We start from the raw sequence: 72,089 nt of genomic DNA on the forward strand, positions 1-72,089 counted from the left end.
TCTCCGCATCACTTGCGGGTACCCCTCAGGGTCGACCCGCCTTTCCAAGTAACAGTGGTAAAGTCCAAGTATCCATGTGTCCAAACATCAAAGGGAAAACCCGAGGAGTCACCCTCGGTGAATTCCATTCAAGGTAATCATCAAGGTGAACGTAAGAGGAATCACCCCCGAGGTTCACACTTGAGGGGTTGCACGACAGAGTCGTATCGGAAGTGGTTAAGGCGGAATCACCCTCGATGACCACGACCGAATAGCTACACTACAGGGTTAACATCAGAGGTGATGTAGAGGTCTCACCCTCGATACTCGATAGTAACCCAGTAATGTCGAGCAACTAAGGGGAAAGTGATGTGCGGTGTCGGGGCCTGGTCTTCGATCCCGTTGATCGGGTCTTCAAAGATGAAGCAGGGGCAACAAGGACATGATGGGGGTCACTGATGTATCACTAACCAACCTATACTAAGCAGTTTAGGATAAGCAGGTAGGTAACAATAAGCAGGTTACAAATGCAGGCTATGCATCAGAATAGGAGCAATCAATTACAGTAGTAAAATCTAATACAATCATGAGAGAATGAAATGGACGATATCGGGATGATCAAAGGGGGGGCTTGCCTGGTTGCTCTGGCAAGGAGGAAGGTCGTCGATGACGTAGTCGATCACAGCGGCATGGGCAGCCGCCCACGGGGTCAATCGAAGAGAAGAGGGGGAGAAACAATAAATACATAGCAAGCAAGTGCATAACAGGAAAACAGACATAGCTAGACGTGTTCTAACGCGGTGCTACATGATACCGGCGAAGGGGGATAACATCCGGGAAAGTTTTCCCGGTTCCGGACCTGCGTCAAATAGATGACCGGAGGGGAAATGTTCCATGTTCGCTATGCTTGGGACATGTGGCGGGCGAACGGACCACGTATTTGGATTCGTCTCGTTGTTCTGAGCAACTTTCATGTATATTACTTTTTCATTCAAAATACGGATTATTTTATATGATTTTTCAAAGTTTATTTGAATTTATGGAATTATTATATTTAGCTTAAACCGAATTGACTAAATCAATTTTGACTAGTCAAAGGGCAGTTGTGGCATAGATTATTTACCTAAACAAATAAATAAACCTAACTTATTTAAAGGGGCTTACATGTCATCTGCTAGTATTAGACTAACTTAGCAGAACGCACGCACCTAGTAGTACTAATCTAAGCAAGGGCCTTGCCTAGCCCAGCCGGCCACAGTACGCACGGCGCACTCACACACCACGCTGCACACACACCACACCACGCTGCTCACAGCACACACGGGCGCACACGGCCATGTCCAGCTGCACGGACACACACTATGCAGAACACACACACACTACACTCACAGCTCGGCCATGCCCGGCCGTAGCAGCGGCGGCAGCGAGCAGCGGCATCGACAGACAGTATCGGCAGCAACAGGAGCGACGCAGCAGGCGGCGGCGGCAGCGGCAAACAGCAGCGACGGCACAAGGGGCAGCCAGCAGCAGTACAAGCAGCAAGCAGTGGCAGTAGAGCGGCAGTGTAGGCGTAGGCGGGCACGGACGGCCAGGTGCGCGGCGGTAGAAGGAGCAGTAGCAGCTAGCGCGGGCAGAGGAGCAACGACACAACAGCAACAGCATCATAGCGGCAGTAGCATCAGCAAGCAACATAGCGGCAGTAGCAGCAGCAAAGCAGCAGCATGAGCGCATACGCGGACGCCGAGATTCGGCCATGACGGAGGGTGGCGTGCACGGGTACAAATCGAAGCGGGGACATGGGGGAATCGAAGGGGATGCTCACCCTGGTGTTTGTGGTTGAGGTCAGCGAGCGCGGGGTGGCCGGGATGCGTCGAATTTGATGACGAGAGACGGCGGTCGTGGCGAGGAGACGACGACGATGCAGAGCGTATGGGCCGCCTCGACTCGGTTTGGTGCTCAGGACGGACGAAGCAGGCCACACCGGACCTCCTTGATGTGCTGCCGAGCGACGAAAACGACGGTGGCCGTGATGATGACGGCGACGGCTAGGTGGGGCGGAGGAGGACGACGAGGCCGAGCGCGAGGGAGGGAGATGGGGGCGAGAGGAGGAGGGCGCTAGGGTTTCGGGGAGGCGCCCGGGGGGGCTTTGTAGGCAGGGGCAGGGGACGGATGGCCGCCACGCACGGCCATCGCCGGCGGATGGACAAGCGGGGGTGGGCTGGGTATTTTGTGTAGCTAGCTGGGCCAAATGCCCAGTAGCACCTCTCTCTTTTCTGCTTCCTATTTTTTTATAACTCTGTTTTGCATATTAATTTGTTAGCAAAACAGTTTTATAAAAAGTGTAGATGGCCACATAATTAGTATTGCAATATTTTGAGACCACACACATTGTTTCACATCATTTGGAAAATTATAAATATTTGCTTATTTTGAAAAAGCCAATTTAAAAGCTTTGGACCACTTATTAATTTCCTAGGAATTTGAGTCAAACCAAGTTGGTTTCAACATGATAAATATCTGGGGATTATTTGCAACATCACAAACATTTTTGTTTGTATGACAGAAGAAGTAAATATTCGACTTGTATTTCAAATGGAATTGGGTTTTGATTTTCATCAAGTGGCGATTTAGTCTGAAAAACATGATGACATGGTATCATTAAAGGGGAGATCACCGTAGCATGATTCTCGGGGTGTTACACCAAGGATGAGCACAAAATGTGAAATCCATGGAAAACGCTCATGTTGCACAACTCTAAAGAGACGCTGACACGATTGCTCAATAGGCGGATATGAAACTTGTGCACAACCTATAATATGCAAAATGTATGAACTTTCTATCCCAAGTATGCTATGTATGTATGGTTCCCGATGTTTCTCTCAAGATGATCGGATATGAAAATCTTATGTGCAATGTGGTATTATGCTATGGCACTTGATTACAAGCTTCTTTGCTCTTTCTCTTTTGCTTAAAAGCTTATTCTTTTTTATATTTTTTGTATGTGTATGGCCATTTTTGCACAATGCACAAATCAAGATAGTAATTGTGTATATACGGGAACAATCTTGTGACACAAGAGATGATATGACGATACCAAGATGGTATGGTGTGTATGTATGCAATGGAAGGTATAGATCACTAATGTGCACAAATAACGTTGCCGGCAATACTCAATGGCTAGTATCGATAGGCAAGTGACACAAAATGGGCTAGGAGTTGTCAATGCAGTGGCAAGGAAATATACAATGGAGGGATACCATGATACCAAGATGATATGGAGGTTACCGTCCGTGGCGATGATGAGTGGCGGTGTTCTTGATGTAGATACCAAGATGATGTAGACTCGTCCCTAAGTAGCCGAAACACCTTAGGAAACGAAAAAACCGCGAACTCAAAATCTCAAATGTCAAACGATGGTAGCAGAAAGCGGTGGTGGTTTCGCGAAAGCTCAAAGGGATTGTGGAAATGCAATGATGGGTTTTGGAGTAAGCAATGCGAAAGTGGAGGTTATGGTAGTTGACTATATATGGTGTCGGAGTTGAAATCACGGTCCCTAAGTAGCCGAAACACCTTAGGAGACACAACACATAACACAAACAAAATTGGGTTAAGTTGGAGTGGTGAAAGTGTATGGTGGGCAAGGTTATGCGGTAGTTATGGTGGTGGTTGATGAAGAAGAAAGCATCCCTAAGTAGCCGAAACACCTTAGGAGACACAAATCACTACTCAAACAACCTCAAATGCAATGGGGATCAAAATTGGTTAGGTTGCGAAAGTCGTTGGTGGTTATGCGGATGATATGGTGGAAGCCCTAGGCAAAGATGCCAAAGTTACAAAAAATGATGGTGTCAAAAGGTGGTGAAACCAAGGTGAGGACCTCGGGCATGTCGATAGCTTCAAAACGAGCCAAAGAACACTCAAATCAGAGTTCGGAGCGAAAAGTTGTGATGAAAACGATGAAGAAGGCTGATGCTGAAATTTTGTGTAATGTTTCGGGTTAGGCCGGAAGTTCCGGGCTCCGAAAGTTTAGGGGGGTGGCCGGAAGTTTCGGTGGTCGCGGAAAAAGTGCGGGGAGTCTGGGGGTTTTGGGGTAAACTTTCTGTTTAGTCCGGGAGTTCTGGGGTAAGGACGGAAGTTCTGTGGGAGTCCGGAAGTTCCGAGGGTCGTGGAATTTCTTCCGAGACGAACCCTAAATTCCAGATACTTGATTTTCAGGGTCAAAATTAGGACTATTTCATGGATGGAAATGGGGGAAAAGATGGGGAAGGCTAGATCCACTTGAGACACAACGAATCCATGGATCAAAATCAACAAAACATCATCCAAACCAACAAATCACAAAAAAAATTAGGGGCTATATTTGGTGGGGATTTTTGAATTTAGGTCAAAATCAAGCAAAACAAGGCTATAAAACAAAGAGGAAAGCTCCGAAATCGTGATCAACGTGGCTCATGATACCAAGATGATGTAGGGTAGAACCCTATACGCCCGATATTTCACGAAAGGAGCGGATCCCGCGAAGAACACGAAGAACACGAGGGGAAACACGGGGGGAAATACGAGAGGAAATCACTCAAACCAACAAGCACTACTACAGGATGCTGCTAACGTGACACTATGATCAGAGACCCTTCGAAGAAACTGTGTGCGATGCAATAATCGCAAACGGTGGTGTAAAACAACCTCAAAAAAAGGTGCAAAACATTTGCGATGGCGAAGCCATCAAACACGGTTCAAATTTAAGTTGTGTGTGCGATCCAGGGCATACTGTTCAGTCCAATGAACTGTTTTCCAATGAGGCGAAACAAAAGAAACGGACAGCCTGATGAAGGCGTGTGTGATATAGAGCATACGGTTCACTCAGATGAACTATTTGTGATTAGGCAACACAAAAAAAACGGTCAGTGTGTGTGATTGAGGACATATGCTTCAGAAGGATTAACTATTTGCGATTAGGCAACAGAACAGGAATGGGTCAGCCAGATCAAAGTGTCTGCGATTGATGGCATACACTTCACATGGATGAACTGTTTGCGATTAGCCACAACAAACTGAAACAGTTAGATAGATTAATATGTGTGCGCTAGACGGGCACACACATTCTAATTAAAAGAAGCGTGCGCGATGGTAATAACGAGCGTGCTGCTACCTCTTGAGCATGTGTTGGTTTTTCCCTTGAAGAGGAAAGAGTGATGCAGCAAAGTAGCGTAAGTATTTCCCCCGATTTTTGAGAACCAAGGTATCAATCTAGTAGGAGATACCACGCAAGTCACCTAGTACCTGCACAAACAATTAAAAACCTCGCAACCAACGCGATAAAGGGGTTGTCAATCCCTTCGCGGTCACTTACGAAAGTGAGATCCGATAAAGATAATAAGATAAATATTTTTGGTATTTTTGTTGTATAGATTGCGAAATAGTAAACAAGATGCGATATAAATAAAAGAGATGTAATATAATAAGGAAGAGACCCTGGGGCCATAGGTTTCACTAGTGGCTTCTCTCATGATAGCAAGTATTACGGTGGGTGAACAAATTACTGCCAAGCAATTGATAGAAGAGCGCATAGTTATGAGAATATCTAGGCAATGATTATGAAATATAGGCATCACGCCCGTGTTAAGTAGACCGAAACGATTCTGCACCTACTACTATTACTCCACACATCGACCGCTATCCAGCATGCATCTAGAGTATTAAGTTCATAAGAACAGAGTAACACATTAGGCAAGATGACATGATGTAGAGGGATAAACTCAGGCAATATGATATAAACCCCATTTTTTATCCTCGATGGCAACAATACAATACGTGCCTTGCTGCCCCTACTGTCACTGGGAAAGGACACCGCAAGATTGAACCCAAAGCTAAGCACTTCTCCCATTGCAAGAAAGATCAATCTAGTAGGAAAAACTAAACCGATATTTCGAAGAAACTTGCAAAGATATCAAATCATGCATATAAAAATTCAGAGAAGAACCAAATATTGTTCATAGATAAACATAAATCCACAATTCATCGGATCTCCACAAACACACCACAAAAAATATTACATCGAATAGATCTTCAAGAACACCGAGAAGAACTTTGTATTGAGAACCAAAGAGAGAGAAGAAGCCATCTAGCTAATAACTATGGACCGAAGGTCTGTGGTAAACTACTCACACATCATCGGAGAGGCTATGGTGTTGATGTAGAAGCCCTCCATGATCGAATCCCCATCCGACAGATCACTGGAAAAGGCCTCAGATGAGATCTCACGGGTACAGAAGGTTACAGCGGTGGAAAAGTGGTTTCGTGGCTCCCCTGGATGTTTATAGGGTATAAGAGTATATATAGGCGAAAGAAGTATGTCGGTGGAGCTATGAGGGGCCCACGAGGGTCCTCCTGCCTCGTGGCTGCCTCGTTGCGTCTCTGACTTCCACTCCAAGTCTCTTGGATTGCGTTTGTTCCAAGAAAGATCCTTGCGAAGATTTCGTTTTGTTTGGATTCCGTTTGATATTCCTTTTCTGCGAAACACTGAAATATGCAAAAAGCCAGAAAATGGCACTAGGCCTCCGGTTAATAGGTTAGTCTCAAAAATAATATAAAAGTGCATATTAAAGCCCATTAAACATCCAAAACAGATAATATAATAGCATGGAACAATAAAAAATTATAGATACGTTGGAGACGTATCAGCATCCCCTAGTTTAATTCCTGCTCGTCCTCGAGTAGATAAATGATAAAAACATAATTTTTGATGTGAAATGCTTCCTAACATAATTTTCAATGTAATTTTTTTATTGTGGCATGAATATTCAGATCCGAACGATTCAAGACAAAAGTTTAATATTGACATAAAAATAATAAATACTTCAAGCATACTAACCAAGCAATTATGTCTTCTCAAAATAACATAGCCAAAGAAATATCATCCCTACAAAATCATATAGTTTGGCCATGCTTCATTTTCGTCACACAAAATGCTTCCATCATGCACAACCCCGATGACAAGCCAATCAATTGTTTCATATTTTAGTATTCTCAAACTTTTTCAACTTTCACGCAATACATGAGTGCGAGCCATGGACATAGCACTATAGGTGGAACAGAATATGATGATGGAGGTTGTGTGGAGAAGACAAAAAAGAGAAAGTCTCACATCGACGCGGCTAATCAACAGGCTATGGAGATGCCTATCAATTGATGTCAATGCAAGGAGTAGGGATTGCCATGCAACGGATGCACTAGAGCTATAAATGTATGAAAGCTAAACAAAAAAAATTAAGTGGGTGTGCATCCAACTTGCTTGCTCACGCAGACCTAGGGCATTTTGAGGAAGCCCATTGTTGGAATATACAAGCCAAGTTCTATAATGAAAATTCCCACTAGTATATGAAAGTGACAAAATAAGAGACTCTCTATCATGAAGATCATGGTGCTACTTTGAAGCACAAGTGTGGAAAAGGATAGTAACATTGTCCCTTCTCTCTTTTTCTCATTTTTTTGGCCTTCTCTTTTTTTAGCCTTTCTCCTTTTTTTTATTTCCTCACACGGGACAATGCTCTAATAATGATGATCATCACACTTCTATTTATTTACAACTCAAAAATTACAACTTAATACTAGAACAAAATATGACTCTATATGAATGCCTCCGGCGGTGTACCGGGATGTGCAATGATTCAAGAGTGACATGTATAAAGCGGTGGCTTTGCCACAAATACGATGTCAACTACATGATCATGCAAGGCAATATGGCAATGATGAAGCGTGTCATAATAAGCTAAACGGTGGAAAGTTGCATGGCAATATATCTCGGAATGGCTATGGAAATGCCATAATAGGTAGGTATGGTGGCTGTTTTGAAGAAGATATAAGGAGGCTTATGTGTGATAGAGCGTATCATATCACGGGGTTTGGATGCACCGACGAAGTTTGCACCAACTCTCGAGGTGAGAAAGGGCAATGCACGGTACCGAAGAGGCTAGTAATGATGGAAGGGTGAGAGTGCATATAATCCATGGACTCAACATTAGTCATAAAGAACTCACATACTTATTGCAAAAATCTACAAGTCATCAAAACCAAGCACTATGCACATGCTCCTAGGGGGATAGATTGGTAGGAAAAGATCATCGCTCATCCCCGACCGCCACTCATAAGAAGGACAATCAAAGAAACACCTCATGCTTCAAATTTGTTACATAACGGTTACCATACGTGCATGCTACGGGACTTGCAAACCTCAACACAAGTATTTCTAAAATTCACAAATACTCAACTATCATGACTCTAATATCACCATCTTCATATCTCAAAACAATCATCAAGTATCAAACTTCTCATAGTATTCAATGCACTTTATATGAAAGTTTTTATTATACCCATCTTGGATGCCTATCATATTAGGACTAATTTCATAACCAAAGCAAATTACCATGCTGTTCTAAAAGACTCTCAAAATAATATAAGTGAAGCATGAGAGATCAATAATTTCTATAAAATAAAACTATCGCCGTGCTCTAAAAAGATATAAGTGAAGCACTAGAGCAAAATTATTTAGCTCAAAAGATATAAGTGAAGCACATAGAGTATTCTAATAAATTCTGATTTATGTGTGTCTCTCCCAAAAGGAGTGTACAACAAGAATGGTTGTGGTAAACTAAAAAGCAAAGACTCAAAGCATACAAGATGCTCCAAGCAAAACACATATCATGTGGTGAATAAAAATATAGTCTCAAGTAAAGTTGCCGATAGATGAAGACGAAAGAGGGGATGCCTTCCGGGGCATCCCCAAGCTTAGGCTTTTGGTTGTCCTTGAATTTTACCTTGGGATGCCTTGGAAATCCCCAAGCTTAGGCTCTTGCCACTCCTTGTTCCAAAATCCATCAAATCTTTACCCAAAAACTTGAAAACTTCACAACACAAAACTTAACAGAAAATCTCATGAACTCCGTTAGTATAAGAAAATAAACCACCACTTTAAGGTAATGTAATGAACTCATTCTTTATTTATATTGGTGTTAAACCTACTGTATTCTAACTTCTCTATGGTTTATACCCCCCGATACTAGCCATAGATTCATCAAAATAAGCAAACAACACACGAAAAACAGAATCTGTCAAAAACATAACAGTCTGTAGCAATCTGGAGGTTTCGAATACTTCTGTAACTCCAAAAATTCTGAAAAATTAGGAAGACCTAAGTAATTTGTATATTGATCTACTGCAGTCGGAATTGGTATTTTAGCGCTCTCTGACAAAAAAAGAAAATTATTTTCGTGAGCGCATACTTTCTGTTTTTATCAGCAAGATCAAACAACAATCACCCAAGAAGATCCTAAAGGCTTTACTTGGCACAAGCACTAATTAAAACATAAAAAACACAATCATAATAAAGGATAGATGATTTATTTATTACTAAACAAGAACAAAAAGCAAGGAACAAAAATAAAATTGGGTTGCCTCCCAACTAGCGCTATTGTTTAACGCCCCTAGCTAGGCATTGAGGTTTCAATGATGCTCACATGAAAGACAAGAATTGAAGCATAAAGAGAGCATCATAAAACATGTGACAAACACACTTAAGTCTAACATACTTCCTATGCATAGGCATCTTATAAGCAAACAAATTATCAAGGCAAGCAAAAACTAGCATATGCAAGGAAGAAGAAAGAAACAATAACAATCTCAACATAACGAGAGGTAATTTTGTAACATGAAAATTTCTACAACCATATTTTCCTCTCTCATAATAATTACATGTAGGATCATAATCAAATTCAACAATATAACTATCACATAAAATTTTCTCTTCATGATCCACATGCATGCAAAGTTGACACTCTTTCGAAATAGTGGGATTATTATAGAATAAAGTCATGACCTCTCCGAACCCACTTTTATCAAAAAATTCACAAGATTGAATATTCTCCAAATATGTGGGATCTAAAGTCGACACTGTTCCAAACCCACTTTCAATATAATTGCAAACATTATTATCAATCTCATATTCATCATGGGATTTAAATAAATTTTCAAGATCATAAGAAGAATCAACCCAATCATGATCATTGCAACAAGTAGAGGACATAGCAAAACTAGCATCCCCAAGCTTAGGGTTTTGTATATTATTAGCACAATTGACATTAATAGAATTTATAATAACATCATTGCAATCATGCTTTTCATTCAAAGATCTACCATGAATCACTTCATAAAGTACTTCATCACAATTTTCAGATTCACGGATTTCAAGCAAAACCTCATAAAGATAATCTAGTGCACAGAACTCACTAGCAATTGGTTCATCATAATTGGATGTCTTAAAAAGATTAGCAAGTGGATGAGGATCCATAAACTTTTAGCAAGCGAAGATGCAAGCAAAAAGAAGGCACATGGTAACACAAGCAAACAAAAGATCGAACGGAAGAGGGGCGAAGAAAAAGGCGAAGGTTTTCGAAAATCGTTTTAGAAGTGGGGAGAGGAAAACGAGAGGTTAATGGCAAACAATGTAATGTGAAGGAGAAGAGTTTATGATGGGTACTTAGTATGTCTTGACTTGATGTAGATCTCCGTGGCAACGGCGCCAGAAATCCTTCTTGCTACCTCTTGAGCATGCGTTGGTTTTTCCCTTGAAGAGGAAAGAGTGATGCAGCAAAGTAGCGTAAGTATTTCCCTCAGTTTTTGAGAACCAAGGTATCAATCCAGTAGGAGATACCACACAAGTCACCTAGTACCTCTACAAACAATTAAGAACCTCGCAACCAATGCGATAAAGGGGTTGTCAATCCCTTCACGGTCACTTACGAAAGTGAGATCTGATAAAGATAATAAGATAAATATTTTTGGTATTTTTGTTGTATAGATTGCAAAATAGTAAACGAGATGCGATATAAATAAAAGATATGCAATATAATAAGGAAGAGACCCGGGGGCCATAGGTTTTACTAGTGGCTTCTCTCATGATAGCAAGTATTATGGTGGGTGAACAAATTACTGCCGAGCAATTGATAGAAGAGCGCGTAGTTATGATAATATCTAGGCAATGATTATGAAATATAAGCATCATGTCCGTGTTAAGTAGACCGAAACGATTCTGCATCTACTACTATTACCCCACACATCGACCGCTATCATGCATGCATATAGAGTATTAAGTTCATAAGAATAGAGTAACACATTAGGCAAGATGACATGATATAGAGGGATAAAATCAAGCAATATGATATAAACTCCATCTTTTTATCCTCAATGGCAACAATACAATACGTGCCTTGCTGCCCTACTGTCACTCGGAAAGGACACAACAAGATTGAACCCAAAGCTAAGCACTTCTCCCATTGCAAGAAAGATCAATCTAGTAGGAAAAACTAAACCGATAATTCGAAGAGACTTGCAAAGATATCAAATCATGCATATAAGAATTCAGAGAAGAACCAAATATTGTTCATAGATAAACTTGGTCATAAATCCACAATTCATCGGATCTCGGCAAACACACCGCAAAAGTATTACATCGAATAGATCTCCAAAAACATCGAGGAGAACTTTGTATTGAGAACCAAAGAGAGAGAAGAAGCCATCTAGCTAATAACTATGGACCCGAAGGTCCGTGGTAAACTACTCACACATCATCGGAGAGGCTATGGTGTTGATGTAGAAGCCCTCCCTGATCGAATCCCCCTCTAGCAGATCGCCGAAAAAGGCTCCAAATGGGATCTCATGGGTACAGAAGGTTACGGCGGTGTAAAAGTGGTTTCATGGCTCCCCTGGATGTTTTTAGGGTATAAGAGTATATATAGGTGAAAGAAGTATGTCGGTGGAGCTACGAGGGGCCCACGAGGGTGGGGGCGCGCCTACCCCCCTGGGCGCGCCCTCCTACCTCGTGGCCGCCTCGTTGTGTCTCTGACTTCCACTCCAAGTCTCCTGAATTGCGTTTGTTCCAAGAAATATCCTCGCGAAGGTTTCATTACATTTGAATTCCGTTTGATATTCCTTTTCTGGGAAACACTGAAATAGACAAAAAACAGAAACTGGCACTGGGCCTCCGGTTAATAGGCTAGTCCCAAAAATAATATAGAAGTGCATATTAAAGCCCATTAAACATCTAAAACAGATAATATAATAGCATGGAACAATAAAAAATTATAGATACGTTGGAGACGTATCACGCGCATGGTTGTTGCAACAAGACATGTGCTGACATTGCCTATTGCGATGTACCCTATGGTGCAAACGCCACATACGCGGCCGAGAAGGCATACGTGCCCATGTTACGTCTTCCGGGAATAGTGCCGCACTTATAACCACTAGTAAATTTTGAGCATGCATCCCGTCACAATTTTTTTAGAAGAACAGGAAGGGCGCATCCTGTCACATTTCAAATTGCAAACCTGTTCACACCGATCAAAATCTAAACGGTTTCCCACTTAGGAGCGTATTACTACTCGATTATAAATACTACTACTCCAAGATGATTGCACGTTCCTCTTCAACTCATCATCCACAAAAACAAACAAGTCATTCATCATCGTTCCCTTGCGTCTGCCATGGCCAGCGTGAGTTCTGGGTCGAGAGATTGCCACCAGGGAGAGGCGAGCCTAGAAGCGGAAGCACGAGAGATGTCCCGTCTCGCCGTGAAAGCACCCAACATGTCCCGCCGCACGGCCTTTGTCGGAGTAAATAGCCATGGGTAGCCTAGCCGGCTTCCCCTGGCCCTTCTGAAAAAATTACGAGCCCGTCCGGCTCTCAAGAATCCAAGACATGGGGCCGCCTTCCCCTTGCTGGCTGTCACCCAGGACGGCTTTCGGAAGGCGGCCCGACTTTAGCCCTCATGAAGAAAGCCATGGGAGGGCCGACTTCGAGAAGCCGGCCGCGAGAAGGCCGACTCCAAGAAGCCGGCTCCCATAAACCTTTGAGACCGTACCCTCAAAGTTTGCATCCACCTAGCGGCGATGTGACTGGGCGTGGCTACAGTGAAGCCTGCCACCCCCGAATCCCGGAGCACGCCTGGCACAGTGCGCCGTACGGAGTGGGCATGACCCGTCCGGTGCGGCACTGTTGCCATGTTGACCCTGATGTCACCCATGACGGGCCGCCAGCGCGGCTCATGGGCGGTGGGCCCCTTCGGGCAGAGAGACACCCGAAGGCGGCCACGCCTCCCCCAGTCGGCCCAAGACAGAGCCGGCTCCCCGCAGCCGGCTTGCCGGCTCCCTCGAAGAAGACGCCCCATTAAGGAGACAAGACGCGGTGAGGCTACAGCGATCGCCCGCCGGGCGGCGGCACTGTAGCCACGCCTACCTCGACGAAGCCCACGTCACCAAGATAGAGCAACAGTAACCAGCCGTCGACCAGGTCCTGGACAGTGGGGCCTGCCTGTCGACCAAGGGGCCGGCAGCCGGCGGGACCCATCAGTCGGCGGGCCCCAGCAGCCGGCGTAGAAGCCGGCGAGCGCAGTCACAGACGGCTGGGCCCCACGCCCAGTCGGATTATCATTGTACCCCCGGGGGGTAGGCCTATATAAACCCCCCGGGGCGCCCATGCAAAGGGTTGGACCCCCAGCTAGTTTTAGACACCACACAAGGAGAAGAAGCAAGCTAGCCGTGCCCTTCTTCCTCCTCCCACCGAACAGCTCAAGGAGCATTGTGTAGCTACTTGTCCATCTAGTGATCATGCGGAGACCCCGCAGAGCAGCAGTAGGGGTGTTATCTCCACGGAGAGCCCCGAAGCTGGGTAAGATTCGCCGGCGTGCATGTCTTCGCCTCATCCCGTTTTCAGGCACCGGCGACGTCTTACTGGCTCCCACAATGATAAGCCACCCGTTGGCATATGTCGCACCTACCACCCGACATTTGGCGCCCACCGTGGGGCTAGGTGCACCGTCGTCCGGAGACCTGTTCTGGACGGGAACCCTCTTCCTCCCCAGCGAGCGTAGCCAGCCCGGCACGCCTGATGGCGCTTGCCACGACGCGCTGCAAGGCGTCACCAGCATCTGCGCGGCGAGCAGCCTCGCCAATCTCCTCGATGAAACCCTCATCTCTGACGAGCTCGCCTCCGATGCGGGCACCGACCGCCTCGCCAACCTCCTCGGCCAGCTCCATGTCTCTAGCGAGCCCGCTGTGGATCTGGAGTCGGTTGGCTCCACTGACCCGATGCCTGTCGACTCCGACACGGCCTCCTTCGACACCTTCCCCACCAACGTCGCGATCTACAACGCCCCGCTTCCTTGGACCGACGGCCGCAATACTGTCACCACCGAAGTGATGGTCGTCGGCCACGGCGGCCCGACCGACGAGAGCGCCCACGACGCCCCGCACGCGGCGGACCATGACTTGTCCACCCCCCTCCCGGCTGATGCCGACGACGAAGCACTGGAGGCGCGCCGCCTCGCCCTCCTCGCAGAGGGCCGGAGGCTGGCTTCCGTGAGACGCCTCATTGAGGCCTACCAGCGTGAAGCTGACTGCGCCGCCTTCGGCACGCCGGCCCCGGGCGGGCCAAGCCGGGCCGGCATTGTCAAGCAACGCGGCGCCGTCATCGCCAACATGCTGGGAATCGACCGCCCGGTCTATGCCACTCCGCTCGAGAACTTGCGTGCCGCCCAGGCGGCCGTGGACGAGTTGGACGGCTTGGAAGCCGAAGAACTCCCCCACATGACCCGGCGCATCCAGCAACTGATTGACGCGGCCGCACGGTGGCACGAAGCCGATGCCTGCGCGGAAAGCCCTCCCCCGCGCCGAGATCACGGCGCGACGTCTCGGACACCGACTACGAGCAACGCCCGCGCGTGGCGCGAGAAAGAGCCGGCGGCCAGCTGAAGCCGGACCCGAATCTCCATCGAGCGAGACGCGGACGGCCATCCCCGCGCCATGGAATGGCGGGGCAACCCGCCTCCGCCTCGACCCCGTGGAGAGAGATATCCCACCCCGCCGCCAGTGGCGCACCCGACTCTCAGCGGCCGACTAGGTCGCCGCGAAGGAGTCGGCGAGAACGACGCCCGCCATCGGATCGACCGCCTGGCGCGATCCCTGGCGCTGGAAGAAGAAGACGATGTCGGCCCGCCTTGTTTCGGCCCCCGCATCCGCGACGAGCCTTTCCCCAAAGGGTTCTCGCTCCCAAGAGACACACCCAAGTACAACGGCTTCGTGAAGCCGGAAGATTGGTTGATCGACTACTCCACGGCGGTCAGCATAGCCAACGGCAACCGGCGCGTTGCCGTGAAGTACGTGCCCCTCATGCTGCAAGGCACGGCGCGGACCTGGCTCAACAGCCTCAAACCTCTCAGCATCAATAGCTGGCTAGATTTCACCGAAGCTTTCATCCGCAACTTCACCAGCACCTACAAGCGGGCCCCCAAGCCCAGGCAGCTCTCCCTGTGCGTATAGGGCCCAGCGAGTCCACTCGCGACTACCTCACGCGTTGGGCCGAGCTCCGCAATTCTTGCGAGGGGGTGCACGAGGTGCAAGCCATCGAATACTTCACTGCCGGGTGCCGATAAGGTACCCTCCTCAAGCACAAGCTCCTCTGCGACGAGCCGACTACCCTCGACGAGCTTCTGGACATAGCAGACAGATACGCCACCGCCGACTCTTCAATGAAGACCGAGCTCCGGGTAGACGCGTCCGGGAAAGTACTCAACCCGGCGCCCAAGACGCCGGCAGGGGATTCTGGCCGACGCCCACACCCGAACGACCACAAGCGCAAGGGCCCTGCGCCGCCTCCCGCCAGTCGGCAGGTGGCCACCGTCGAAGACGCGCTGCCTGAAGGGCGACCCGCGCCCAAGAAGCCCAAGGGCGGCCGGCCGGCTTGGCAGCCGGCTTTCTCCTACGAGCAAACTCTCGATGCCCCGTGCAAATCCATAGCGACGCGAAGCCGTCCAACCACACAACCCGGAAGTGCCATTGGCTCACCCGAATATCTAAAGGCGAGGGGCTCGCGCCGCCTCCGCCTGCCGGCCCGCCGCCTCCGGCTCCGCCGCCTCCGGCCGCTCGGCCCGCAGTCGGAGCCGTGCATGACAAATTCCCCGACGAGCAAGCAACCTACATCGTCTTTACAAGCCAGCTCGAAGACCGGCGCGGCAAACGCCGAGAGCACCAGGAAGTCAGCGTGGTCGCTGCCAACCCCGCCGGACACATGCATTGGTCAGAAAAACCCATCAGCTGGAGCCGGGCCGACCATCCAGAGGTGATGCCGTCTCCCGGCTCTTATGCGTTGGTCCTGGAAGCCACCCTCGCGACAGACAGACGCGCTGCCTGCTTCTCCCGCGTGCTGATAGACGGCGGGAGCAGTATCAACATCCTGTACCGTGACACCCTGGAGAAGCTAAATGTCAAGACGAAGCAACTCATGCCTACTCGGACAGTGTTTCATGGCATCGTGCCCGGCTTGTCCTGCGCCCCCATTGGTAAGATCAAGATTGATGTACTCTTTGGGGACAAGGAGCATTTCCGCCGGGAAGCAATCTGGTTTGAAGTGGTGGACCTGGAGAGCCCCTACCACGCGTTGCTTGGCCGACCCGCCTTGGCCAGGTTCATGGCAGTCCCCCACTATGCATACCTCAAGATGAAGATACCAAGTTCCAAGGGCGTCATCACCGTAGCCGGCGATTACAAGAAGTCTTCCGAGTGCGCTGCCGCCAGCAGCCGGCTGGCCGAGTCCCTTGTGATTGCCGAAGAGAAGAAGATGTTGGACCGGGTCGTGGCCATGGCCAGCAAACAAACGAACCAGTCCCCCGCCCCCAAGGAGTATGATGCCCAAGGATCTTTCCAGCCGGCCAAAGAAACCAAGAAGATACCCCTTGACCCCGAGCACCCCGAGAGGTTTGCCGTCATCGGGGCAAGCCTGAACAGCAAATAGGAAGGCGAGCTCGCCGATTTCCTCCATGAGAATCGGGACATCTTTGCATGGTCCCCCAAGGACATGCCGGGTGTTCCGAAGGGATTCGCCGAGCACAAACTACATGTCCGAAAAGATGTGAAACCAGTCAAGCAGCCCCTCCGCCGACTATCAGAGGAAAAGAGAAGGATTGTAGGGGAGGAGATAGCCCGCCTTCTGGCAGCCGGCTTCATTATGGAAGTCTTCTTTCCAGAGTGGCTTGCCAACCCGGTCCTCGTGTTAAAGAAGAACAACAAGTGGCGCATGTGTATAGACTACACAAGCCTCAACAAGGCCTGCCCTAAAGATCCCTTTGCCCTGCCGAGGATTGACCAAGTGATAGACTCCACGGCCGGATGTGAGCTGTTGAGTTTCTTGGATGCTTACTCAGGATATCACCAGATAAAGCTAGATCCGGACGACCGCCTGAAGACCGCCTTCATCACGCCATTTGGAGCCTTCTGCTACCTGACTATGACATTCGGCTTGAGAAATGCTGGTGTCACTTTTCAGCGTTGCATGTAGAAGTGCCTCCTCAAGCAACTCGGCAGAAACGCTCATGTCTACGTGGACGACATTGTGGTGAAGACGAAGAGGCGCGGCACCTTGCTGGAAGACCTCAAAGAAACGTTTGAGAACCTACGCCGGTTCCAAATCAAGCTCAACCCCGAGAAATGCATGTTCGAAGTGCCAGCCGGCCAGCTCCTAGGCTTCCTGGTCTCCGAACGCGGCATCGAATGCAACCCGGTGAAGATCAAGGCCATCGAGAGAATGGCGATCCCCACCAAGCTTCGAGACATCCAAAAGTTCACCGGATGCTTGGCCTCCTTGAACCGCTTCATCAGCCGGCTCGGAGAGAAAGCTCTCCCCCTCTACCGCCTCATGAAGAAGAGCACTCACTTCGAGTGGAACGACCAGGCCGACCAAGCTTTTCACGAGCTGAAGAAGATGCTGGCCACGCCGCCCGTCCTAGCGGCGCCGACTGAGAAAGAGCCCATGCTCCTTTACATTGCCGCAACCAGCCGGGTGGTCAGCACCGTCATCGTAGTCCAACGCCCAGAAGAAGGCCGAGCCCAGCCGGTCCAGAGGCCGGTGTATTATTTGAGCGAGGTGTTGTCCGCTTCAAAGCAGAACTACCCGCACTACCAGAAGATGTGTTACGGCGTGTACTTCACCGCCAAGAAGCTGTAGCCCTACTTTCAAGAGCATCCCGTCACGGTCGTATGCACCGCCCCACTGGCCGAGATCATAGGCAGCCAGGACGCATCCGGCCGGGTGGCGAAATGGGCCATCGAGCTGGCCCCTTACACAATCTTCTACCAGCCCCGCACCGCCATCAAGTCCCAAGCACTGGCCGACTTCCTCGTCGACTGGGCCGAGACCCAGTACCTGCCGCCGGCTCCCGACTCCACCCATTGGCGCATGCACTTCGACGGATCCAAGATGCGCACCGGCTTGGGAGCCGGCGTCGTCCTTACCTCTCCCAAAGGCGACAAGCTCAGATACACGCTGCAGATTCACTTTGCCGCCTCCAATAATGTAGCCGAGTACGAGGCACTCATACACGGGCTCCGGCTTGCCAAGGAACTCGGCATCCGCCGGATCCTATGTTATGGCGACTCAGACTTGGTGGTTCAGCAATCATCCGGCGACTGGGACGCCAAGGACGCAAATATGGCAAGCTACCGCTTCCTGGTTCAACAACTCAGCGGATACTTTGAAGGATGCGAGTTCCTCCACGTACCGCGAGCCGACAACGAGCCAGCCGATGCCCTGGCTCGAATAGGCTCCACTCGGCAAGCAATACCAACCGGCGTCGCTCTACAACGCCTCCTCAAGCCGTCCATCAAGCCGTCTCCAGAGTCCGATTCCATCTTCGTACTGCCTGATCCCGACGCGGCTGGGTCCGGCTCGAAGAACCAAGCAGGCGACCCCGGGACTTCAGTAGTCGGCCCGGGGACTTTGGCAACCGGCTCAGGGACTGCCACACCCGGCTCGGGGACTGCAGTAGCCGGCCCGGGGACTGCACCAACACAACAGCCGGTGGCCGACTCCAGCATTTCACCACCCAGCCCGCCCACCCTGGTGGCAGTAGCCACATTGGCAGTAGGAGAAGTCGCGGCTCCGTCATGGGCTCAGTCCATCCTCAACTTCCTAGTAAACCAAGACCTGCCGGCTGACGAAACAGAGGCAAGACAAGTCCAACGTCGATCCGGAGCATACACAATCGTCAACAGAGAACTCGTCAAGCACAGTGTCACTGGAGTCCTCCAACGGTGCGTCGAGCAAGAGAAGGGCATTGCAATCCTCAGAGACATTCACCAAGGAGAATGCGGCCACCATGCGGCTTCAAGATCACTCGTCGCCAAAGCTTTCCGCCATGGCTTCTTCTGGCCGACTGCTTTGGATGACGCTAAAGAATTAGTTAAATATTGCAAAGGGTGCCAACTCTTCAGCTCCAAGCAACACATGCAGGCTTCGGCACTCAAGACCATTCCCCTCACCTGGCCCTTCGCCGTTTGGGGACTGGACATGGTGGGCCCATTCAAGACGGCGCGCGGTGGCATGACGCATTTGCTCGTCGCCGTGGACAAATTCACCAAGTGGATTGAGGCAAAGCCGATCAAGAAGCTGAATGGGCCGACTGCTGTGACATTCCTCGCAGACATAACAACTCGGTACGGCGTGCCACACAGCATCATCACCGACAATGGCACGAATCTTGCCAAAGGAGCCTTGGCACGTTTCTGCGCAGCCCAAGGTATCCGGCTGGACTTAGCGTCCGTCGCCCACCTGTAGTCAAACGGCCAGGTCGAGCGAGCCAACGGCCTTATCCTCTCCGGCATCAAGCCCCGACTAGTCGTGCCACTGGAGCGTTCAGCCGGCTGTTGGCTCGATGAGCTGCCGGCTGTCCTCTGGAGTCTGCGCACTACCCCAAACAAGTCAACCGGCTTCACTCCTTTCTTCCTCGTGTACGGTGCCGAGGCGATCATCCCAACCGACATCGAGTTCGACTCGCCCCGGGTAACCATGTACACGGAGGCGGAGGCCAAGGAAGCACGAGAAGACGGCGTCGACCTGCTGGAAGAAGGCCGGCTGTTAGCCCTCAGCCGGTCTGCCATCTACCAGCAGGGTTTGCGCCGCTACCACAGTCGGAAGGTCAGGCCAAGATCTTTCCAAGAGGGCGATCTTGTGCTCCGGCTGGTCCAGCGAACAGCCGGCCAGCACAAGCTCTCGGCCCCTTGGGAGGGCCCCTTCGTCATCAGCAGAGCTCTAGGCAACGACTCCTACTACCTGATCGACGCGCAGAAGCCGAAGGCACGAAAGAGAGACGACTCCGGCAAGGATTCGGAACGACCATGGAACGCCAACCTCCTTCGAAGATTTTACAGTTGAAATGCAGTATGTATCACGCTAACTTTTGTACTAAATACGAGATAATAGGCCCCCCGAGGAGGGCTCGGGGACTGCCATCTTTTATCTATGAATGAAAAGTATCATGCTTATGACCTTGTCATTTCATTTACTTGTTCCGTCCGGCACCGGGTTCGACTAGTCGGCCCGGGGACTGGCCGACTGGAGTTATATTAGAAGTCCTACCCGCGGTCAGACAAGTAGTGTGCCGACACCCAGGCTTAGCTCTTGCCAAAGTCGCAGTTCGAAGAACCGGCTGTCCGGCTGGCAAGAGTCAAAAGCAGGAAAGGATGCCCACACGAAAAATGGCCAGGGACCAACGGACTAATATAACGAAAGCCGATTTGCCGCCTACCACCGACCGACTACCAGAGTAGCCGGCCGGCCGGTTTCCATTCACTTCACTTCAATCCAAGAAAGCTCGAGTACTTTCCTCCCCAAAGAGGGAAGGCGGCAAAGGAAAAAGGCTAAGGATAAAAAGCATACGTGAATGGAAACCAAACATGCACATAATAATATTTACATAAAAGACCTCCAAGAGGCCAGCATTCAACACAGTTTGGATACACCCCCAGTGGGTGGAACTGCGAAAGCTTAATAAAGATTGTTCAAAAGGCAACAAGCAGGAAAAATAAGGACGGCAGGTCAAGCTGGCGGAGCGACCGACGAGCCGGGCTGGTCGGCGGAGACGGTTGTGCCGGCTGAAGGAGTGGCCGGCTGGCGAACCTCGGCTTGATCACCGCCTCCCGCAGAGGGCGCGCTTCCACGCGCCTCGTTGCTAGAGGCACGGTCAGCCTGAGGCCGGCCGGTTGTTCCACTAGCCGGCTCGACGTCTTCACCGTCCTCTTCTTCGTCATCCTCGCCCTCGTCGCTGGAGGCGATCTCCTCTGCCGAGTCCTCGCCCACCACTCCTCCGGCTGGGCAACGCCGTCATCATTGATTTCAGGTGCAAAAACGCTGATGTCGGTGCACTCGGCGATCGTCGAAGCATGTTGGGCGATAGCCCGCCGCACCTCCTCCAGCTCCGCGTCGGCCTCCAGCCGCCAAGTGCACAGCTGGTCCAGGTTCAGCCCTGGGTACCAAGCTCGAACGAACTCCAATGCCCGCCCGGCTCCAAGACGGGCCGCCGACGCCTTCCAAGCTTCAAAGCGACCGACTGCGACCTCCAGCCAGTCGGCAGTCCGGCTTGGGGTGCGGGGGATCGTCTCGCCGGGCCAGAGGGCGGCCAACACCTGCGCCCCGGCATGTTGGAGCCGGCGAAGCATCCGGTGAGCCGGCTGCAGCCGCGCTTGGACAGCCAAGAGCTGCTCCTCAAGCGTCCGATTCGCGTCCGGCGTGATGTTGACCCCCGCCTGACGGCGCGCCTCGCGATGGGCCTCGATGGTTTGGGCGGCGAAGGCGGAGTAGCCGGGAAAGTAGTCTGCACAAGAAAATAGGCAGCGGCACAAGTCAGGCCAAAAGCCAGGCGGCAAGGGGCAGGAGAGGAGCGAGGAAGGCGGCTTACCGTCGATCAAGTCCTCGATGCGGCCGAAGCCTTCATCCAGCGCTCGCCGGGTCTCGGCCCAGCTCTCCGCCTCGGTCTCAAACTCTGCCTTCAGGGCGGCCTCGCTATCCTGCGCTTTCTGCAGGGCCGCCTTGTGGCTCTCCTCTTGGTCAGCCAACTTCTTGGCCAGGCGGTCACGCTCCTGGACCAAGGTAGCGTACTCAGCATCCTTGGTACGAAGGGCGGCCTGCGCTTCGCCGAGCTCCCTCCTCAAGTCGGCGTTGGCCCCTGAAAGCACGAAAGACAAAATAAAAAAAAGAAACCAATAAGGAAAAAGTCGTCAAGGAAGATCCGACCCGACTGCTCAGCAGTCGGCCCGAATCTCGGGGACTACACCCAGTGGGTGCGCTGACGCGCCCCCACAGAAGACAGACAAGATCAAGCACTTACTTCGGCTGTTGGTCAGGTCGTTGGTCTTCCGACCCAACTCCTGAGCCTGGGAGTTGAAGGCGGCATCACGGGAGTTATGATATTCCTGGAAGTTTAGACAGGAAGCAAAAATAAGGTAGTCGTCAAGAAAGATCCGACCCGACTGCTCAGCAGTCGGCCCGAATCTCGGGGACTACACCCAGTGGGTGCGCTGACGCGCCCCCACGGAAGAAATCAAGAGACCAAAGCGGCCAAGAATGAAAGACTCACCCGGATGGCGGCCCGCGTCGACAGGAACTCCTGGGTATACTGCTGCAGCAGGGCGGCCTGAGCTTGAAGCCGGCTCCGGACCTCTTGAGCCGCCACATTCAGCTCGCCAGTCCCCCTGCTGGGAGTCCAGTCGGATGTGGCGGTGCTGGCCGCCTCCAGAGCCTCCGCTGACTGGCCGGCGCCCGCAACTCGGCGCGACTCCGGCGGAGCGGCGCCTCCCCCTGTGCGCCGACGCGTCACCGGCTGCACCTCGAAGCCGGCTCCGTCCTCCGGCTCACCCCCGGCTGGCTCCTCTGGCGCCACTGACGATTGGCCGCCTTGGACCGCTCCGGTTGGCGCTGCCGGCGGCGCTCTCCCCGGGAAGACCATGAGGTCCTCCCTCCTCTCCATCAGCGGCGGGTCTTGGACGATTTCCTCCGCCAGGGGCAATGGGGTGTTAGGGGCCACGGCTCGGAGGGGAATGGCGAGCAGCGGAGGCTGGTTACGCGAACCCTCCGCTTCCGTTTCCGCGGTCGCCGCCTCCGCCTGGGCCTTGGCTGCCGCGTCGGCCTGCTCCCTCGCCGCCTGGGCGGCCGCTTTTTCCGCCGCCTCACGCTCCTCTCGCTCCTCACGGGCGTTCCGCTCCGTGGCCTCCCTGAGGTCGGCACGGGGGTCCACGCGGCGGGAGCCCGAAGACCCTCCAGTCGGCCCAACTACGAAGCCGCCCGGACCCCGCTCAAGGGAAAGCGGCGCCCTGTCCAGCGAGCGGGAAAAGGTTAGGAAGAATGTTCGAACAAGAGAGAATGATGAAAAGCATGCGACCAGGCAATCGACGACTTACGCTGAGACCGCCTGAGGCTGCTTCACTGCCTTGCGGAAGCAGGTCGCTTTCGCGGCCGCCTCATCTCGTTTGGTCGCTGCGGTGGAGGCTTTGGACTTCTTCGGCCGACTACCGAAGAGGGTTGACGTGGCCCGGCGCTTCTGTGCGCCGCCGCTGGCAGCCGGCGCGGTGGACAAGCCCGCGCCCTGATGGTCGGCCGCCGGCTGGCGACCCGGGGCGACTTCGGCTTCGGCATCATCCGGCCAGTCCTCGAAGCTGGCGGTAAGCCCGGTGCCTCCGGGCTCGGCGTCGTCCCCCACAACGACGTCTTCCATGGCGGCCGCCCCCAAATCCGGGTCGTCGACGTCGTCCGCCGTGCGGTCGGGGACGTACTGGCGTTCTATCCCTGCTGCCCCGGTCATCGGCGGAAGAAGGGGGGTTCTGCTAAGAAGAACCGACCGATCAGAAGCCGGCCATCATAAAGCCGGCTACCAACAAAAGAAGAAAGAGAGGAAAGCTTACCACGGGCGGAGGGTTGGCGCGAGAATACGGCACCTTGCCGTATCGCCAGTCCTTGGCGAGCTTGCAATTGGAGATATGATTTACCATGTACGACACCTCCGCATGAGGCATCTCCCTGGTGCTCAGCCGGCTTGGGTCGAAGCGGCCGCTCATCTGACACATCATGTGGGGCCGGCTTTGGAGAGGAAGTATCCGGCGTTCCACGAAGGCGGCCACCAAGTCGGCCCCGCACAGGCCTTCCGACTGGATCATCACCCGAAGCCGGGAGACGGCAGCGTTCCCGGCCTGAGACAGTGACCTGGACCAGAAACTCCATGAGGGCTGCCTCCCAGCCGGCAGGCCGGCTACGTAAGCCGGCAAGTTGACGTGGTCTCCTTACTGGGCGACGTTCTTCACGTAGAAGTACAACTTCTGCCAGATCTTCACCGACTGGATCAGGGGGATGGGCGGGAACGGGTTGTTCTCGCCCGACCTCCTCATGGTGATGAAGGCCCCGCAGGGGGCAGGCACGCCTGCGACGACGGTGCCGAGTTTGCTCTAGAAGAATTCCCCCCAGAGCTCCAGCGTGGGGAGCAGCCCTAAGAAACCTTCGCAGAGAGAGACGAAGGCCGACAGCAGCATCACCGCGTTGGGCGTGAGGTGATGCGGCTGAAGATTGTAGAACTCGAGGAAGGAGCACAGAAATCCGCTCGCCGGAAGGCCGAAGCCGCGCAGGAAGTGCGAGCGGAAGACGACCTGCTCGCCCTCCTCCGGTGCCGGCGAGATCTCCGTCTCTGGCGCCAGGCGGACCCGCACGAGGTTGGCGTCGGGCAGGCGCCGAGTCTGGCGGAGGAACTCAACATGGTCCTCATGGACGTTGGATCCATCCCACGAGCTCGACAGCGCCATGGGAGCAAGACGATGTGGCGGCGCGGCGGCGCTGAGACGGGAGGCTGCGGCGGCAACGAGAGGAAGAAAGGAGGACGAGAAGGGGCGGAGCGAGAGAGAGCGTGCGAACCTCTGTCTCTCCCCCTCCTCCCCCTACTTATAGGCTCGCATGGCGGAGCCGAGGAGGCACGGCGTGGGGAAACGTGGGGATCGATCGTGCCCACTCCCCCACGTCCCGCGTTTATTGTGCCCTAACGGCGAAATAAAATCGCCACGGGAAGGCGAGCGGTCCACCTGGGCCGCAGAAGATCAGCGTTCGGGCCGAGGCCTAGGAGTGGCGGGCCTGGGCCTGTGGCAACGGCAAAATAAAATCGCCACGGGAAGGCGAGCGGTCCACCTGGGCCGCAGAAGATCAGCGTTCGGGCCGAGGCCTAGGAGTGGCGGGCCCGGGCCTGCGGCGGCGTCCCGTCGCGCGCGTGCGCTGGCAGGGTTTCGCTGCCACGTGGCCCGCGGGAGGGCCCGCGGTGAGCACGCGGGTCGACCACTTTCCCGCCTACAAGACGCAGGGCTCCCCGAAATCGGCATACACCAGCAAAGCCGGCTCTTCAGGGTAGGAAGCTGACCAAGCTTCTCGTCCCTTTGTCCGCCTCGAAGCTCGATCAACTTCGGGACTACTGTCGGAGTAAATAGCCATGGGTAGCCTAGTCGGCTTCCCCTGACCCTTCTGAAAAAATTACGAGCCCGTCCGGCTCTCAAGAATCCAAGACATGGGGCCGCCTTCCCCTTGCTGGCTGTCACCCAGGCCGGCTTTCGGAAGGCGGCCCGACTTTAGCCCTCATGAAGAAAGCCATGGGAGGGCTGACTTCGAGAAGCCGACCGCGAGAAGGCCGACTCCAAGAAGCCGGCTCCCATAAAGCGGACGAGACCGTACCCTCAAAGTTTGCATCCACCTAGCGGCGATGTGACTGGGCGTGGCTACAGTGAAGCCTGCCACCCCCGAATCCCGGAGCACGCCTGGCACAGTGCGCCGTACGGAGTGGGCATGACCCGTCCGCGCGCGGCACTGTTGCCATGTTGACCCTGATGTCACCCACGACGGGCCGCCAGCGCGGCCCACGGGCGGTGGGCCCCTTCGGGCAGAGAGACACCCGAAGGCGGCCACGCCTCCCCCAGTCGGCCCAAGACAAAGCCGGCTCCCCGCAGCCGGCTTGCCGCCTCCCTCGAAGGAGACGCCCCATTAAGGAGACAAGACGCGGTGAAGCTACAGCGATCGCCCGCCGGGCGGCGGCACTGTAGCCACGCACCTTGATGAATCCCACGTCACCAAGATAGAGCAATAGTAACCAGCCATCGACCAGGTCCTGGACAGTGGGGCCTGCCTGTCGACCAAGGGGCCGGCAGCCGGCGGGACCCACCAGTCGGCGGGCCCCAGCAGCCGGCGCAGAAGCCGGCGAGCGCAGTCACAGACGGCTGGGCCCCGCGCCCAGTCGGATTACCATTGTACCCCCGGGGGTAGGCCTATATAAACCCCCCGGGGCGCCCATGCAAAGGGTTGGACCCCCAGCTAGTTTTAGACACCACACAAGGAGAAGAAGCAAGCTAGCCGTGCCCTTCTTCCTCCTCCCACCGAACAGATCAAGGAGCATTGTGTAGCTACTTGTCCATCTAGTGATCATGCGGAGACCCCGCAGAGCAGCAGTAGGGGTGTTATCTCCACGGAGAGCCCCGAAGCTGGGTAAGATTCGCTGGCGTGCATGTCTTCGCCTCATCCCGTTTCCAGGCACCGGCGACGTCTTACTGGCTCCCACAATGATAAGCCACCCGTTGGCATATGTCGCACCTACCACCCGACAGCCGTAGCAGCAGAGAGGTCCCGCCGCGCTGCCGAAGCAGCACGGAGGTCCCGTCGTGCCGTCGATGCAGCAGACTGGTTTAGCCGTGCCGCGAAAGCAGAAGAGATGTCCCGCCGCGCCGCGAATGCAGCAGAGATGTCCTCCCACGCCACGGTGGCCTGGGAAAATGTCTCGCGGGCAGGCGAGGACTCTTACAGGAGCGTGTGTGCCCTCGTCCTTAGGCAGATGGATCAGATCTCTAGGTGGGCGAGGTTGCAGGATGACCTGAAAGCCTCGTTTGAATAGTCTACTGATGTCATCCGACAACTAAATGAGAGCAATGCGAAGCTCCGGGACGAGCGCGACCTGCTGAGGGCGAAGATTGTTAGAAGTGCGGAGCAGTAGGAGCAGACCACTGCCTTGTTGAAGAGGACCGGCGTCATCGTCGAGAAATTTATGGACGAGAATGCCATGCTGCGCATCGAGCGCAGAAGGCTGGTCGAGGAATCTGTGGATGCTCTCAAGCAGCATCTTGAGGACAAGAAAGAGCTCGTCGCCGCTCGCCGCGGAGACTAGTTCCCGCGGCCTGCAGCAACGCATCAACAAAGTAGAGATCAGCGAGCCAGATCATTGTCTTCCTTCTTCTTTTGCCCTTGTGTATTTCGGGCGTTGCCGTATGTTGCTTATTTTAATTATGTTGCTAAATATGTAAGATGATTATTATCCACTGTCATCGTCCTTATATTCATCATCCTTGCTACAAGTCACAGTCGATGCTATATAGGTCAGTCGGATCTTACATCAAGATTCGCGCAAAACTTTCTTTTTAGATTTTCTTTTTTCTTTCTTAAATCTCAGTCTAGTGAGACATATAGCCACGCTGTAGAACAGGTGCTCGGGCGCCATTAATGAGGACGTTGGGAGGGAGGTGCGCGACTGGTAGCGGTCAAAGGGCTCTCCTCCCGATGAGCACGCGCAGGGGTCTGATCGCATGCCTCCCGTACTCAAATAGCTACCCCGCATGATACCTCGTAGCCAATAAAAAAGGGGACGCGTGGCGGCACGTGATTGGTAAGTAGAACGCCCACAATTTCAATAATACTTGTGTTTCCAATTTGTAAAGTGACAGCACTTGTTCCGAAATGACTTTGTTGATTGTTAATGTGTGCACCTTGGCAAATCGGACAGAAAAATTATCACAACATGTTGGTGCCATGTCATGACACCATGTCAAGTTTCATGGTTTTTAGGCATGTTTTGGATTTATAGGAATTAAAAAAAACAAGTTTCTCAATCTTTCCGGTCGAGCCACGATGCCCAGATGTTTGAATTTCATTCTCATCTCTTGCATAGGACCTAGAAATTCACCCAAGGACACACATGTGGTTTTTCAAACAATTTTGGTGCACTGGAGCCTGTCCTTGTAGTTCAAATTTGAATTATGCACATTAAATGCGCAAAACTGAATTAATTTATAAAAAAAGCCAAACAAATCCCGAATAATTCAGAAATTTAGCATGATGCTTCTATTTGGTCTAATCTGCCTGTGTAAAAAAATTAAGGCGGGAGAAGGCAGTGTACGTATGTCGTTTCACACAAGGAGGTGGCACGTTTCCTCTCGGAACCACGAGCCTTCTTGACAGAAGCTCCGGTTTGCAAGAAGCTTACACCAAAGTTTGTCCCAATTCGGCCAAAAAATTTACCGTAGCATGTTGGTGCCATGTCATGACACCATGCCAAGTTTCATAATTTTCAGGTGTGTTTTGGATTTACAGGAATTAAAAAAACCAAGTTTCTCAATCTTTCCGGCCAAGCCATGACGCCCAGATGTTTGAATTTCATTCCCATCTCTTGCATAGGACCTAAAAATTCACCCAAGGACACACATGTGGTATTTCAAACAACTTTGGTGCATCGGAGCCTGTGCTTGTAGTTCAAATTTGAATTATGCACATTAAATGCGAAGAAACTCAATTAATGTATAAAGAAGGTCAAACGAATCCGGAATAATTCCAAAATTTAGCATGATACTTCTATTTGGTCTAGTCTGCCTATGTAAAAAAAATTAAGGCAGGAGAAGGCAGTGACGTACGTCATTTCACACATGGAGGTGGCACGTTCCCTCTCGGAACCACGAGCCTTCTTGACAAAAGCTCCGGCTTGCAAGAAGCTTACACCAAAGCTTGTAGCAATTCGGCCAAAAAAAATACCGCAACATGTTGGTGCCATGTCATGACACCATGCCAAGTTTCATGATTTTCAAGCGTGTTTTGGATTTACAGAAATTAAAAAACCAATTTTCTCAATCTTTCCGGCCGAGCCACGACGCCCAAATGTTTGAATTTCATTCCCATCTCTTGCATGGGACCTATAAATTCACCCAAGGACACACATGTGGTTTTTCAAACAACTTTGGTGCACTGGAGTCTGTGCTTGTAGTTCAAATTTGAATTATGTATATTAAATGCGCAAAAACTCAATTAATGTATAAAAAAGGCCAAACGAATCCGGAATAATTCCAAAATTTAGCACAATACTTCTATTTGGTCTAATCTGCCTATGTAAAAAAATTAAGGCGGGAGAAGGCAGTGGACGTATGTCGTTTCACACACGAAGATGGCACGTTCCCTCTCGGAACCACGAGCCTTCTTGACGGAAGCTCCGATTTGCAAGAAGCTTATACCAAAGCTTGTCCCAATCCGGCCAAAAAAATTACCGCAGCATGTCGGTGCCATGTCATGACACCATGCCAAGTTTCATGATTTTCAGGCGTGTTTTGGATTTACAGGAATTAAAAAACCAAGTTTCTCAATCTTTCCGGTCGAGCCACGACGCCCAGATGTTTGAATTTCATTCCCATCTCTTGCATAGGACCTAAATCACTGCCCCTCCTCCAATTTAGCGTTGCCCAGAACCATTTTGCATGCAGTATAACGTGGAGCTCAGTAGCATGCGGCCGCACGCGCGAACGAGGTCGCTATGGCTGCCATGCGTGTCGACCACCAGATCTTGGAGGAGCACCTTGTCTTCGAGGCCACCGTCGACACCGCGACGCGGTTGTCTACTTTAAAATATAGTTCATGATGTTTTCTCGAGGCCACCGCCAGTGCCTTCTAGTGATTTGTCCTCTTTAATGTTAATATGCAATCTGATGTTTAGTTAACAGTTTGGTCCTCTGAAATGTTATGTTCAGTTAACACTTTGGTCCAACAATTGCTACATTTCGTAGTACTGTTCTCAAGCATTCTTTGTTTTGTTAAATGTCTTATCTTCTGGTACATATTTTTATTCTGCAATGTCGTGCTCAGTTAACTATTTTGGTTCATTTGGTCTGCTGTCCATTTAATTATTTGGTTCAGTTCTGCAATTTGATTTTCATTTGCTGTGGGTATAATTTTGTATTGTTATGCATGTGACACCAATCGAATTTGGCTATACTCAATACATATTCTACTGATAGTATGACAACTCTCAGTTAACTTGATCAAGATCTTCCTTATGTGTGTTGCAGGGAAACAATGGGAGACATTGCGGTTTACCATCGAGGTTTGTTCAAGCAGGGCCCTTTGGCTAATAGCACATTATTGTGCAGTTGGAGGAATCATTCTAATATTTAGGTTTCTTACAATTTGGTCTTGCACATGTAGGTTCTACTGTCAGAGGCTTAGACCCACTGTTCGACCCATTTTGCATATGGGAAAATGAGATGTCCATGAATATCAGTCAAATCAAGAAACTTAGAAAGATTGTTAGGATGAAGAAACTTGCGACGAATAACAACAAGATCTTTGTTTGCACAATGAAGAAGACATCTGTCAACTATAGGATACCAACTCTTTTACCTTGTTTTTACCCCTTGCTCCATTTCAAAATTTACAACAACGATTTATGCATAGCTTTGTTTTCAGTACTTTTCAAAGCAGTTCACCGATGATTACCTCTCAAACCACCTACATGGTCAAGAGGTGAGGAAGGTATTCATTCAACACCCACGGTATAATATTGAAGTCTTGCTGAAGAGGACGAAGGTTGGGCGGGCAATTATCCATAGCCACTGGCCTAAAGTTGCAAGGACATTCAACATCACTGAAGGCTCAATATTTGCCTTCCGCTTCTGCAGTTTCCCAGATGAGATTCATCTGTCTATTTACCGTGTATGATGCTACTTTCCAAAGGTTTTTGATGCGGCATGTGAAACTTGGTGCTATTGTGTAATGGCTTAACCGAGTGCCGAAGCTATATGATGTTATTCGATTATGAAATCTTGGTTGCTTTTATACGGATATGAAATATCTAGCATGTTTTATAAGAAATATCAGTTTGATTAGTACATGGATTATCAATAATAGGCTAATTACCCTGCTTATTGGGGTTTTCTATTGCAAACGGTTACTCAGACAGCACCGTGGGCGATGAACTCAAACAACCCGCACGGTTTCTAGAAAGTAGGCGTGTTCGATCAACTAACAATCACACACGGCTTCCGGCAGCGAACTGTTTGCGTTAGGCCATCTTGCACAAACGTTTCCACACAAAGAACTGTGTGTGATATACATACCTACGGAAATGTTTTTCTAGGATTCACCGTGTGGGATGTACATACCTACGGAAATGATTTTCTGGGATTCACCGTGTGGGATGTACATACCTACGGAAATGATTGGGTTTCGATGCCTCACCCAATCGCACACGGCCCCAGCCTGGGTCCCAGGAGGGCCTATCCCCGACGATTTCTGGGTCGTGTGGGAAGGACACCCTATCGCACACACTCACTTGGCGATGGTTCCAAATGCCGTCGCCTAAAGGGATTAAAAACCGTTTGTTTAGCACGTCGCTGTACCAGTGAGGATACGGTCACACATATGCTAGATCCTTGAAACATAAAGAGATACACTATCTGAATCCAACAAAGGACGAAACATAGGTAACCGGTTCTTCTCCGTGAGGAGGTCTTGAGGTCTTCCCATTAGGGGTCTTGAATCCAAGTGGATCTTCTCTGAAGAGGTGATGGTCCCTCGCGATGGAGTAGATCCGGATGGATGAGCGAAGCACTAACTCACATATGAGCTAACACAACGCTAACCCTAAAATGGTGGAGGTGGAGGAGTATATATAGTCTAGGGCCACGAAGGGGTAAGTGAGGGGCGAAACAACTACATGGGCCTTGGCCCGAGTCTCTGGGCGCAGGCAGGCCAGAAGTTCCGGGCAGGGACGGAAGGTTCGGGCTCCGGAAGTTCCGGGAAGGGTCCGGGCATGGTCCGGGCTGGACAGAGAGTTGGCGCGTCCGGGCGTCGCCTGGAGTATCGAGGGCGGGAGGTTCCGGGAGGGCTGGAAGGTCCGGGGGCTGGAAGTTCTGGGCAATGGCCGGAAGCTCCGGGCTGAGCAGAAACCTTGCGCAAGTCTTGACGTTGGTTGTTCCTCCTCCTTCGGGATGGTCGATGTACCTGATCACACATAGTATCCCTGACTTAGGTAGCAACCATGTCTCACTCGAATGGAAAGGGGAAGCGTTTAGGAACGGGTTCACCTTGTGTCTGATGGTGTATGCTTGAGGTTGATGTCTTGTCGTAGTGTACATGGGGATGATCGTAGGATGCTCCACATTAATACATCAAATAGGAAATCGCGGGCAGGAGTGCTAGCACGGGCATGGTCCGTTTATTTTTTTTTGTAGTTTTTCTTATATATTAGCCCCCAAACCACCCAAATAGATCCAAAAACTTCCTACATTGAGATGGACTGACGGGCTAAATGTGCGGGTGGACTGGCCTGTTTTCTTGTTGCGCCATGCCTACCAAGGGAGCACGACACATGCCGTGTATAGGCGTGTGCTGTGCCTAGCCCGTTTAGGCCAGGCCGATTTGGCTAGGTGCCCATGTCTGTCTTTGAATGACAATACTGGTGCCCAGACGACTGGACCGTGGCGACTATTTATCTCCTTACGCGAGCACACGAGGACGTATCACTGAAGCTATCTACTAATTGGGTCGTACATTCACGTGCAACTAATGAAAGAAAAAGGAGAAGAGAAATGGAGGTGCTTATGGGAATTGAACCCTACTCCCCCGATTTAGCAGTAAGTGTGGCTTGCCATTGTGCTAGGTTAGTGTCTGTGATATATGAGTAGGGTGACTGTTCTTGACACAAAATAAGCCACACTCTTCACTGTTTATTCTCCGTTTTATTTCCAGTTTTTTTGGTTTTCTCTATTTTTTTCTTTGTTCATTGTTTTTCCCCTTCTTTGTTGTCTTTCTTTAGTATTTTTCTTTTTTTTCTTTTCCATTTTTTCTTTGGGTTTCTTTTTTCTTCTCCTTTTTTGGTTTTTCATTTTTTTGTATGTTTGTTTTCATTTTCACTGCACATTTTCGTATATGTCAAAAACATTTTTTATAGGTGATCAACATTTTTTTTGTATACATGTTCAACATTGTCTGAACGCTTATTCAACATTTTAAACACTTGCTCAACATTTTTCAAATACATGTTCAACATTTTTCGAATACTCATTTAACATGTTGTTAATACTTATTCAACATTTTCAAATACCTGTTCAATATTTTAAATACTTATTCAACATATTTCAAATACTTGTTCAATATTTTTCAAATACTCGTTCAACAATTATTAATACTTATTCAACATTTTTCAAATACTTGTTTAACATTTTAATACTTATTCAATTTTTTGTAATACTTGTTCAACATTTTTCAAATACATATTCAACATTTTTTAATACTTATTCAACATTTTTCAAATACTTGTTCAAAATTTTTAATACTTATTTAAAAAATTTAAATACTTGTTCGACATTTTTTAAAATATTTTTTTGAATAGTGTTTATTGTATACTCCCTCCGTCCCAAAATAAGTGACTCAACTTTATACTAATATTGTCTTAAAGTTAGTGCAAAGTCGAGTCACTTAATTTGGGACGGAGGGAGTATATATGTAGAATATTTTAAAATATAAATAAAAGTACAAAAATAAAGCGATAAAGAGACCTAGAAAACAGGCCTTTGCCTCCCGAGCTGATGGGCCGAACCATCATGGGAGACGTTCCCGTTTGCTCGCGTAAGGCGATAAATAGGGGTGCCCCGACCGGACAGCCTACCCCTCATCATCATTAAAAGAAAAAAGAAAAAAGAAAAAAGGACGACCGGACAGCCTAGTCTTGCCGTTGGTGTAGTGTCAGCACGTAGAGTGGAGCCTCCGTTTCCCGCACGTGGGAGGGAGGCTTCGCCGGCCCATCACCGCTGCCCACGCAAGGCACCTTCTTCACTTGAGCGTTCCTTGGAATTTCCTGGAGAAGAGCTGCTCCAGCCCCCGCCCCCGCCCCCACCCCCCACCCCGGGTTTCGGCCGAATCGATCCAAGGAAACGAATCACTGCCTACCACACCAATTCCCCCGCAGATCCTCCGCGATTGATGAGTATTCCTCCCCCACTCTCTTGGTGGAGCGACTTGGATTTGGATGCGAGGGAGCTCCCTTCTCTCCGATCTCCCCGCCCCCCGTAAACGCCTTTCGCCTCCCGCCGCCGGAGATAGTCCCATGGGCTAGGGACTCCACCTGCAGCCACCAGCGGCGGGCCGGAGCCTTTTCCGATCTGCCCGTATCCTCTTTTCGCTCTAGAAGCCCCTCAGCTGTGTTGTTGGAGCCTAGTACAGTATATCACAAGTGTTGTCAATAGTTACTCTACAGCTTCCGATTGGCCACGCGAATGCTGTGTCCGGATCCCTCTTTAGGTTGTTTATTTAACTTGGGAGGGTAAGGATTGGCTTAGTTGTGTGTGTCTTTTCGGGCGATTGTTACCCAGATTGTACTGTGCCAGCTCAGCTTCTTGTTTATCCTGGGTTATCACTTACTGTGAGTGCTGAGGAGACAAACTGAAGCTTTGATTTGTTCTTCCCATTTGGATATCCTCTATCGGGGACATATTCTTGGCAACACTCTGCTGCCCTCTAAAAGATATTCTTTGCTCTGAATTGATTTCCTTTGTGTTAATGTTACTAATAGTGGTGAGGACATATTCCCACCTGCACAGCCAGTTGGAAACATGGGTTCCTCGCAAGAATCCACATTTTCATCTGCCTCAACCGCCGCACAAGTGAATGCTTTGGGCTTACTACCTGTCTATGCCAAGGAGCTTATTGCTGGTGGTGCAGCTGGTGCATTCGCAAAGACTGCCGTCGCGCCACTTGAGAGGGTAAAGATCTTATTGCAGGTATGGATTGCTTAATCATTCAGTTCCAGTTCTGTTGCTTGTGGTGATTGCATGGGTATTTAGCTCCTTTATTAACTTAGGAGAACATGTCTGCTGTTTCTTTCTAGACAAGAACCCAAGGGTTTCAATCCCTTGGGATTGTCCAATCCTTGAGGAAGCTGTGGCAATACGAGGGAATTCGAGGTTTCTACAAGTAAGTAAAGTGGAGAAAACGCCTTATGCTCTGACTGTTGAATTCAGCGCCTTGATATTTGAGTTTTTACTGGTAAGTTCAGCATACTTATTTTGATATTTTATTTATCGTTTATGCAGAGGAAATGGTGTGAGTGTGCTTCGGATTGTTCCATATGCAGCATTGCATTACATGACATATGAGCAGTATAGGTGCTGGATACTGAATAATGCGCCATCAGTGGGTACAGGACCTGTGGTTGATCTGTTCGCTGGCTCAGCTGCTGGCGGAACTGCAGTTCTGTGTACCTACCCTTTAGACTTGGCTAGGACCAAGCTGGCATACCAGGTATGTACTACCGTGCTGATCATTGCTTTTCTTTTTTGTATATGTAATAAAGAGTCTCCTTCAATGGAAGTGATATTGGACTAATTTCTTGATCGTCACATTGGCTCATGGTTATTCTTATTAATTTGCTTCACTAGGTTTCAAATGTAGCCCAACCTGTCAATTCATTGGGAAATTTTGGCCGCCAACCAGTATATAATGGTGTAAAGGATGTTTTTAAAACTGTTTACAAGGAAGGAGGTGTACGATCTTTGTACCGTGGGATAGGTATGTCAAGGCTATCAACTTGCGAAATCATGTCTCTTATAGCCTACTCAATCGGTATCACTTCAGCTAATGTTCCATACTTGCAAAGCTTTTATGTTGTAACAAGGGTGCTATAAATAAAGTTCAGGTTAATGCTTGGAATGCATATGCAACTCTATCTCATCCATATCTGGTATCACTAATTAATACTGCCACGCACTGGCATAGTGGTATTAGGTGACCCTAAAAGCAATTGCGAGGACTCAATATATGAGAGTAGTTTATGATGGACTAACACATGAATATTCTGAAAAATATATTTGAAATTACATACATTACTGTGTCCAACCCTGATCGGTATTTGAAACTATGTACCACTTAGTACTCTACATGTGAAAAATCATGTATTTAAATGTTATGTGAAACTCATCTGGGCCATAGCATTACACTGCATGACAATCGAATTTCTATTATCTGTCAGGCCCAACCTTGATCGGTATTCTTCCATACGCGGGTCTGAAATTTTACATATATGAGGACCTAAAATCTCGTGTTCCAGAAGATTACAAGAGATCTGTTATATTGAAGCTCTCTTGTGGGGCTTTGGCTGGTCTTTTTGGACAAACCCTCACTTATCCACTGGATGTTGTCCGAAGGCAAATGCAGGTATAATTCACATTGTAGTCATGATAATCTATGGATTGTAAGTTCGATTGCAATTCTGATTAGCTTCTCTGCTGTCATATGTTCAGGTTCAGAACAAGCAGCCCCAGAATGCAAATGATGCCTTCCGCATAAGAGGAACATTTCAGGGTCTCTTTCTTATCATTCGGTGCCAGGGGTGGAGACAACTGTTCGCTGGCTTGAGCCTTAATTATGTCAAGGTAATTGAGGATTAGAAGTGGCAGATATCGTATACTCTCACTTTTTCTTGAATTGTATCTTAAATGTGTAACTTCTCTAAAAATCGATCCATTTCAGGTTGTCCCTTCAGTTGCTATTGGTTTCACCACATATGACATGATGAAAAATTTGCTGGGAGTACCTCCACGCGAGAAAGCTCATCCGTTGACTGGTAACAGCAACAAATGAAGCAACATCGACCTATTTGCGTTGTGGGTCTCATTTGTAAGCTATGTTGCATATGATGGTCTTAATAGCAACTTAACTGTTACATTTGTAAGAATGACAGCCCAGTTGAGCATTTGAGCTGCTCCAGACTTGGATATGATTGTATACTGATTGTGCTTCTTGAATAATTGAATTGATAAATCATTTTATTTGTGATTGCCTTGCATCGGCAATACAATAGTAAAAATGTACAGTACTAGTTTTGAGCTGCGTTGTCGAACCATTCGCGCATCCGCTGTCCCATAAATTGCATTTCTGACATAGGTCAGCAAAAATGAAAAGGTGAACCCTGGCTACCATCAAGTTTACGAATCAGTTCCCTATTGCCTCATTTGGCTCAAATCTTCTCATTGGCATCGCAAGGTTCACATTTAGATCTTTCTCTTCTTCGTTTTGGCAAGTTTTTTTTCCCTTTCTTTCTGTTTGTGCATGTGAAAATCATGTTATCTACAGCATAGAACCAGAACTTGAGTGCATCGTTAAGTAACATCATATTAACCAAGAGAAATTACACTGAAGCCTTGAAAAAGAAATTGAATTAAATCCTTCCATTCGCATAAATAGGATCAAATCCATGAGTGACAATAATTACACAAAAATGAAACACATTTTTTGTTGTTGCATCCATCAACATTAAGGACAATCCCAAAATGAAACAAATCTCAAAAGAACACACAAGTGCAAACTGTACATCATCCATCCACAGCCACCCCACATGCGGACCATTCAGTTTTGATGAAGACAAATGGATAAATCCGGCAGCTGACACGGAACTAGTCTTTCTTCTTGTCAGCTGGGGAGCAGAACCTCTCAAAGATCATGGCGAAGAATCCAAGGAAGTCGATTCGGTTCTTGGGGTTGTCTTTCTCCACCTCCCGTTTTTCTTCTTGAGCTGGAGCGTCAGTTTCGGCAGCAGCCTCGACTGGAACTTGAGTTTCATCCCCGGTTGTTTCCTGCTGCTGCACAGCTGCCACAACAGCCTGAATTTCTTCCACGGCCTGGTCTAGGATGTTTGAGTCTTGGGTCTTGTCGGCAGAGGTCTCGCCTTCTTTTGTCTTGTCCTCGGCCTCGGGTTCTTTCTCTTTGGATTCTGTATAGTAAATAAATCAAAGATGACCCAAATCGTCAAAACATTACTAGTACTAGTATTAGAGAAGTTTGATGATGCAGCAACAAACCAAGTACTTGTCAGGAAATATCTTGTTACTCCTAACTGTACAAATTAGACTTGCATGGATCAAAAGTTTTTACCACGTTTTCCCAGATGTAAAACCTCAGCAACTTTCTCCATGACTTCTGGGTGGTTCTTAACCTTGTCGAGGACCGAATTGACTTTCTCCATCACATCAGGGTTGCTTTTCACCTTGTCTTTCGCCTTGTCGAGCATTGAACTTAAGGCATCCATGTCCTTCTGTCCTTGTTCTTCACTTCCTTGACCTGAAGAAATTAACTAGTGTTGAGAGACTATACTTGGCATTTCAACCACAAAAACTTTGGTATTATCGATTTGATGTCATGCCATCAAGAAACTGTAAAGCCCAAAGTTTGCATATGGACGAGACGGATCTTAATATAGTAGTTAGAGAAACATTAGGAAACTTTGGTAAATCGGATCTCTCAACAAGATGAAAGAGATTGAGAGACAGAAGCTTGTCTAGTATAGGTATAGTATAGTATAGGCTGAATCAATCAAACTACTAGTGAAGAGGAGGAAGAAAGAGCCTTACCAGTTGGAATCTTGAGATTTGAGAAGGTTGCAATAAATGGGGAAAGCTAAGGAGACAGAAGGAAGCCGAAAAGCACGACCTAATAATTTGTAGGTATGAGGAGCTCAGGAATCCTGGGTTTGGATCTCCGAGTCAGGGCTGTAGCGGAGCTCCTTGATCTAGATCAAGAGAAGCAGGCTAATGTTTTGGGCTGGGCACTATATATACAGGAGAAGAGTGCCGAAGTGCTCTAGTAGTATGGTAGGGCAGGGCGGGGCAGGAAGGTGACAGCTAAATACACTACTTCTCACACACTGGCAAATTGCAAGCATTGATTGATTCTAGTATAGTGGTTGGTGGGCATTACTGCTCGCTCGCACGATGCAGAATTTTTTGCATCATATATACAGAGTGTCATTTGGTCCAACTGGGTCAAATAAAATACGTACGTACTCATCAAGGTTCTGTCTTTTTAACAATATAATATATTAAATACAGTAATATATTTCTACATTTGTTTTACTTGATCCGCGGACATAAGAATATACGGCGTAACAGTTGGACCTTCCTGCCCTGCGTTGTTCAGGAGTTTTGTTTCTGTTTCCATGCTGGCCGAATTAAGGATTTGGTTGCACGTACAATATGCGTGTGTATCAAGGTCAACTACTCCATCTGGCACCGGCACATGGACGCCAGCTACGACGACACAGCAACAACATTGGGTCCTTGAGCTGTAAACTGCCTCTTCATCAGAATATTATTGGAAAGAAAGAAAAAAAAACATCCGACAAAGTCTCTGCTCACAATCAGGGATGTTCTGAATAGTACTCCCTCTGTAAACTAATATAAGAGTGTTATCTTACGAGGGAGTAGTATTTTAGCCTATAAACATCGCTTCTTTGCGATTTCGGATCACGAGTGGCCCTCTATTCTATTCTATGGAGAAAACACAAGCTGGAAAACGCTAGTATCAGCTACTCCAGCGTCCTGCACAGCACAATCATTGTGCACAAAGTTACTTTTCCTTGGAAGTAAAGCTAAAGACAGGCCGCCAAAAAATAGCTATGAAATGCTCAAAACTAAACTCTAGTTTGATGCTTGGGCCGGGCCGGGCCGGGCCGGGCCGCCGAAATAGTAACCTTTCAAGCCATCATTTGGATCAAGTTTTAACATAATATTCGTATTTATTAAGTCACAGTATCAAACATCCAAAACTCAAATTTCAGTTTGTTTGATTGTTGCGCAGGTTCAAATAAACATGGTACCGTTAGAAAAAAACAACATGCATAGTGTGATATAAATCTCACATGATCCATTCGCATGACCTGAATCAACCTACTCTGGGAATCATGGATGGAATTAACTTGTGCAATCACTACCTGTTACGTCTCCCTTTTGTAATTAATCACATGCCTCGTTGATTTCCTTCTAAGGCCATATCAGAAAAGGATATCTCACCTATACACAGACTAGCGTTTCCCCCCATTTTCCTATGCGTTTTATGCTTAAGAAAGCGCAGAGTGAAGCAAACATCTATGTTCAAGTATCTACTTCTGCAACATAAAAAAGAGAGCATGTACTGCCTCCTGAGTGATGTACAGTATTTTTCTGTATTTTCCCTAAACGTCTGTCTCAGTTTATAACTGTTTTTGACCTAATTGGAAGGTGAAAGCTGAGCTGAATCATATATAGGAGTATATATTTTTCCATGTGAAATGGTCAAACAGAATCAACAGAAGGTGACAGCAATCGCAAGGAAATTTGCGATATTTGCAGGTCCCGGAAATTTCCGTTTCAAGTGGCCCCGAATTGAATATTACTGTATGTACCTAGTTCCTTCGACAGGCTCGTTTCTGAATGGCCTCCAACATCCTCCTTGGCTTTCTCAAGAATGCCTGAGCCCGTCTCCAAGATTGCTTCAATGCCGGCGTTCACATCCTCTTGAACCTTTGCTGCCCTCTCTTCAGCGTCTGTAGATGAGGCCCGAAGGTCAGGCAGGAGGAAATTATTAAGGTTACATGTAGCCAACTGTCTGTCAAGACTTGGGACAGCCAATTTGGGAGAAATGTGCAATGCATTAAAAATTCTGAGAGCTAATACGAAAATTCTTAAATTACATCATTTCAACTCTGAAAATTTATGGTTTGATTAAGTATTGCTGTTATATCCACCATCCAGCTGTCAGGTTGATGTCAGTGTCAAAAATGTTCTTCTTCTGGCCTAAACGCAAATCTCCTTTTCAGAATAAGTATTTCTGTTTTCTGAACCTATTTATTCATCAGAAAAATAAAAGGATACATTAGCGATTCTATTTTCATTTATTTGACTCACGAGATATCTTTTACTGAACTGACCATGGGATTTGAGCAACCAAAAATACTCCTAGTGCCTGTGTCGATCAGAACTCTACTGCTATCGGTTAAGTACTTGTTATGACAAACACTGTGAACGGTTCAAGAACTGAGATGATGAAGAGGTTTGCTGGAAGCCGGAAAGGCATTCTTGAAACGAAATGACTAACCATTCTTGGCTGATTTGATGCTTCCTGCAAGGGCACCAAACCCACCCTTGGCGCGATCGAAGAAGTCGTTCTTCCCACGGCTATCTTTGTCCTTCTTGGGCGATGATGCATCGGTGTTTTTCACTTTCTTGGAATTCTTGCGCTGGAAAAACATTTCGTTCTGTGCTTCCTCTTACACTGCAAGAATTGGTGTAGGAAAAAGCATGTAAAAAACAACATACCGCCTGCAGCGTGCTCAAGAATGCTAAATGCTACAGTAATTTGTATTGATTTGCTAGTCCATTATTCTGAATAGCTTGTGTCTTAAAAGGTGGTACAGGATGAAAACAGGAATCTCCTTGTAATAGCTAGCTTAGTTTTGAATTTTGAAGCAATCCATGGTTGTCCTCCTTCTCGAAAAAAAAATTGGTTGTCCTGATCTGTATTGCCTCATGTACCAACCAGGTCCGTTCATGGTTACTGAAATTTGAGGAGAGGGGGACCCAAGGAAAATGCGCCAAGGCTCGAGAGTCGAGAAAAGATAACAACAAACAAAAATGATCCGTCCATCTAACCACCTATATAACTCATTAACACCCATCTAATCATTCCAAAAGGCGCTAGAAACAAAGGAGAAAAAGAAAAGGAAAGGAGGAGATATCTTACCTAGTTTCCTGGGTAGGATGAGAAAATGGAGAGGAGCTGCAGCAGAGCAGAGGAGAAGAGGGACAGGGTGAGGGGATGGATATGCAGAGGAATAAAATGCTCCTCCCTTTATGGCTTCCAGCATGGAGTCGTTGCTGCTTCAATTCCATCGGATCCGGGCGCCCCAACCCGCAACCCTCAGCTTCAAATTTCTTGGTCTTTCCTGGCTAAAACTTATGAAACTGGCCATTGCATTTCTTTACTAAACCAGCAACACGAGATCAAAACGCGGTTACTAATTTATATGGCTCCTGTGTTGACTTAGCCAGCGCAACCATGTTTATCGGCGAGTGATGAACACGTGTATGTGTACAGGATTTGCAGGTAACAGAAAAATGTAAGTTGAGGCTGAAGTGCTGCACAAGGAGTCTCCTTAGCCTATCTCGTGCACTCACTTTAGCGTGTACGTCGCAACACACGCAGACTTGAAGCAAATAGTTTTGTCCGAGTCTTGGTGGATGGATGGTTTGGATACCCGTCGCTATAACGGACCCGAGCTCCAATTTGCTACTGTATGTATGTAGGATGTTTCTTCTTCAGACAAAATCTTCTGCGATTTGTCTTGCTTGTTTTTTAAAAAGAAAATCGGAAACATCCTAGCAAACGTATTGTGCGACAAGTAGCGTCTGAAAAACTGAAAGAAATGGACATGCTTTTATTTGGACCCATATACATATATTGTTGAAAGAAGAAGAGATTTAACCGCAGATACGTACGGTACTGATCGGACCAACACGTGTTCTCTCGCGCATTGAAGCGTTCCCTGTGACTGAGGGCATGTGGTTATCAACAACGTATTTGACGGTCACACTCATCTGGTCGGTCTCGATATTTTTCCCCGTTGTGAGACGCATGTACTCCATTTGCATTCGCAGTGGTTGCCAACCTCCCAAGATGTACGAGTTGACCGTGTTTTTTTCTTTGACAAAAAGAATGTACCGAGAAGATATCAATTACACCTGATTCGTGCACCGTGCACCGGCATGACCCAAGAGCATCAAGGAAGGATGCACATAGTCAAATTATTACCAAATTAAGGGGGGAAAAGATCAACAAAGCAACTGCACCAAACGACAACAACACTTATCAATGATGGCAACCTAGGTAACATAATAGGTGCTCCAACAACAACGTTTTCGAGAGTATGAGCGCCATCGTCGCTGGACCCAACCACTGCGTCACATTATGGATTTTTATCCCAGAGAGGAATCTGAGTAAACTCTCATGTAATGTCTTCAACAAGGGAATGTCGTGTGAATAACGCCATTGCGAGGTTCAACCAATGAAAGTCATACATAGAGGTGTTTTCACTCCTGGAACTCGAGTCCCTGCACTCAAAAACACCTAACTAATGTCGCCCTGTGCTGCCACCACATGTCGATCCATCACCACATAGCCACCCAAATGCACAGTCCTAATGAATGTAACATACGGGAACATTTGGTTCCTGTGTGTATATACACCCTATTGGCAAATACAAAAGAAGTCAACAAAATTAGAAACTTTTTTCGATATAAACTTGACATTTTGTTGTATTCATATAAAATGTTGGGCAAAGAAAACTAAAAGATCCATGGTATTGTTGGTGGGAAAAAGCAAAATCAACACTTCTTGTTCTGAGAAATTTTTTTGCCCTGAAGTCGACGGGAATTTTTTCCTTCACAGAACATTCTATACGAGTGCAACAGAAGGTAATGTTTATTTGAAAAAAAAGAAGAAACACAGTAGGTTCACACGTAGCCGGATGATCCGGACAAGGGGGCGGATCGTCCGGGTTGGGATCCAGATGATCCGGACTCAAAAAAATTGGGAGAAGATTTTTTTTGGTGGATTGGGAAAGGTGGATTTCGTGGTGGGGAGGGTTGTACAAAGGCTAGACCACACTTGCCAAACAAGAAATTCGTGGATCCAAATCAACAAAATGTCATCAAAACCGATAAATTGCAAGAATTGGTATGGCTATTTTTGGTGAGGATTTTTTAAATTTGGTAAAAAGAAAACAAAATTGGCTAGAAAATGAAGGGGGAGATCTCCAAGATGTGAACAACACTGCTCTGATCCAAGATGATGTAGGGTATAAATCCTAAGTGGCCTAATCTTTCATAACTTGAAGGGGGAATCAAGAGGAACACACAAACACAAGGGGAAACACTCAAAGACAAGTCGAATCACAAGTCCACTAGATAAGCAAACACATGAGATCCACAAGAGTCCAATTAGGTGAAATAGGAACAAGGTAAGGTTCATCTCAAATCCAAGCGGAGATGAGGGCATAGCAATCGTATGATGGGGATTCTTCTCCACAAGAGGAGGTCTTGATGATCCATTAGGGATTCTTCTCCAAAGGAGGCCTTGATATCCAAAGGAGAGGGGTAGATATGATCAAAGCTCTCTCTAGTTCTTCATCTATGCTTTGCTCCCATCCAAGTTTGGCCTTGCACCTTATCTTCTTCATAGCCGTTTCCTTGGCACCAAAGCATGAAATGAGTCTCCACTTGAGGTACTAGCCATGTCTAATGTGAGTAGGGAGCTCAAAGAGGAGAGAGGTAACCGCCGTTTTGATAGCTCTTGCACGGGCTCTAGTCATTGGTCCAATTGGTGCTTGGAGCAATTGTGGTGTATCCATGGGGAAGACTGTAGGGTGCTCCGCACCATCTCCCCCCATTGGGAAATATCCTCTCTTGGACCTTGATCTTCATCACCATGATAAGGGGCCAAGTTGGTGATGTTGAATGTGTCGCTAACAACGTACTTGTCGACCGGTATGTTTATCTTGTAAGCGCTGTTGTTGATGTGCGGTAACACCTTGAATGGACCGTATGCTCGAGGTAGAAGCTTGGACTTGCGTTCATGGGGGAAGCAATCCTTGCGAAGGTGAAGGCATAAGAGATCTCCGGGGTTGAATACCACCAACTTCTTGGTTGTGTTGATCTTGGAGGCGTGCCAGTTCACTTGACGCTATATTGTGAGTCTTGCGTCTACGTGCATCTTCGTCATGTATGTGGCACATGCACTCGCATCCATGTTGGAGAGGAAGTGGGAGAATGTCCAATGGGGACAAAGGATTGAAGCCGTATAACACTTCAAATGGGGACTTGTTCGTACTCATGTGTCTCGTGCCATTGTAGGCGAACTCGGCGATGGGAAAGCACTCCTCCCACTCCTTGATGTTCTTCTTTATGAGCACGTGAAGAATTGTAGATAACATTCAGTTGACCACCTTGGTTTGGCCATCAGTTTAAGGGTGATAGGCCAAAGAGAACATGAGCTTGATTCTGAGTTTGGCGCATAGGCCCTTCCAAAAGTAGCTCAAGAACTTGACGTCACGGTCGAAGACAATCATCTTTGGCCTCCATGAAGATGCAATATTTCCCTAAAAAGATATTTGCAACATGTGAAGCATCATCTACTTTGTTGCATGGAATGAAACGTGCCATTTTAGAGAAGCAATCCACAACGACAAATATTGGGTCTTTTCCATTTCTAGTCTGATACGTCTCCAACGTATCTATATTTTTTATTGTTCCATTGTAACACCCACGATGCGGCTATATCTCCCATGTCTCGGAGCACGACTTAGAGGCATAACCGCATGGTAGGCATGTCGCAAGAGGGGTAATCTTTACACATTCCATGTACTGAAAAAGAAAGGGATAAAGAGTTGGCTTATAATCGCCACTTCACACAATACATAAATATAGCATTACACATCCAGAATACAATCAAGGTCCGACAACGGAACCAAATAAAGAAAGACAACCCCTAATGCTAGATCCCCGACTGTCTCAACTGGGCTCCTCTACTGATCGAAAGGAAACAAAACAACACAACGAACACGATCTTCATCGAGCTCCCACTTGAGCTCAGCTGCGTCATCTGCACTGGTATCAACGGCACCTGCAACTGGTTTTGGAAGTAATCTGTGAGTCACGGGGAATCAGCAATCTCACACCCGCGAGATCAAGACTATTTAAGCTTATGGGTAGGAAAGGATAGTGAGGTGGAGCTGCAGCAAGCACTAGCATATATGGTGGCTAACATACGCAAATAAGAGCGAGAAGAGAAGCAAAGCACGGTCGAGGAGCTAAAATGATCAAGAAGTGATCCTGAAACTACCTACGTTCAAGCATAACACGAGACCGTGTTCTCTTCCCAGACTCCGCCGAAAAGAGACCATCACGGCTAGACACGCGGTTGATGCATTTTAATTAGGTTAAGTGTCAAGTTATCTACAACCGGACATTAACAAATTCCCATCTGCCCATAACCGTCGGCACGGCTTTCGAAAGTTCAAAACCTTGCAGGGGTGTCCCAACTTAGCCCATCACAAGCTCTCACGATCAACGAAGGATATTCCTTCTCCCAGGAAGACCCGATCAGACTTGGAATCCCAGTTACAAGACATTTCGACAATGGTAAAACAAGACCAGCAAAGCCGCCCGATGCGCCGACATCCTGATAGGAGCTGCACATATCTCGTTCTCAGGGCAACACCGGATGAGTGCTCCGTACAACTAAAAACCAGCCCTCGAGTTTCCCCGAGGTGGCACTGCAAAGGACTCTAGTTCGGACCAACACTTAGAGAAGCACTGGCCCGGGGGGGTTAAAATAAAGATGACCCTTGAGTCTGCAGAACCCAAGGGAAGGTGATAGGTTGTTAGTGCAAATGTAAAACCAAGGTTGGGCCTTGCTGGAGGAGTTTTATTCAAAGTGAACTGTCAAGGGGTCCCCATAACACCCAACCATGTAAGGAACGCAAAATCAAGGAACATAACACCGGTATGACGGAAACTATGGCGACAAGAGTGGAACAAAACACCAGGCATAAGGCCGAGCCTTCCATCCTTTACCAAGTATATAGATGCGTTAACTAAATAAGAGATAATAATGATATCCCAACATATCCATGTTCCAACATGGAACAAACTTCATCTTCACCTGCAACTAACAACGCTATAAGAGGGGCTGAGCAAAAGCGGTAACATAGCCAAACAACGGTTTGCTAGGAAAAGGTGGGTAAGAGGCTTGACATGGCAATATGGGAGGCATGATATAGCAAGTGGTAGGTATCACAGCATAGCAAAAGTACGAGCAACTAGCAAGCAAAGATAGAAGTGATTTCGAGGGTATGATCATCTTGCCTCAGATCCCGATAGGAAGAAGAACGAGTCCATGAAGAAGACACACAGACATAGTCGAACGGATCCTCGCAAACGCGACGTTCTCGGAACTAACCCGAAGAAGCAACACCGGAAAGAAGCAAACAACATAGTAAACAACCAACACATAAACATGGCATGATGCACAACCAAGTATGATGCATGTCCGGTTTAATGAGGCATGGCATGGCAATATGCACAAACAATCCTACAAATTAAGAGGAGCTCAATATGCAACGAGTTGCATATTGACGGAACACCACATCAATTATTTAGTTATCTCTCGTTTATGTACTCAACAATATTAAAGGTTGTTAAACATGGCAAGAGGTGAAGCATAAGAAAACTACCTATCTAGGCAAGTTTAAATGAGGCCGAAACAACAAGCAACAAATCGGAAAATCCTCATATGCAATTTATTGATTTGGTACTGTTCTGCCCTAAACCATATTTTAGAGTTGTTAAACATGCAAAGCAAGTACACCATGTTAAAATAGGCATTTTTCTACCCCATTTACATATAAAGTTTATTAAATTTAGAGCTACAGTAATTTAGTTATGAATTAAATCATTTTAGCATGGCATAGGAGGAAAATGAACAAACAGCAAGTTTAAACATTTTTAACATGGATGAAAGTTGCAAATTATTAATCTACACAAAATTCTAAGCATTTTTCATATAAAGTTTAATTAATTCCGATGCATGGTTATTTAGGTGTGAGCATCTTAAAATGATGGCAATATTCTGTAATTATGCATGCACTAGATATAAGGAAAAATGCCAGCAGGAAAAAATGTAGCCGGGCCGAAACTAAGCAGAGGCCCAACATTAAGGAAAAAAAGGAGGGCGCTGGGGTTCTCACCAGGCCTCATGGGCCTTGGCCCGGCCGGTGGAGAGAGACCAGAAAGGGGCGCGCTGGGCCGGAAGCGCGCTTGTGGCCCGAGAACAGAGAAGGGCCGGCTCGGGGCGACGCAGTCAACGGGCACAGGCGCTGCTTGTCCTCCTCTGCTCTAACGAAACAGAGGAGCGGCGCGGCAAGGGATGCGGGGCACAGGGAGGGCGTGAACTCCGGCTCCTCGACGCGAAGGTCACCGGCGGCGACGGAGCTTGGCGAGGCGGCGACCGGGGCGACTCCGGCGGGCGATGCGGTCAACGGGGATGAGCAGCGAGCTGGAGGGGGGCTGCGCGCGTTCCAGGAAGCAAAGTGAGGAGGCCATGGCGTTCCTGGGAACTTACTCCGGCGAGGCAGAACTGACAAGGCAGCGGCGCGAGGAGGTTGAGGAGGAGCTCGGGGCTACGCTACTGCTGCGACGAGGGAGGAGCACGGTGCAGGGGCTCCGAGGACGAGCGTGCTGTGGGACGAGAGGCTGCAGGCGTGGGGCTTCTGCTCGCCGGTGGCAGCGTGAAACCGAGGACGACGAATGATGGCTTGGTGGCGTTGGCGCTCCTGCAGGCGTTCCTGGCGACGGTGCGGGGAAGATGAGGCCGGCAAGATCCTTGGGGTCGTCCATGGTCGACTCTGCTACGAGGGAAAACGAGAGGCCTGCGTGAGAGAGAGACCAGAGAAGAGAGGGAGACGAGAAGAAAATAGGAAGGTAGGGGACGACCTGGTCGGTGACTTCGGTCGCCGGCGGGAGAAGTGGCTCGGGGTCGAGGACCATCTTCTGGCTCGAGGCAGTGAAGGATGGGATGATCGAGGCGGTGGACTTGGCGGGGCTTTGGGTCCGAGACGAAGAGGAAGAAGATGCGCCAGTCTTGGCGCTCCTGGGCTAGGACTTGACGCGGGAACGGAGCAGGAACGTCGAGGCGCGCGCGCTGGAGAGGAGACAGAGGCCGACGGGGTCGCAGATCATGTCGGAGGAGCTCATCTCCCTCTCGGACATGGTGTTGGTGGAGGAGGTTACAGGAGCGTGAGGATGGATTACCTCCTGGCGGCGGCAGAGAAAGGAAGGGGGGAGGGGGAAGAGGGAACCCTAGGCGAGAGCCAGGGCTATATAGGGGTGTGGGTGCCGTGGTGCCCTTATGTCCATGGCGTGCGTGGAAAGAGAGGGAGCGAGGTAGAAGAAAAGGTGGGTACGGTTCGGGCTTGGCCGCTGACGCGGGGGACCCGCATGTCCACGTGGGTCGAGTGGGAGAGAGGGGTGTGCGGCGTTTTGGTGAGTAAAAGGAGGGAGGAGGGCGCAGGGCAGGCCCAGCGGGCTGTGGCCGGACCTGATGTTGGGTCCGCTGCTGGGCCGGCCTGAAGGCCGAGGCCCAGGTAGGCTGTTGCTGCTTTCTCTTTTGTTTTACATTCCTCAAACAGAAAGTAAACAGAAAAGCACAGGGATAAAAGAGGGGAGTATGAGTAATATAAAAATATCCTCAAGACCCTGGATTAATGCCCTAATTGATAAAATTGGTTTGGACAATTTTTAGATGTATAAAAATAAAACAAGTTTGAATTAAATTCAAACTTGGGCCATTTTTAAACCTAACCAAAACAACTCAGAAAAGATGAGATTAGGCCGAGAGGTAAATGGCATGGTCCAAAAATTATAGGAAAAGAATGAACATTAAATTGGTGCAGGAAATAGAATACCACAATTTAAATGGATTAACGAAGGAGAAGAAGACGACCAAGCACGGTTGTGGGTGCAGAAGAAGATGAAGTTGAGAAAGAGACAATGCAGGGGTTGATGCACTGTGCAAAGAGACTCCGGTTTAGGCAAGAGGGAAAACGAAGAACAGAGTTGGTCTTCAAACGGTCAACAAAAGCAAGGGGGGACGCGGCAGCTATGAGCGGATGCAAGTTTTAAAAACAATGACGGCAATGAGTGCCGATGCAATGCAAATGATGACATGATGAAATCAAACAAACAAATGACATGGCAACGTCGGCGAATAACTGGAAGACAACTGGCGCATCGGTCTCGGGGCGTTACAACACTCCACCACTACAAGAGGATCTCGTCCCGAGATCTAGGATGGCACCGGAGGGAAAAAGAAGAGGAAGATAAGAGGTAAAACTAAGTTGCTTCTTTGACAAACGAGTGAAACCAAAGAACCTCGAGAGGTTGAGGAAATAGAAAGGAAGAATGCCACGAAGATGAACAAAGTTGAAAACACTTTGTTAGGAAAGAGGAACAAGGAAGAACAAATTCGGACAGCACTCCGGTTGAAACGAGATGTATAAGGAACGGTAAAGATCAATTACGACAACACCCCGGTTGGAAATGGAAGGCAATAATATGAACTTGGCAAAATGAAAGCACTTGGATGAGACTCCGGCTAGAAGAGGAATGATAGACACAACACTCCGGTTAAAATAAGATAGAGAAGGAATAAGAATGATATAACTTGGACAACACTCCGACTATAAATGGAAGGAATTGACCATGATCTTGACAAGATGAGAGGTTACTTGAAAAGGAGGACACGACACTCCTGTTGAAAGGATAAGCACGAAAAGAACATGATCTTTGACAAAATTGGGATGAAGGGTGAAGAAAGCAACATCAGAATGCCTCCGGAACGAAAGAATAGAAGTTGGATAGTTGGAAAGGAAAGAATTGAGAAGAAAATGACAACTTCTGCCACAAATGAGTTTGGAAAACACCCTTCCAAGAAGGTTATAACGGTGTTGTTGGAAAACCAACAACGAAACGAATAAGCTTGTAGTGGGCTTATGGAAAACATCTCAAAATTATGAGGTGAAATTCTGCCACTAACGGAAAACAAAAGATTGGATTGATATCAACAAGAAGACGAGAAGCTTATTTTCACCGGGAGGGTAACTGAAGAAGTTGGGTCATTTATAAGCACCATAAATAGTAACAATCCTTAGTGAAAGCTTTAGGTGAAATATAATCCAATCTAACTCCAATGAAGAGATTGATTGGTTGAAAAGATGTCTTGAACGAAGAGAATGATGGATTTAGATATGTCACTCTTGAAAACATGTGAATCATGAAGCACGAAGGGAAAATTATCAACAATGACATAACACCACCTCAAAAGATAAGATAGAATGAATTGGACTTTGGGATTAAAGATGAAGAATGCTAGAACTCCTCTGAAAAGAATCTCGACGAACACTTCGAGAAGGAATTAAATCCTTAATGAACCATCATGTAGAGCCTCCATAAAGAACTCCGGTAACAAAAGGATGATCAAATGAAAGGAAAGAGAAGTTAAAAACACAAGGTGAAGCCTTGTGATGATTTAGATGGAGCTTCGTGGTGATATAATTGGGAGATCTTGGAACTCCGGGAAAGAAAAGATGAACAAAAGAAATCAAGAATTTATTCGTCATGAGCAAACTCCGAATGAAGGAATTGATCACTTGGATGAGACAAGAATAAGAATTATGTTATGCGTATCCTTCACCAATTTAGATTGATGACAAGCAACGGATTTGGCATACTACTTATTCTCGTAGAAAGGATTAAGATAGATATAGTGCCAACTTGGGAAGGTCTCCAACGCTCCACCGATATGATTGAAACAATGAATGAATTGATATGATAACAAGGTAAGATAAATCTTGAACGAACCACCGTAAGAATTAAAAATGAAAATGGCAAAGGCACAAATCACCGGAAAGAATTGGAAAACGAATGACAATACTTGAGGGGATTTAGATACAAGTGAACGAAGAGATCGTGAACTGATTAGATAATACTTGAATGATGCACCGGTAAGATTTCGAGAATGAGAGCTGAAAGCTGGAATGAATAATTCTTCTGAAATAATGGGCTCCGGAGGAAAGAAATGAAAACAACTCATGAAATGCTCCAGATGGATGAAAAGAATTCTCACAATCAAAAACAATTATGAGAGGATGGCAACAAGCTAGAACCATGAATCTTGAGAGAACGGGCCAAGATTTGAGAGAAACTCTTCTTCAGTCTTCAAATGTTGAGAATGATGATGAGAAGCACCACTATGAATTATTGAGGCACTCCGGAATAATGAAAAGCAAAGAGGTTGAGCCAACAATGGAAAGAGTTAGAAAGATCTTGGAGAAAGGCATTTGACTGATGATAATTCATACTTACGTCAAACTTAGAAATGAATTTGAGAAGAACTCCGGAAAAAGAAGAGTTAGGTAAGATCCTGGGAAAGACCTGTGGGTTAGGGCCCACTCAAAAGAAACATCGTTGAACGATTTAAAAGAGAGATTGCACCAGTTGAATTAAATGACTTGAATGAGATAACAATCTCGAAAGAGCTCGAACGGATTAGTAGTGAAAACATGAATCTTCTGAGATATCTTCAGCACTCCAGAACAAATGAGTAGTGAGAGGTGAATGATAAAGAGGTGCACCGGCATGGGAAAACATTTGAAACGAGGACAGGATATGATCGACAAGGCTTGAATTGAATCCACCGGAGAAGAAAAAGAATGATGAATGATGATCTTGAAGCTCCGTTAGTATCTTCCTGAGAATCACCGGATAAGAACATTGAAACAGAGGAGTAAAAAGGCTTCACATCCATAAGATGGATACTTGATTAAGAAATTCGAGTCCTTGAAGAATAAGGGTGGGAGGGCGGGAAAACAAAGGCAACTTGGGACGGATGAAACAAACAACGTTGAGAAGACATAGAGTTGATCTTGCGGATGTCGAAAATGATCGGATCCACTTGAAGAGGAGCACATCGGTTGGAAAGAATTTGACAAGACAATCTCAATAATCATGAAGGATTAGTATTCACATAGAAATGTGAGAACACCACTTAGGAAAAGGTATGGAGTCAACATTTGACATTGAAGCAACTCGAATACCACAACTCAAAACAAAAAACAAAGGATTGGCTTGCAAAATAAGCCGGAACAAACATATGATAGAGATTTCGTCCAAAGTTTTCGTGGTGGGGCACACACGGGCTCGATCATACAACACCATCATGTACAAGGCAGTGCACATGACATACGAAGCGTCCCCGAGTCAGCATAGCCAAGGACTCTTTAAGACACAACGAGACCACTGTAAAACCAACCGTGGATAGGCGGACCACTAGACGTCGAACCCCAATCTCATATCATGCATCTGTCGGAAAGATATCCTAGGAGCTACTAGAATTCCCACTTATAAACTCCCGAAACTTTCTAGTTATGCAATCAGGTGTTGGGGATACAGGGGAAGCATAATATCTCACCCAAAACTAGCAAATCCTACATCCAGCTATATCCATCCTTCAACACATAACCAAGAAACCTTCAGAAATCATTTACCTCAACCTTCGAAAAGCATCTGTTATACGAGTTATGGCAATACTCCCGAACTCCCGCCCCAATACTGGGTGGTGTCGAGGTTATCTCACCAACAACTGCATAAAAGAGATTTCGATGTCGGCGAACTCAGGTATTCCAGAACTGCAATGATAAAATTGTGACAACAACACCTCGGAGCTCAACTCCCCAGGACACTGCCACAGGCCCTAAATGTCAGGAGGCACCAAGAACAATGTTCTCGTCACAAAACCATCGGAACGATTCCAAGATACACGCGTGATCCTAAAAAAATAGTGAAATTTGAGGAGAGAAGAGTCAAAACTCTACGTCAGGAGGCCTCACCAGAGCGACGAAGGGACTGAGGAGTAAAAAGAATCCTACTCTCCGATATATATAATCCTATAAGACTCAAAACATTTTTCTAGACTCAACAACATCAGCGATTCGATCAAGCAGGGGCTCCTAAGTCGGGGAAGGCTCTGATTACCAGCTTGTAACACCCACGATGCGGCTATATCTCCCACGTGTCGGAGCACGACTTAGAGGCATAACCGCATGGTAGGCATGTCGCAAGAGGGGTAATCTTTACACATCCCATGTACTGAAAAAGAAAGGGATAAAGAGTTGGCTTACAATCGCCACTTCACACAATACATAAATATAGCATTATATCATCCAGAATACAATCAAGGTCCGACTACGGAACCAAATAAATAAATACAACCCCTAATGCTAGATCCCTGATCGCCCCAACTAGGCTCCTCTACTGATCGAAAGGAAACGAAACAACACAATGAACACGATCTTCATCGAGCTCCCACTTGAGCTCAGCTGCGTCATCTGCACTGGTATCAACGGCACCTGCAACTGGTTTTGGAAGTAATCAGTGAGTCACGGGGACTCAGCAATCTCACACCCGCGCGATCAAGACTATTTAAGCTTATGGGTAGGAAAGGGTAGTGAGGCGGAGCTGCAGCAAGCACTAGCATATATGGTGGCTAACATACGCAAATAAGAGCGAGAAGAGAAGCAAAGCACGGTCGAGGAGCTAAAATGATCAAGAAGTGATCCTGAAACTACCTACGTCCAAGCATAACACGAGACCGTGTTCTCTTCCCGGACTCCGCCGAAAAGAGACCATCACGGCTACACACGCGGTTGATGCATTTTAATTAGGTTAAGTGTCAAGTTATCTACAGCCGGACATTAACAAATTCCCATCTGCCCATAACCGTGGGCACGGCTTTCAAAAGTTCAAAACCCTGCAGGGGTGTCCCAACTTAGCCCATCACAAGCTCTCACGGTCAACGAAGGATATTCCTTCTCCCAGAAAGACCCGATCAGACTTGGAATCCCGGTTACAAGACATTTCGACAATGGCAAAACAAGACCAGCAAAGCCGCCCGATGCACCGACATCCTGATAGGAACTGCACATATCTCATTCTCAGGGCAACACCGGATGAGCGCTCTGTACAACTAAAAACCAGCCCTCGAGTTTCCCCGAGGTGGCGCTGCAAAGAACTCTAGTTCGGACCAACACTTAGAGAAGCACTGGCCTGAGGGGGTTAAAATAAAGATGACCCTTGAGTCTGCAGAACCCAAGGGAAGGTGATAGGTTGTTAGTGCAAATGTAAAACCAAGGTTGGGCCTTGCTGGAGGAGTTTTATTCAGAGCGAACTGTCAAGGGGTCCCCATAACACCCAACCATGTAAGGAACGCAAAATCAAGGAACATAACACCGGTATGACGGAAACTAGGGCGGCAAGAGTGGAACAAAACACCAGGCATAAGGCCGAGCCTTCCAACCTTTACCAAGTATATAGATGCGTTAAATAAATAAGAGATAATAATGATATCCCAACATATCCATGTTCCAACATGGAACAAACTTCATCTTCACCTGCAACTAACAACGCTATAAGAGGGGCTGAGCAAAAGCGGTAACATAGCCAAACAACAGTTTGCTAGGAAAAGGTGGGTAAGAGGCTTGACATGGCAATATGGGAGGCATGATATAGCAAGTGGTAGGTATCGCAGCATAGCAAAAGAACGAGCAACTAGCAAGCAAAGATAGAAGTGATTTCGAGGGTATGATCATCTTGTCTGAGATCCCGATAGGAAGAAGAACGAGTCCATGAAGAAGACACACAAACATAGTCGAACGGATCCTCCACAAATGCGACATTCTCGGAACTAACCCGAAGAAGCAACACCGGAAAGAAGCAAACAACATAGTAAACAACCATCACATAAACATGGCATGATGCACAACCAAGTATGATGCATGATTGGTTTAATGAGGCATGGCATGTCAATATGCACAAACAATCCTACAAATTAAGAGGAGCTCAATATGCAACGAGTTGCATATTGACGGAACACCACATCAATTATTTAGTTCTCTCTCATTTATGTACTCAAAAATATTAAAGGTTGTTAAACATGGCAAGAGCTGAAGCATAAGGAAACTACCTATCTAGGCAAGTTTAAATGAGGCCGAAACAACAAGCAACAAATCCGGAAAATCCTCATATGCAACTTATGGATTTGGTACTGTTCTGCCCTAAACCATATTTTAGAGTTGTTAAACATGCAAAGCAAGTACACCATGTTAAACTAGGCATTTTTCTACCCCATTTACATATAAAGTTTGTTAAATTTAGAGCTACGGTAATTTAGTTATGAATTAAATCGTTTTAGCATGGAATAGGAGCAAAATGAACAAACAACAAGTTTAAACATTTTTAACATGGATGAAAGTTGCAAATTATTAATCTACACAAAATTCTAAGCATTTTTCATATAAAGTTTAATTAATTCCGATGCATGGTTATTTAGGTGTGAGCATCTTAAAATGATGTCAATATTCTTTAATTATGCATGCACTAGATATAAGGAAAAATGCCAGCAGGAAAAAAATGTAGCCGGGCCGAAACTAAGCAGAGGCCCAACATTAAGGAAAAAAAGGAGGGTGCTGGGGTTCTCCCCAGGCCTCATGGGCCTTGGCCCGGCCGGTGGAGAGAGACCAGAAAGGGGTGCGCTGGGCCGAAAGCGCGCTTGTGGCCCGAGAACAGAGAAGGGCCGGCTCGGGGCGACGTAGTCAACGAGCACATGCGCTGCTCGTCCTCCTCTGCTCTAACAAAACAGAGGAGCGGCGCGGCGAGGGATGCAGGGCACAGGGAGGGCGTGAACTCCGGCTCCTCGACGCGAAGGTCACCGGCGGCGACGGAGCTTGGCGAGACGGCGACCGGGGCGACTCCGGTGGGCGATGTGGTCAACTAGGATGAGCAGCGAGCTGGACAGGGGCTGCACACGTTCCAGGAAGCAAAGTGAGGAGGCCATGGCATTCGTGGCAACGTCCGGCGAGGCAGAGTTGACAAGGTAGCGACGCGAGGAGGTTGAGGAGGAGCTCGGGGCTACGCTGCTGTTGCGGAGAGGGAGGAGCATGGCGCAGGGGCTCCGAGGACGGGCGTGCTGCGAGACGAGAGGCTGTAGGCGCGGGGCTTCTGCTCGCCGGTGGCAGCGTGAAATCGAGGACGACGGATGACGACTTGGTGGCGTTGGCGCTCCTGCGGGCGTTCCTGGCGACGATGGGGGGAAGATGAGGCCGGCAGGATCCTTGGGGTCGTCCATGGCCGACTCTGCTGCGAGGGAAAACGAGAGGCCTGCGTGAGAGAGAGACCAGAGAAGAGAGGGAGACGGGAAGAAAACAGGAAGGGCAGGGGAGGGCCTGGTCGGTGACTTCGTCGCCGACGGGAGAAGTGGCTCGGGGTCGAGGGCCATCTTCTGGCTCGAGGTAGGGAAGGATGGGCTGATCGAGGCGGTGGACTTGGCGGGGCTTCGGGTCCAAGACGAAGAGGAAGAAGATGCACCGGTCTTGGCGCTCCTGTGCTAGGACTTGACGCGGGAACGGAGCAGGGACGTCGAGGTGCGCGCACTGGAGAGGAGACGGAGGCCGACGGGGTCGCAGATCATGTCAGAGGAGCTCGTCTCCCTCTCGGACATGGTGTTGGTGGAGGAGGTTACAGGAGCGTGAGGATGGATTACCTCCTGGCGGCGGCGGAGAAAGGAAGGGGGGGAAGAGGGAACCCTATGCGAGAGCTGGGGCTATATAGGGGTGCGGGTGCCGTGGTGCCCCTGTGTCCATCGCGTGCGTGGAAAGAGAGGGAGCGAGGTAGAAGAAAAGGTGGGTGCGGTTTGGGCTTGGCCGCTGACGCGGGGGACCCGCATGTCCACGTGGGTCGAGTGGGAGAGAGGGGCGTGCGACTTTTTGGTGGGTAAAAGGAGGGAGGAGGGTGCAGGGCCGGCCTAGCGGGCTGTGGCTGGATCTGATGTTGGGTCCGCTGTTGGGCCGGCCTGAAGGCCGAGGCCCAGGTAGGCTGCTGCTGCTTTCTCTTTTCTTTTACATTCCTCAAACAGAAAGTAAACAAAAAAGCACAGGGATAAAAGAGGGGAGTATGAGTAATATAAAAATATCCTCGAGACCCTGGATTAATGCCCTAATTGATAAAATTGGTTTGGACAATTTTTAGAGGTATAAAAATAAAACAAGTTTGAATTAAATGCAAACTTGGGCCATTTTTAAACCTAACCAAAACAACTCGGAAAAGATGAGATTAGGCTGAGAGGTAAGTGGCATGGTCCACAAATTATAGTAAAAGAATGAACATTAAATTGGTGCAGGAAATAGAATACCACAATTTAAATGGATTAACGAAGAAGGAGAAGAAGATGACCAAGCACGGTTGTGGGTGGAGAAGAAGATGAAGTTGAGAAAGAGACAATGCAGGGGTTGATGCACTGTGCAAAGAGACTCCGGTTTAGGCAAGAGGGAAAACGAAGAATAGGGTTGGTCTTCGAACGGTCAACAAAAGCAAGGGGGACGCGGCAGCTACGAGCAGATGCAAGTTTTAAAAACAATGACGGCAACGAGTGCCGATGCAATGCAAATGATGACATGATGAAAGGAAACAAACAAATGACATGGCAACGTCGGCGAATAACTGGAAGACAACTGGCGCATCGGTCTCGGGGCTTTACATCCATGTTGCTATTTTATATTATTTTTGGGACTAACTTATTAATCTAGAGCCCAGTGCCAGTTTATGTCTGTTCCTTGTTTTTGAGTTTCGCAGAAAAGGAATACCAAACGAAGTCCAAATGGAATGAAACTTCACAATGATTTTTCTTGGAACAGAAGACACCCAGGGGACTTGGAGTCCATGTCAGAAGAGCCATGAGGCGGTGGCAACGGTGGAGGGCACGCCCTAGGGGGGGCGCCCCTGCCTTGTGGGCCCCTGATACGTCTCCAACGTATCTATAATTTTTGATTGCTCATGCTACTTTATCTACTGTTTTGGACTATATTGGGCTTTATTTTCCACTTTTATATTATTTTTGGGACTAACCTATTAACCGGAGGCCCAGCCCAGAATTGCTGTTTTTTGCCTATTTTAGTATTTCGAGGAAACAGAATATCAAACGGAGTCCAAACGGAATGAAACCTTTGGGAACGTGATCTTCTCACCGAACGTGATCCAGGAGACTTGGACCCTACTCCAAGAAGTTTCCGGGGAGGTCACGAGGGTGGAGGGCGCGCCCCCCTGCCTCGTGGGCCCCCCGAAGCACCACCGACGTGCTCCTTCCTCCTATATATACCTACATACCCCCATTAGACCAAGGACGGAGCCAAAAACCTAATTCCACCGCCGCAACTTCCTGTATCCACGAGATCCCATCTTGGGGCCTGTTCCGGAGCTCCGCCGGAGAGGGCATCCATCACGGAGGGCTTCTACATCAACACCATAGCCCTTCCGATGAAGTGTGAGTAGTTTACTTCAGACCTTCGGGTCCATAGCTAGTAGCTAGATGGCTTCTTCTCTCTTTTTGGATCTCAATACAATGTTCTCCCCCTCTCTCGTGGAGATCTATTCGATGTAATCTTCTTTTTGCGGTGTGTTTGTTGAGATCGATGAATTGTGGGTTTATGATCCAACTTATCTATGAATAATATTTGAATCTTCTCTGAATTCTTTTATGTATGATTGAGTTATCTTTGCAAGTCTCTTCGAATTATCCGTTTGGTTTGGCCAACTAGATTGGTAGTTCTTGCAATGGGAGAAGTGCTTAGCTTTGGGTTCAATCTTGCGGTGTCCTTACTCAGTGACAGAAAGAGTTGCAAGGCACGTATTGTATTGTTGCCATCGAGGATAACAAGATGGGGTATTTATCATATTGCATGAATTTATTCCTCTACATCATGTCATCTTGCTTAAGGCGTTACTCTGTTTTTAACTTAATACTCTAGATGCATGCTGGATAGCGGTCGATGAGTGGAGTAATAGTAGTAGATGCAGGCAGGAGTCGGTCTACTTGTCACGGAAGTGATGCCTATATACATGATCATACCTAGATAACCTCATAACTATGCTCAATTCTATCAATTGCTCAACAGTAATTTGTTCACCCACCGTAGAATATCTATGCTCTTGAGAGAAGCCACTAGTGAAACCTATGGCCCCCGGGTCTATTCTCATCATATCAATCTCCATTACTTTATTTTACTTGTTTTGTTTTACTTTTCATTTTGCATCTTTATACCAAAAATACCAAAAATATTATCTCTATCAGATCTCACTCTCGTAAGTGACCGTGAAGGGATTGACAACCCCTAAGCGTTGGTTGCGAGTTGCTACCATTTTGTGCAGGTACGAGGGACTTGCGCATGACCTCCTACTGTATTGATACCTTGGTTCTCAAAAACTGAGGGAAATACTTATGCTACTGTGCTGCATCACCCCTCCTCTTCGGGGAAAACCAACGCTAGCTCGAGACGTAGCAAGAAGGATTTCTGGCGCCGTTGCCGGGGAGGCCTACGCCAAGTCAAGTCAAGATTTACTCTCCCGTCAACGAGCCATTTCTGGCGCCGTTGCCGGGGAGGCCTACGCCAAGTCAAGTCAAGATTTACTCTCCCGTCAACGAGCCATTTCTGGCGCCGTTGCCGGGGAAGCCTACGCAAAAATCAACATACCAAGTACCCATCACAATCTCTATCTCTCGCATTACATTATTTGCCATTTGCCTCTCGTTTTCCTCTCCCCCACTTCACCCTTGCCGTTTTATTCGCCCTCTCTTTCCCTTTGCCTTTTGTTTGCTCGTGTGTTAGTTTGCTTGCTTGTCGTGATGGCCCAAGGTGCTACCAAATTGTGTGACTTCACCAATACCAATAACAATGATTTCCTTAGCACTCCGATTGCTCCTCTTGCCAATACCGAATCTTGTGAAATCAATATTGCTTTGTTGAATCTTGTTATGAAAGATCAATTCGCCGACCTTCCTAGTGAAGATGCCGCTACTCATCTAAATGGCTTTGTTGATTTATGTGATATGCAAAAGAAAAAGGATGTCGATAATGATGTCGTTAAATTAAAGCTATTTCCTTTTTCGCTTAGAGATCGTGCTAAAGCATGGTTTTCATCTTTGCCTAAAAATAGTATTGATTCTTGGAACAAGTGCAAAGATGCTTTTATCTCTAAGTATTTTCCTCCCGCTAAGATTATCTCTCTTAGGAATGATATTATGAATTTTAAGCAACTTGATCATTAACATGTTGCACAAGCTTGGGAGAGAATGAAATTAATGCTACGTAATTGTCCTACTCATGGTTTGAACTTATGGATGATTATACAAATTTTTTATGCTGGATTGAATTTTGCTTCTAGAAATCTTTTAGATTCGGCCGCGGGAGGCACTTTTATGGAAATCACTTTAGGAGATGCTACTAAACTCCTAGATAATATTATGGTCAATTATTCTCAATGGCATACTGAAAGATCTACTAATAAAAAAGTGCATGCTATAGAAGAAATCAATGTTTTGAGTGAAAAGATGGATGAACTTAGGAATTTATTTGTTAAGAGTGTTTCTTCTGATCCCAATAATATGCCTTTATCTACTTTGCTTGAGAATAATAATGAATCTATGGATGTGAATCTTGTTGGTAGGAATAGTTTTGGTAACAACGCGTATAGAGGGAATTTTAATTCTAGGCCTTATCCTAGTAATCCTTCTAATAATTATGGAAATTCCTACAATAACTCTTATGGAAATTTTAATAAGATGCCCTCTGAATTTTAGAGTAGTGTTAAAGAATTTATGAATTCGCAAAAGAATTTCAATGCTTTGCTTGAAGAGAAATTGCTTAAAGTTGATGATTTGGCTAGGAACGTTGATAGAATTTCTCTTGAGGTTGATTCTTTAAAGCTTAGATCTATTCCTCCTAAGCATGATATCAATGAGTCTCTCAAAGCCATGATAATTTCCATTGATGAGTGCAAAGAAAGAACCGCTAGGATGCGTGCTTACAAAGATGCCTTTATTAAAGCGTGTTCTTCTAAATCCTATGAAAATCAAGATGAAGATCTGAAAGTTATTGATGTGTCCCCTATTAAATCTTTGTTTTGCAATATGAATCTTGATGAATCTGATTATGATCTTCCCTTACCTAGAAGGCGTTCTAAGAATTCTGAGTTTTTAGATCCTGATGATGAAATTGATAAAAAAGGGGTTGAAAGAAATAAAAATCTAGATATTGCTAAACCCACTATTTTGGATCTCAAGGAATTCAACTATGAAAACTGCTCTTTAATTGATTGTATTTCCTTGTTGCAATCCGTGTTAAATTCTCCTCATGCTTATAGTCGAAATAAGGCCTTTACCGAACACATTGTTGACGCCTTAATGCAATCTTATGAAGAAAAGCTTGATTTGAAAGTTTCTATCCCTAGAAAACTCCATGATAAGTGGGAACCTACAATTAAGATTAAAATTAAAAATTATGAGTTTTATGCTTTGTGTGATTTGGGTGCTAGTGTCTCTACTATCCCCAAAGCTTTGTGTGATTTGCTAGATTTCCGTGACTTTGATGATTGCTCTCTAAACTTGCATCTTGGGGATTCCACTATTAAAAAGCCTATGGGAAGAATTAATGATGTTCTTATTGTTGCAAATAGGAATTATGTGCCCGTAGATTTTATCGTTCTTGATATAGATTGCAATCCTTCATGTCCTATTATTCTTGGTAGACCTTTCCTTAGAACGATTGGTGCAATTATTGATATGAAGGAAGGGAATATTAAATTCCAATTTCCCTTAAAGAAGGGCATGGAACACTTTCCTAGAAAGAAAATAAAATTATCATATGAATCTATCATGAGATCCACTTATGGATTGCCTACCAAAGATGGCAATACCTAGATCTATCCTTGCTTTTATGCCTAGCTAGGGGCGTTAAACGATAACGCTTGTTGGGAGGCAACCCAATTTTATTTTGTGTTTTTTGTTTTTGATTCTGTTTAGGAATAAATAATCCATCTAGATTCTGTTTAGATGTGGTTTTATCTTTTAATTAGTGTTTGTGCCAAGTTAAACCAATTAGATCTTCTTGGAAGATAGTTATTTGATCTTGCTGTAATTTCCAGAATCTTTGCGCTCAGTGCCCGAATTTTCAAAAATCACCAGAACGTGATAAAATACTGATTCCAATTGCTGCTGATCAATAAACAAATTGCCCAGGTCGTCTAATTTTGGTAGAATTTTTTGGGTTCCAGAAGTTTGCGTTAGTAACAGATTACTACAGACTGTTCTGTTTTTGACAGATTCTATTTTGTGTGTGTTGTTTGCTTATTTTGATGAATCTATGGCTAGTAAAATAGTTTATAAACCATAGAGAAGTTGGAATACAGTAGGTTTAACACCAATACAAATAAAGAACAAGTTCACTACAGTACCTTAAAGTAGTCTTTTGTTTTCTTTCTCTAACGGAGCTCACGAGATTTCTATTGAGTTTTGTGTTGTGAAGTTTTCAAGTTTTGGGTGAATTCTTTTGATGGATTATGGAACAAGGAGTGGCAAGAGCCTAAGCTTGGGGATGCCCATGGCACCCCCAAGATAATCCAAGGACACCAAAAAGTCAAAGCTTGGGGATGCCCCGGAAGGCATCCCCTCTTTTGTCCACTACCATCGGTAATTTACTTGGAGCTATATTTTTATTCACCACATGATATGTGTTTTGCTTGGAGCGTCTTGTATTATTTGTGTCTTTGCTTGTTAGTCTACCACAATCATCCTTGCTGTACACACCTTTTGAGAGCCATGTATGAATTTAAATTTGTTAGAATACTCTATGTGCTTCACTTATATCTTTTGAGCTTGATAGTTTACTCTATGTGCTTCACTTATATCTTTTTGAGCGTGATAATTTTTGCTCTAGTGATTCACTTAGATCTTTTAGAGCACGGTGGTGGTTTGTTTTAAAGAAACTTGATATCTTATGCTTCACTTAGATTATTTTGAGAGTCGTTAATAGCATGGTAATTTGCTTAATGTTAATATACTTGGTGTTCAAGATATGTGAAACTTTCTTTTTAGTGGGTTGAATAATAAGATAAGTTTGATGCTTGATAATTGTTTTGAGATATGGAGGTGATAATATCATAGTCGTGCTAGTTGAGTAGTTGTTAATTTGAGAAATACTTGTGTTGAAGTTAGCAAGTCCCGTAGCATGCACGTATGGTTAAAGTTGTGTATCAAATTTGAAGCATGAAGTGTACCTGGCTTGTGCATCCTTATGAGTGGCGGTCGGGAACAAGCGATGGTCTTTTCCTACCAATCTACCCCCCTAGGAGCATGCGCGTAGTACTTGATTTTTGATGACTTCTAAATTTTTGCAATAAGTATATGAGTTCTTTTGACTAATGTTGAGTCCATGGATTATACGCACTTTTACCTTTCCGCCATTTGCTAGCCTCTTCGGTACCGTGCATTGCCCTTTCTCACATTGAGAGTTGGTGCAAACTTCGCCGGTGCATCCAAACCCCGTGATATGATACGCTTTTTCACAAATAAACCTCTCTATATCTTCCTCAAAACAGCCACCATACCTACCTATCATGGCATTTCCATAGCCATTCCGAGATATATTGCCATGCAACTTCCATCATCATCATCATCATCATCATCATCATCATCATCATCATCATCATCATCATGACATGCTTTACTTTTGTCATATTGCCATTGCATGATCTTGTAGTTGACATCGTATTTGTGGCAAAGCCACCATGCATTATTTTTCATACATGTCACTCTTGATTCATTGCACCATCCCGGTACACCGCCAGAGGCATTCATATAGAGTCATATCTTGTTCTAGTATCGAGTTGTAATCATTATGTTGTAATCAATAGAAGTGTGATGATCATCGTTATTAGAGCATTGCCCAATCAAAAAAAAGAGAGAGAAAGGCCAAAAAGAAAAAAAAAGAAAGGCCCAAAAAAAGAGAAAATAAAAAGGGCAATGCTACTATCTCTTTTTCCACACTTGTGCTTCAAAGTAGCACCTTGTTCTTCATGTAGTGAGTCTCATATATTGTGCTTCAAAGTAGCACCATGATTTCATATAGTGAGTCTCATAAGTTGTCTTGTTCATACTAGTGGGAATTTTTCATTATAGAACTTGGCTTGTATATTCCAACGATGGGCTTCCTCAAAATGCCCTAGGTCTTCATGAGCAAGCAAGTTGGATGCACACCCACTAGTTTTCTTTTGTTGAGCATTCTTAGCTCTAGTGCATCCGTTGCATGGCAATCCCTACTCCTTGCATTAACATCAATTGATGGGCATCTCCATAGCTCATTGATTAGCCTCGTTAATGTGAGACTTTCTCCTTTTTTTGTCTTCTCCACACAATCCCCATCATCATATTCTATACCACCCATAGTGCTATGTCCATGGCTCGCGCTCATGTATTGCGTGAAGGTTGAATTTTTTTGAAATTATTTGAGTATGAAACAATTGCTTGGCTTGTCATCGGGGGTATAGAAGTTGGGAACATCTTTGTGTGACGAAAATGAAGCATAGCCTAACTATATGATTTTGTAGGGATGAACTTCCTTTGGCCATGTTATTTTGAGATGACATAATTGTTTGATTAGTATGCTTGAAGTATTATCATTTTTATGTCAATATGAACTTTTGTCTTGAACCTTTCAGATCTGAATATTCATACCATGATTCAGAAGATTTACATTGAAATTATGCCAAAGTATCACTCCGCATCAAAAATTCTCTTTTTATCATTTACCTACTAGAGGACGAGCAGGAATTAAGGTTGGGGATGCCTGATACGTCTCCAACGTATCTGTAATTTTTGATTGCTCCATGCTACTTTATCTACTGTTTTGGACTATATTGGGCTTTATTTTCCAATTTTATATTATTTTTGGGACTAACCTATTAACCGGAGGCCCAACCCAGAATTGCTGTTTTTTGCCTATTTCAGTATTTCGAGGAAACAGAATATCAAACGGAGTCCAAACGGAATGAAACCTTCGGGAACGTGATCTTCTCACCGAACGTGATCCAGGAGACTTGGACCCTACTCCAAGAAGTTTCCGGGGAGGTCACGAGGGTGGAGGGCGCGCCCCCCTGGGCGCGCCCCCTGCCTCGTGGGCCCCTCGGAGCTCCACTGACGTGCTCCTTCCTCCTATAAATACCTACGTACCCCCATTAGACCAAGGACGGAGCCAAAAACCTAATTCCACCGCCGCAACTTCCTGTATCCACGAGATCCCATCTTGGGGCCTGTTCCGGAGCTCCGCCGGAGAGGGCATCCATCACGGAGGGCTTCTACATCAACACCATAGCCCTTCTGATGAAGTCTGAGTAGTTTACTTCAGACCTTAGGGTCCATAGCTAGTAGCTAGATGGCTTCTTCTCTCTTTTTGGATCTCAATACAATGTTCTCCCCCTCTCTCGTGGAGATCTATTCGATGTAATCTTCTTTTTGCGGTGTGTTTGTTGAGACGGATGAATTGTGGGTTTATGATCCAACCTATCTATGAATAATATTTGAATCTTCTCTGAATTCTTTTATGTATGATTGAGTGATCTTTGCAAGTCTCTTTGAATTATCCGTTTGGTTTGGCCAACTAGATCGGTAGTTCTTGCAATGGGAGAAGTGCTTAGCTTTGGGTTCAATCTTGCGGTGTCCTTACTCAGTGACAGAAAGAGTTGCAAGGCACGTATTGTATTGTTGCCATCGAGGATAACAAGATGGGGTATTTATCATATTGCATGAATTTATTCCTCTACATCATGTCATCTTGCTTAAGGCGTTACTCTTTTTTTAACTTAATACTCTAGATGCATGCTGGATAGCGGTCGATGAGTGGAGTAATAGTAGTAGATGCAGGCAGGAGTCGGTCTACTTGTCACGGACGTGATGCCTATATACATGATCATACCTAGATAACCTCATAACTATGCTCAATTCTATCAATTGCTCAACAGTAATTTGTTCACCCACCGTAGAATATCTATGCTCTTGAGAGAAGCCACTAGTGAAACCTATGGCCCCCGGGTCTATTCTCATCATATCAATCTCCATTACTTTATTTTACTTGTTTTGCTTTTACTTTTCACTTTGCATCTTTATACCAAAAATACCAAAAATATTATCTCTATCAGATCTCACTCTCGTAAGTGACCGTGAAGGGATTGACAACCCCTAAGCGTTGGTTGCAAGTTGCTATCGTTTTGTGCAGGTACGAGGGACTTGCGCGTGACCTCCTACTGGATTGATACCTTGGTTCTCAAAAACTGAGGGAAATACTTACGCTACTATGCTGCATCACCCCTCCTCTTCGGGGAAAACCAATGCTAGCTCGAGACGTAGCAGCCCCTCAGTGACTCCCTGACCTGTTGGGAATCATTGCATGGAAAACAAAAAAATGCTAAGCACACGCGTTGATCTATCCATGGAAATGCATAGCAACAAGGGGGAGAGTGTGTCTACGTACCCTCGTAGACCGTAAGCGGAAGCGTTTCACAACATAGTTGATGTAGTCGAACTTTTTCTCACGTCAACCGATTGATAACCCACAAGTATAGGGGATTGCAATAGTTTTCGAGGGTAGAGTATTCAACCCAAATTTATAGATTCGACACAAGGGGAGCCAAAGAATATTTGAAGTTATTAGCAGCCGAGTTGTCAATTCAACCACACCTGGAGATTAATTATCTGCAGCAAAGTGATCAGTAGCAAAGTAGTTTGATAATTTTGATAGTAGTGACAGCAGCAATAGTAACAGTAACAGTGATAGCAGTAATTTTGTAGCAAGCGTGACAGTGATGATAGCAGTAGTAACTTAGCAGAAACAATATAAGATAAATTCATAGGCATTGGATTGGTGACTTGTTGGATGATATTCATCATGTGACAGTTATAACTAGGGCTATTACGTACTAGCTCCAGTTCATCGATATAATGTAGGCATGTATTCCGTAAATAGTCATACGTGCTTTATTAAAAGAACTTGCACGACATCTTTTGTCCTACCCTCCCGTGGCAGCGGGGTCCATATTGGAAACTAAGGGATATTAAGGCCTCCTTTTAATAGAGAACCGGAACAAAGCATTAACACATAGTGAATACATGAACTCCTCAAACTACGGTAATCATCGGAAGAAGTCCCAGTTATTGTCACTCCGGGGTTACCGGATCATAACACGTAGTAGGTGACTATAACTTGCAAGATCGGATCTAGAACATGGATATAATGATGATAACATAAACGGTTCAGATCTGAAATCATGCCACCCGGGCCCAAAGTGACAAGCATTAAGCATGGCAAAGTCATAGCAACATCAATCTAAGAACATAGTGGATACTAGGGATCAAGCCCTAACAAAACTAACTCGATTACATGATGAATCTCATCCAACTCCTCATCGACCAGCGAGCCTACGAAGGAATTACTCACTCCCGGTTGGGAGCATCATGGAATTGGCGATGGATAAGGGTTGGTGATGACGAAGAACGAAGATCCCCCTCTCCGGAGCCCCAAACGGACTCCAGATCTGCCCTCCCGAGAAAGAACAGGGCTTGGCGGCGGCTTTGTCTCGTGGATCATGATAATTCTTTCTCCCTGATTTTTTCTCCAACAATAGGATTTTATAGCGTTGGTTTCAGGGTCAGCGGGGCCACCAGGTGGGAACAACCCACCTGGGCACGCTAGGAGAGGGGGAGCGCCCTGGTGGGTTGTGCCTACCCAAGTGCCCCTCTCCAGCAGGTCTTGGCTCCAGAAATCCCATATATTGATATAAAAAATCCTCGCAAAGTTTCGTTCCATCTGAGAACTTTTATTTCTGCACAAAACAACACCATGGTAGTTCTGCTGAAAACAACGTCAGTCCGGGGTTAGTTTCATTCAAATCATGCAAATTAGAGTCCAAAACAAGATGAAAAGCGTTAGAAAAAGTAGATACGTTGGAGACGTATCAAATCCCCCAAGCTTAAACCTTTGCTTGTCCTCAAGGAAGTTAGTTGATAAACTGAAAGTGAAAAAGAAAAACTTTTACGAACTATTTTGCTCTTGTTTGCATAAATTGGCTTAAACAGCACCCAGGTTTTCAGCCAACATTATAACTAACCATGTCAACAATAACTCTTAAAGATTATAATGATTCATATCAATGACATAATCATCTAGCGAGCAATAATAAGATATCTCACACAACAACACGTTGTCAAAACAACCATGATATAATATGACAATAGTGGTATCTCGCTAGCCCTTTTTGAGACCACAAAACATAAATGCAAAGCACCTCCAAAGTTCAAGCAGCGACTAAATATTGTAATTCATGGTAGAAAATATCCAGTCATGATGCACCCAACATTAGCTACACACAATGCATAAATCATGACAACTATGCTCTTCTCAGTTTCTGGCGCTTGTTTTAGAAGGTGATGACACAACATAAAAGTAAATAGACAGTCCCTTCACAGAGGGAAGCAGTGATTTGCAGAGGTGCCAGAGCTTAATTTTTAAAACAGAGGTAAATGATTATTTTGGGACATGCATCCTTCTCATTTACTTCACGACCATCAGTTATCAATATCTCCCATGCTAAACAGGCTAGTGGCGGTTCCCAAGCGATAAAAGTAAAGGTTTACTCCCCCTCCACCAACAATCACATTCCACGGCTTTTCCGAAACAACGGGTGCCGTCCAAACCAACAACAGTCCCGGGGGAGTTTTGTTTAATTATTTGCATTTTTGAGTTCGGGACTAGGAACCCCCATTACCGCCCTTTTCTCGTGCAATGGCGAGTGAATGAACACTCGACCTGAGAATAACCCGCTTAGCATGGAAGATACTGACCACCTCCTGTCGTTCCATGAACGATCTAGGCACACAAAACAGATAATTTTTAGAAGTTTTTAGAGGTGGCACATGCAAATTTACTTAGGACGGCAGGGTAATACCGTATATAGGTAGGTATGCTGGACTCATCTAGAATAACTTTGGGTTCAAGGTTTTGATGTACAAGAAGAATCCCCACTTAGTACAGGCGAAGGGTAGCAATTTAGATTGAGAAGCGGCCAACTAGAGAGCAACAACCATCATAACCATGGATTATGCATAAGTAACATTGGACACTAGCATGAGTAGGATATGAACACCATGAACATAAATATCATAGAGGCTATCACTACAAAAAAAGACACATCCGTGACATTTTGGGCCGAACGAATTTTTTTCTGTCACACATATGACACTTCTATGACGATAATTGTGACAAAACCCAGTATCATCATAGATGTGGTGGGCTCCTACTTCTATGACAAAAAATCATGACAGAAAATGGGCTTTTCGTCCTGGGCGGGCTGGAGGCGCAGCTGCATGACATTATTTGGGCCATCCATGACGGAAAAAACCGTGGTAGAAGCGAGGGCGAGGAAAATTTCGGGGAGTTCCCGGTTACGGTGGGAGGTCGGGGGCCGAGCGATGCGCGTTTCTCTCGTACACGTACGCGTGTGTGTGCGAGGCGTTGGCTTTAACTGAACCCGAGTGAGGCGTTGGGCTCTAACTGAACCCGAGTGATTGCACCGCAGGCTACGCGTTACTGAACCCGAGCGATCGATCGATGGCTGTTAACTGAACCCGATCGAGCGATTCCCTCGGTACTGCTGCTAACTGAAGCCGATCGATGCTGCCTCTGGATGAACAGTGAGCATTGCGGGGGGAGTGGGGGTTGGATGAACAGTTCCCGATGGGGGTGGATGAACAGGCCCCCGTGGTGTTGCCTCTGGATGAACAGGACCCCGATCGATCGAGCCGGTTGGGGCTGGATGAACAAGACCCCGTGGAGGGCTGGATGAATAGGACCACCCCGTGGAGGGCAGGATGAACAATAGACGGTAGAGGGCAGGATGAATAGTAGCCCGTGGAGGGGTGGTTGAACAGGAGCCCGTGGAGAGGGCTGGTTGAACAGTAGCCGGTGGAGTAGCGCGCGGTGGAGGCTGGATGAACAGTCGCAGGTGGAGGCTGGAGGAGGTCGACGGTGGATGAACAGTAGCTCGTGGAGGCTGGAGGGGGTCGACGGTGGAGATGAACAGTATCCCGTGGAGTCCCGTTTTGCAGTACGCCACACCCCTCCCGATGAACAGGACCCCTGTTTCGACCGTAGCGCTCCAACACAAGTCCGTTTCGTCCGTTTTGCGGTACGCCACACCCCTCCCGATCAATAGGACCCCTGTTTCGACCATAGGAGGTTCGTTTCCTCCGTTTTGCGGTACGCCAGACCCCTCCCGATGAACAAGATCCTGTTTCAAACGTGGCCGGTCGAACACAAGGCCGTTTCCTCCGTTTTGCGGTATGCCAGGCCTCATTTCCATCGCCTGTTCCGTCCAAGCCCTCCCGATGAACACGACCACACATTCCGTTCTGACCCAGCCGGTTGGCTCCCACGCGTTCCGTTGCCTCCTCATGAACACGACGCATTCCGTTGCCTCCCCATGAACACGATGCATTCCGTTGCCTCCCCATGAACACGACGACGATGCTGTTTCTCCGTTCCAACCCAGCCATGTACACGAGCCCTGGCCGTACGTATGTGCGAGTAGGCGTTCAAGACCCCACCCTTATGTACACATACGTGGCCGTATTTTCTTTCTTGCACCCTGGCCGCTGTACGTACGTGTACATGCTACGTGTGCGCCTCTACTATGACACGTGCGCGCCTCTACTACGACATGTGCGTGCCTCTACATCGACCAGTATGTACGTACACATTCGCGACCAGAATGACAACGCTACATACGCTTCGACCAGGTGGGTCCTGACTGTCAGGCACTTCCTTGCCTGCGAAGATGTAGCTGGTGGGTCCCAGCAGACAGGGGGCGAATCGTTTTTTTGCCCGGACGCACTTCCTTGCATGCGAAGATGTAGCTGGTGGGTTCCAGCTGTCAGGGGGAAACGTTTTTTTCGCGAAATATAGTGGCCCGCCTGGTGGGTCCCAGTTGTCAGGTGGAGGAATCATTATTTTCCGCGTAATAAGGAGGCACTTCCTTGCTGCGGCCGTGGACCCAGCTGTCAGCCTCTCCACGTATAGTCCATGTCCAATGGAAGTCGTTCCTTGACCACGTTGACCATGCCGCACCGAGAGCACCAGGGCGGTGGACGACGATGAGGCCTAGGAAGGGGACGACACGGAGGCAAGGAAGACTCGGTAGTTGTTTCCCACGCGGAGGGGAGTACGACTGTACGAGGGTTTACTGGTTCGTCTGCCGTCGCCGGAGAATAACAACAGGTGTGGGTGAGTAGAGGGATGGCTAGGCCAGCGATGGAAGTATGGTCGGGCGGTGAGGCCTGCGCGGCAGCACAGCCGGCCGCGAGGAGGAGGGAGCAGGCAATCCCGCCGGCGCTTGTTTGAGCGGCTTGAGCAGGAAGAGCAGAGATTGAAGAAGCACGACGACCGTTGGATGGACATCCAACAGTCAGTGCTTGTGCGTCAACCTTTTTTAGGAAAGCCTCAAATATGTGGAAAACAACATACAACCCATCTGCCATTATTTCTAATAATTTACAGCCCATTTGCTAATTCTTAAGGTTTTTTTTGGAGCCCATATTCTTTTTGTCAGCATTACAGCCCATATTGTGGCAACGGTTAAAAAATTATACGAAATTTTGCATATTTTGGTGCGGTCCAAACTGTTTTTAATCCCAAAATTTCGACTCACATTCAAACTGATTTTAAAAATAAATGTATATCAATATAAAATCCAACAAATTCTCCACGCATAAAAATTAATGTAATTTTAAATCTTGAAATGAAAAAAAGATATTTGAAACTAATTGCTGGTTTGATGTGTTTTAAAAATGTA

General features: G+C 47.1%; 2 protein-coding genes and 1 long non-coding RNA gene across 4 annotated transcripts in view; 1 reads left to right on the forward strand and 2 right to left on the reverse strand.

Annotated features, from left to right (window-relative positions):
• Positions 1 to 2,201, reverse strand: part of LOC125543909 (uncharacterized) — an 8,709-nt gene extending 6,508 nt beyond the window's left edge. Inside the window, exon 1 of one of the 2 annotated variants that reach the window (XR_015618956.1) lies at positions 1,802 to 2,194. This is a non-coding gene — a long non-coding RNA (uncharacterized LOC125543909). Of the gene's footprint in view, positions 1 to 1,801 lie in introns of both variants that reach the window. The other variant, XR_007299031.2, reaches the window with a different exon arrangement.
• Positions 2,202 to 33,764: 31,563 nt separating this feature from the next.
• Positions 33,765 to 36,714, forward strand: LOC125543907 (mitochondrial carrier protein CoAc1). The gene is made up of 7 exons (XM_048707406.2): positions 33,765 to 34,673; positions 34,781 to 34,866; positions 34,986 to 35,193; positions 35,331 to 35,460; positions 35,921 to 36,105; positions 36,192 to 36,323; positions 36,421 to 36,714. Exons 1-7 carry the CDS (start codon positions 34,506 to 34,508, stop codon positions 36,529 to 36,531), a joined length of 1,020 nt encoding a protein of 339 aa, XP_048563363.1. The 5' UTR covers positions 33,765 to 34,505; the 3' UTR covers positions 36,532 to 36,714.
• Positions 36,715 to 37,091: 377 nt separating this feature from the next.
• Positions 37,092 to 41,697, reverse strand: LOC125543908 (uncharacterized). The gene is made up of 5 exons (XM_048707407.2): positions 41,443 to 41,697; positions 40,798 to 40,974; positions 40,106 to 40,246; positions 37,822 to 38,007; positions 37,092 to 37,660 (listed from the first exon to the last, which is right to left on the reverse strand). The coding sequence occupies exons 2-5, from the start codon at positions 40,949 to 40,951 to the stop codon at positions 37,344 to 37,346; spliced, it is 798 nt and encodes a 265-aa protein (XP_048563364.1). The 5' UTR covers positions 40,952 to 40,974; positions 41,443 to 41,697; the 3' UTR covers positions 37,092 to 37,343.
• Positions 41,698 to 72,089: the final 30,392 nt, after the last annotated feature.

This window comes from Triticum urartu, chromosome 3A (assembly GCF_056163025.1).
Source record: "Triticum urartu cultivar PI428250 chromosome 3A, HENAU_Tu73, whole genome shotgun sequence".
NCBI classification, from domain to species: domain Eukaryota; kingdom Viridiplantae; phylum Streptophyta; class Magnoliopsida; order Poales; family Poaceae; genus Triticum; species Triticum urartu.

Excerpts from the sequence above, each read along its gene's own strand:
- LOC125543907 (XM_048707406.2), top strand. The coding sequence starts at position 34,506 with ATGGGTTCCTCGCAAGAATCCACATTTTCATCTGCCTCAACCGCCGCA. Across the intron at positions 34,867-34,985 it reads GGAATTCGAGGTTTCTACAA|AGGAAATGGTGTGAGTGTGC; the intron begins GTAAGTAAAGTG and ends TCGTTTATGCAG. Across the intron at positions 35,461-35,920 it reads ATCTTTGTACCGTGGGATAG|GCCCAACCTTGATCGGTATT; the intron begins GTATGTCAAGGC and ends ATTATCTGTCAG.
- LOC125543908 (XM_048707407.2), bottom strand. The coding sequence starts at position 40,951 with ATGTTTTTCCAGCGCAAGAATTCCAAGAAAGTGAAAAACACCGATGCA. Across the intron at positions 40,247-40,797 it reads CATCAAATCAGCCAAGAATG|ACGCTGAAGAGAGGGCAGCA; the intron begins GTTAGTCATTTC and ends CCTCATCTACAG. Across the intron at positions 38,008-40,105 it reads GAGCCTGTCGAAGGAACTAG|GTCAAGGAAGTGAAGAACAA; the intron begins GTACATACAGTA and ends TAATTTCTTCAG.